This window comes from Gossypium arboreum, chromosome 10, assembly GCF_025698485.1.
Source record: "Gossypium arboreum isolate Shixiya-1 chromosome 10, ASM2569848v2, whole genome shotgun sequence".
NCBI lineage: Eukaryota > Viridiplantae > Streptophyta > Magnoliopsida > Malvales > Malvaceae > Gossypium > Gossypium arboreum.
In genome coordinates this window covers 18713530-18785618 of record NC_069079.1, presented here as the reverse complement: position 1 = coordinate 18785618, position 72089 = coordinate 18713530, and the positions used below count along the sequence as shown (strand labels likewise).

General features: G+C 32.7%; 2 protein-coding genes across 3 annotated transcripts; one reads left to right on the top strand and one right to left on the bottom strand.

Moving 5' to 3' along the window:
• Nucleotides 1–25521: 25521 nt before the first annotated feature.
• On the bottom strand, nucleotides 25522–28469 carry LOC108487196 (floral homeotic protein APETALA 2-like). 2 transcript variants are annotated; one of them, XM_017791470.2, is made up of 9 exons: nucleotides 27500–28469; nucleotides 27384–27409; nucleotides 27266–27296; nucleotides 26939–27172; nucleotides 26797–26841; nucleotides 26614–26708; nucleotides 26398–26525; nucleotides 26115–26306; nucleotides 25522–25949 (listed from the first exon to the last, which is right to left on the bottom strand). In XM_017791470.2, exons 1-9 carry the CDS (start codon nucleotides 28024–28026, stop codon nucleotides 25761–25763), a joined length of 1467 nt encoding a protein of 488 aa, XP_017646959.1. In that variant the 5' UTR covers nucleotides 28027–28469; the 3' UTR covers nucleotides 25522–25760. The 2 variants fall into 2 exon arrangements, with proteins under 2 accessions (XP_017646959.1, XP_017646960.1); XM_017791471.2 differs by having other exon boundaries at nucleotides 26398–26516.
• Nucleotides 28470–44760: 16291 nt separating this feature from the next.
• Nucleotides 44761–45978, top strand: LOC108488265 (zinc finger BED domain-containing protein RICESLEEPER 2-like). Its single transcript, XM_017792553.1, has one exon. The coding sequence runs from the start codon at nucleotides 44761–44763 to the stop codon at nucleotides 45976–45978; it is 1218 nt and encodes a 405-aa protein (XP_017648042.1).
• Nucleotides 45979–72089: the final 26111 nt, after the last annotated feature.

Below are 72089 nucleotides of genomic sequence, written 5' to 3'. Positions count from 1 at the left end.
TACTTTTAAACCTCAAGAAAAGCAAATGTCCATAAGAAATTTGATTCTACACTCATTCCTCTCATCAAATGTCTTTGGTCTAGTGTATTGGAAAAATCTGGTTTGAAAATGATTTTCTTGCACAGCAAAAAATAAAAATTTTGAAAACTGACCCAGTTTGTGATTTTATAGCAATAAAACCTAGACCGAAATCATACCTGTGTTTCGGATAGACGAATCCTTTTGATTCCCAGCTTTCAACCAAGCGATCTTCTTTACTATTCTTGTACCACAAACTACTTCAAGTGTGGGCTCAAACCAATTGAATCAAAACACAGAAGTAGAAATTCTTTTCTTTTATGTGGAAAGAAAAAATTCTCTTCTCAAATAAAAATCGGTAGAATCGTTATTATGAAAAATATATTTAATTCTAAGAGAATAAAAGTCTCTCTATTTTTGAGCATAATAACGATATCTTAAACTTGTGTAAATAGCTCTACCAGTGCCATCTATTTATAGGGAGAGAAGGTAGAACTCTTGTTGAATTAGAGAAGTTTATTGCAACTAGAAAAATGAACTTTTTGTCTAATTAGGAGTATAGGTGGTGACAACCCTAATTAATATTAACTAGGGTTAGTCATCCACCCTATTAACATAAGAGGCTTTTGGGCCTCTTCCATATCGGGTTTGTAACACTCCAAAATAGGGCTTCTGAGTTTTAGGGGTATTTTAGGAATTTTAGCCTTAAAGTGTTCAGAAATTTGCGACATGATAGACTGGTAATGTTTTCAATTATGATTTTTAGAAAATTAAATCAATTTTTAAAAATGAGTTCTAAATACCTTTAATTTTGCAAAAAAGATTGATTTATAAAAGAGTCAAAACTTAGAGTTTTTATGAAGCAATTTAATACGATTTTAAAATTCAAGCTAAAACCCCCAATCTCCAAATTATTTCACGTAAAAACAACCCCAAAAACTAGTGTTTGCCATTCATTGTTCTCTCTTACTATTCTAATGAATTTGAACTCTAAACCCTAGTTCCATTTGATTTCTATCATCTCTTAAGTTACCAACCTCTATAAAAAGACCAAGAGAAACACCCAAAAACACCATAGTTTCATCCATTGTCAAGTTTTTGAGTTTTTCGGGTTTTGATCTGTAACACCCCAAATTTTGAGGTTAGAAGTTTTGAGTTTTGTGGTTAGGGTCAGTGAAAAGGTTGTGCTATTGTGTTTAGTTGCGTGTTTAGTAAAAGAATGGGTTTGCTGGTCTGGTGGTTGAGTGAGTGTTAGTGTACCTCTAGGTTCTGGGTTCGAGTTCTTGTGTGTGCATTTTGGAGATATATTTTCATTTTGTTTTGTTTTGTTAAATAGTAGTTTTGTTTTAAGTTAAAACATATAACCATTTATATTTATATTTATATTTATTTTTATTTTCCTTTCTTGCTGGAAGTTCTTTTCTTCCTCTTTCTAGGTTTTCTTTTTTTTTGTTCTTACTTCTTTTTTTTTCTTTCAAAACGATTTTGCTAGCAGATTTCAGAGAATTTCGCTCCTTTGTCATCGAGTTAGTGTCTGGACGTCTTTGGTCACGAATCAGGTGTGGGTTTCAAGACTTTTAAGTTTTACTTGTGAATTGTAAGTTTGTTTTTGGTGGAATGCGGAAATATATGTGCCTTTTGAAAATTGGTTGACGATGTTCGATAATACTGTTGAATGGCATTGGAAATCTATATATGTTGGTGTGTTTCTGAATTCCATCGATTGAAGATCGATTTAATGACCGAAAAACTCTATTTTTAAGCTATTTTTGGATGGTTTCATGACCACACGAGTGGTTACACGGGCGTGTGCCCCACACGGGCAGTCCTCACGGCTGTGTGCATTTAGGAAGTAGGGTTTTTTGGCAAGTTTTGGTGCCACATGGCTGTGTGGCCGATTTAGGGATTTTAGTCGATTTTCACACGGCTGTGTGCCTAATGGGTTTGAGAATTAAGGATTTAGTGATTTGGTGTCACACGACCATGTGGCTAATTTGGGGATTTGGGGATCCTACACGGGCTTGTGTTTTGGACACACGGTCGTGTCTGGTGGGCACATAGGCGTCTAAGACCCTCACACGGTCGTGTCTGCCTGTACTCTATTTTAGCACAAATGGACAGAGAGTTACATGGGCTATTCACATGGACATGTCTCTGGCTCACAAGGGCGTGTGTTTGAGCCACACGGTCATGTGCCTCCTCCTCCTCGGGTGTGTTGACCCCTACACGGCCTAGGCTTTTCCACATAGCCGTGTGGTCCTAAGTCACCTATTTTAGTTCTGTGTATGTTTTTTGATCTGAAAATGAGTTTGTGTTCTGACCCTTGGCTAGGCTTTAGTGAGGGTAGTTAAGACTTGTATCTGGGCTTTAGCTTAATTGTTATTTGTGATTGTTGTATGAGATGTCTGATCTTGAACCCTATAAGACAGGTGTGTGTGCATATCTTTTTCTGCCTAACTTTCTGTCGATGTGTTGATTGTTTCTGTGAGGTTGTAAGCATACATGCACTTGCATAAAGAAATCTTGGGGTTGGTTGTGTAGAGAAGGAAAATTGATTCTGATCTGATCTGATCTGACAGTTTTACTGTAACTTATTTGTACAGTGGTTTATCACACTATACTGCATGTACGTCAGCTTTGTTGCGTACCATTATCTGATTTGGCAGTTTAAATTGCAACATGTCTGTACAACGTATTACTGTATTGCACTGTATTGCATATACACTAGCACTGCTGCATATTAATATCTGAGTGGCTTAGACCACATACTTGGCGTGTAAGGTTGGACGGGCCTTTCGAGGTCCTAGTGGTGTATTTGGTTGGATGAGCTTAAACAGCTCTTTTGGGTGTTTTGACTAGATAGGTGGGTTTTTAATACTTGACTGCATTCATATGCATCCGTTTGGGTGTTCTGGGCGTAAGATTACTTGACCGTATTCTGTCTGACAGCATAACACTTGTGTTGAGTATTCTGTATGTGAGTTGGTGTGCTTTGACTGTTACGTGTATTGGGACATTGGTTCCGAGTTTGCTTTCTGTTTCTGCATATCTCTGTAAGTATGTTTTGCTATTGAACTGCCATTTGGAGTTCTCTTCGGTAAATCTGTTGTTAATCGTTTTGAACTCACACTGAGCTCGTGTAGCTCACCCCCTTAGTGTTTCCTCTTTCAAGTACATTTTCGAATTCAGATACTGGACTTAGTATAGGAGGCCTCAGATAGCCACATTTTAGAATCGACTTTAAAAGTATTTTAATAAATTTCGTAGTTATAAATAAACGGTTTGAATTGTAAGTTCTATTTTGAATATTGTGGTACGAAACGTTGTGTTATATGCATGTCAGCGTCTTTTGGACTAAAATATTTGTGACTTTGGGGTTTTTACAATAGAGAGTTTTACGTAACTTAAATACCTTTTGTTTTCTCACTGGTTAAACTAATTTTTTTCCTACAATCATTTTGGTAATCAATGTAACCTTCGAGATTCGGTCTAAACTTCTAGGCCGAGTTTTAGGGTGTTACACGATCTAACGCTTGGATTTTTGTCATCTAAAGTAACGATTCAACTTCTAAATAGTTTTAAACGTTATTTAGTCTTTAAAACCATGTTTTTAGCAATTAAATCGCATGTTTTAAATAAAAAGTCGAAAATTGAGTTGTTAATGGTGAAATTTAGGATTTTGAGTAAAAACGTGGTTTCAAAGTATTTTTCAATTATCATGACATGATTAAGAGGTTTCTAAACTTACTTTAAATTTTTGTTAAAGATTTCTTGAGTTTTAATGAATTTTTGAAAAATAACCATAAAACATGTCGGAAAAGTCGATACTATGAATTGAGTATTTTATTGTAGTTTAAAGGTTGGGAATTAGTCGTAGGTGAATCATAAGTTGAACAGAATTAGTTTTAGGTGAAAAGATTAAGTATAGATTGAGATATTCAAATTTAAAGTTTTCTATGTTATAAGTTTTGGTTTCATGAGACTTAGTTTAGGCTTATGTTTTGTATGCTGGTAATGAGTCTTTGGATTTTTGGATGTATTGTTGTGTGAATTTGTTGTGTTAAAGTTCTAGATTCAATAGAACCTTCTACGAGTAGAGATAAAGCAAGGAAAAGCTAGTTTGAGCTTTCGACGAAAGCGTAATCGATGAGTGTTTCGAATAATTACTTGTGGACATGATTCAATGCATTATTTAGGAATTTAGTCGTAGCCTAAACCCTACTTTAAATTCTGAGTGTAAGCTTTCTCATACCTATGTTTATCTTGTGATTTGTGCATTTATGTGAATGTGAATATGTGAACTGGGATGAGATGCTATAGCATATGTATACATGATTTATATATGTTATATGATAGTGATTGTGTTTTGCTAAAGATACAAATATGCAGTAATAGTGCACGGATAATCGATAAGTGATATGTGTTTGTTTCTGATATTTTGACCTTGTGATCTTAAAACCATTGGATATAATTGGCATGCCATAGGATTGTGAGCACCCACCTATATGTTTAGTGATTTTGGGCATTGAGGCCCTGAGACATGTTAGAGGGATAAGAGAATGTGAGCCAAGCTCCATTCAACGGGACATGTAAGGGGAAATAAGGTTAGTGTTAGCTTTATGCTTCACTTTTGGGACATGTTTGACTCTATGAGTCTATGTTTGATCTATTGGAGATTCGCATATCCGATGAATGAAGATGGAGCTCTCGTTTTGGGGAAAAAGGCAATGTGGTAGGCTTGTTTTATTAACTTCTAGACATTTTTCTGGTTTTTGGTTCGGTTTATAAGGATTACATGTTATTCTTATGCTTGAGTTCATGAACATGAGGATGGGTTGACTTTACTTGCTCGAACATGATTTTGCAATATTGAAATGTTAATTAGGCCGTTGAATGATTAGTTGTGGTACTAAATAATGCATGATGTTTAGGAACTAAATTGGAATGAATTAACTACTTATATATGTTGTATTTTTTAGGTCTGGAGCAGAGGTATCGATAATCAGTTTTTAAAATCGATAACTATGTGTTTTGAAACGCGCAGGAAGTCAAAATAGAGATTTGGTATCGATAACTTTGCTCAAGTATCGATACTCAAGGTTACAATATCGATATTACATGGCAAATACCGATAATTTTCGAGACCTTGGGTTTTTAATCGAGAAACAAAATCCAAGTTTGATATCATTTTTCCAAGTGGTATTGATAGCACTTGAAGAAAATATCGATACCCTAGTGTCAGTATCGATACCTACGTGATAGTTTTGAGATTTTGTTAAATGGACCTTGTGCATGTTTAATTATTATTTTAAAGACCTATTGATGAATGTTCAACATGTATAATCAGTAACTAAGAATATGTTCGATCAAGAACTTATACGAATAATAATATGAAAGGCATTTCGTTTAGAATGAGCTTTTACTTGTTGTGTATGACATGAGACGATGGAGAGGCATCTGGATATCTGGGCTTGGAAACCAGGCCGAGTATAGGGCATTATAGGGTCCAATTACAAGTACTTTTTGGGCTTTTAACCCAATACTTTATAATTTGATCCAACCTAATATTTGTTTTTTCTATTTCCCAAAAATAAACTTCAATATTTAAATTAAATATTTTTCTCATCTCAGTTTTACCCCCCGGAAAAATTATGACGATTTTACCATTGGTAAAATTTTGAAAAAATGTATTTAATATTTACCCATTGAACTTGTTCACTATAATCGAATGGTTTATTTTCATTTTTAGGCTTTAAAATAGCTCAAAAACATAAACTTATTCTTCTTATCATTTTTGAGAAATCCATGTTCATTTGCAAATGACTCATTTCTCATTTTCATTTCCATTTCCATTTCCATTTTGAGAAAACCACATTCATTTCCAAATGATTCCATTTCTTCATTTCGAAGAAAAAAATAATCATTTATGAATGTTTTCCATTTCTCTATTTCTATTCATTCTGTTCATTTCAATTCAAACACGCATTTCATTTTTGGTTTCAACGAGCTAGCGGAGGGACCGATTAGACATATGCAATTGAGGCTCAAATGATTTATAAATAAGTTCTAGCTTTTCTCCTATTAATTATAAACTCATTTAGTCACAAAGTCATTCCAGTATAGTATCGTGACTAAGCTTTTCTTAACGACATACCATTATGAAAACAACTCGATTAGTACTCGTCCAAATACCTTATCATAAGTGTGTTATCCTTATAGGAGATCTTTAATCTCTTTGGGATAATATCCATTCTCCTGATATGATCCTATTTTATCTCATGGTAACCATTACATCTTCCTTCATGAAAAGTTAATCACTATCAAATAGTGATCAAGTCATCCATCACAAAGACGAACGACCCGAAACCACGTTTACTTTTCATCAACCATGTAATGCCAATGAGAGGATATCATTTACCCATGTTTCGAGCTATGAATTCTAATGTCTTGAATGGCACTACATATTACAGAAGTCATACACCCAACGCACTAGCTTTTGATTCCTAATCTATTCGAACTCAAACTTTTACTTACATCAAAGTGTATGAGTCACGCATGCATAGTCCACATCCAACCAGGATTTATGTATGTCACATTATGAATGTCACAAGTGAATAAATCCATAAACAAATTTAAGATCTATTCTTCTTTGGTCCAATTCGATGTACTGTCAGGCCAGTTAGTCACATCTATGTTTCTAACTTTTAGGAGTCATCCGTTCCGATACCCAAGACAAAATATTTCCTCAATTGGACTTGATAGGCAACATATTAGTCTTTCAATCAGTTTCTTCATTTCTAAATAGACTAATGACATGTTTAGGTTCATCTACTAATACAAGTTGTTTTTCTATATTACGATCTGACCACGTAATATCGCTTAATATTTGTTAAACATTAGACAACCAGTGAGAAACATTTTCTTCCATTTTGCATTGCATGCCAAAACCATCTGAGGATAATATACAAAGTATTAATGTAATTCATGGATAGTGTTATTAACCAATCTTGAAAAATTACAAGTGTACTTAGACAAAAATACTAAACTTAAGGCATCAAATCGAACATAGTGGTGCTTCTTCTAGTTCCAATAAACCATCAAACTTATTTGATAATTGCTTTAAAAATGAAGAAGCCCTTACTCGATATTATACATACTTTGTCTGTCATTCTCTTGCTCATGATAGTCTCATTAACATTCCATTTCTTTGATCGTTCAAATTTTCTCATCTTCCTACTTTTGAGATATGAGGATGGCTTCCTTTTGCAATCTCAAGAGCAAAGTACATCCAAACCTTGTTCAATTATCCTATAGTAATTCTACTTTAGAGACCGTTGTGGATGGTTACACTGCCATTTCCATCACCTCATACCTTACGGATACTAAAATCACCCTTAAACTTACTTTGTTTGTTAAGTACTTTGATCTTCCTTATACGGTTGATTCTAACATTCATGGTACCTATGTTGATTCCTATGTCTCTCAATGTCACCTTGTTACCCTTTTCATGACCATTTGCTCTATCTTTTTCTTGCTTGGATTTGGAAACCACTACCAAACACAATGAGCTTTGATCCATTGATCGGTGGTGGCTTTATTGCATTAAAGGAAATAGTTAGCCAAACCTTGTGAATATTCTTTTTCAATGTATTGCCAATGTTATCAACTACCCTTCTCACTCTAAATATCCTCTTCTTTTTGGCATGTACCTTAGCCTCATATTCTCTAAACTTGAAATTAATATCTTCATTGATCCCAGAGTGGTCGTTAGTACTTTCCTTGACCTTAAAACAATTCATAATTGTCGTTATAAAAAAAACAATCAAGGGGAGTGGGTCAATGTTCAAGTTAAACGATTTGATGGAAAACACTAAGGACAAACCGAGCAATAAAGAGAAGAGCAACAAGTTCCAGAAGAGTGTGAGCACGTCATGGCCACCCACCTTTAGCTCTACCACTTTCTTCTCACACGTTAGCACTTTTAACTATTATAAATGGAGTATCCGATCACGTTTACACTCTTATTAGGGTCTTCAATTCTAGGCTTAATGACTTGTATCGATAAATAAACACACAATTTACTAGATTGGAGGAGCAAATGGAGCTTTTCATGTCCCGATTTCATCCGTCGTCGTTGGCCTCTTCAGATGAGTGATTTGATAGTTGTGTTTTGGAACATTGTTAATGATTGGTATGGTTGGGATTTCTTAAATGCTTTAGGCTTAGTTGGTTGGTTTTTGTAGGTAATTGGTTGCACGGCCTATATTTTGAGAAACTTTAAATCTGTTTTTGGATGTTACTTGGATGCTTTTTAGGCACATGTTAGACTTATTTTGGTTGCCTTTGTGTTGATATTTTTATTGAATTACTATGATGCTTTCTTTTTCCATTATATTTGTTTTATGTCTAATCTAGCATCTATTTACCTATATTTCTTTTGATTAATTATGTTTTCATATATATTGTTCTTATGGAATTTGGTTGGTTTTTGTTGGTAATTGGTTGATTGGCCTGTATTTTGAGAAACTTTAGATTTGTTTTTGGATGTTACTTGGATGTTTTTTAGGCACATGTTAGACTTATTTTGATTGCCTTTGTGTTGATATTTTTATTGAACTAGTTTGATTTTCAAATGATTTTCTATAGATATTTTGTGCCTTATTGTTTATCCATAATCCAATACTTTTTATATATGAAAAAAGGAAAAGTATGATAAAAATTACAATTTGGTTAACTTAATGAGTGGCAATTAAACTTTTTTCAATATTAGAACATTGTTAATAAGTTACACAAATTGAATTTCAATTAAATATCTCAATTTTAACTTTTATTTTGAAATTCAAGCAAATTGATTTCCAAAAAGAGTCTTTATAAATTTTTTAAAAGGGAGTATAAGTTGAAAAAATATTTGATTTAGGGAGTTTTACAAAGCAAAATTTTAAGGTTTTTATATAAAAAATGCGAGATTGTTAGATTTGATTTTCAAATGTTTTGATATAATAAAATAAATTCGATAATTCATTAGTCCAATATGTAAAATTTATTTTCAAGCGTTACAAACTCAAAAGCAATGTTATTAAATGATTTGGACAATTCACAAAAGTTTTTGAGTATCTCTAAGACCTTTTAAAAGTGTTTCTAAACCTTCCAAAGCATTTTTCAGGCTAAATAGTGAGACTTTGTCCCCCAAGTCTTGATACATCTCAAACAAAATCTAATAGAGCTTTTGAGAGAGGAATAACATCAAGACTTTTGTGCCAAGTTTCGAAACTTAGTAGTCAAGTCTCGAGACTTACTACCGTAAGTATCGTGACTTGCATGTAAGGTCTTAATACCTCATGTTTTCTAAAATCAAGGTGTCCATCGACAATAACATTGGCTAATTCCCCGTGGTGCTTTCCGAAAGGGTAAATGGTGGCCATAAATGTGCCCTATTCTTATGAGCGGGGAGATTACATGGTTAAGGGATGAGGTGAGCACTCACCATACCACACCTCATGGTTCTTCGTTTGTGTAATTAAATAATTAAAAAATTGCACAATTTTTTATATCTAAAAGATAAACAAAGTGATTTTTTGCAACATAAGCCCTCCACTTTTTTATTTTTTATAAGGCCTTTAGCCTTTTCTATTTACTAAGTTAGTCTCTACAGTTTCATATTTATTCTTAATTTAGAAATAACTTAGTAATATTGTCCACATTAGTCCTTACATATTTTCAATTACTTATGAAAAAATTGACCTAATTTTCCCCTTTTTAGTTATAAAATCTTACTTTTATGAAATTAACACAAACAATTCAATCTATATTATCTTAGTACTTAACTTCAAGGGCGTAGCTAGGGGGCTAGCAGGAGCCCCGACCCCCCCTAAAATGTAAATTTTTCTATTTAAGCTTTTTAAAATTTTTAAAAATTTAAATTAGTAAAGGTAAAATTGCACTTTGCCTCCCTTAAAAATGATAAAAAAATTGATTTAATGGTTTAAAAATTATAAAGATATAGTCTATTTAAATGGTGAATTTATATTTTTATTATTGCAAAAATTACAATTTAATTTCGCCTTAAAAAAATTTTCGCCTTACCGCTTAACTTTTAACTTCAATTAATTAATTGGAAAATATTACTATTATATTTAAATGTTTAACTAATTAATATTGAAAAAACTTTATTTTGTAATTTTAACTAAACATTAAAAGTTTAACTAATATGATACGAGTCTCAAGGCCAAATTTTAGGCCCATGGATGTGATGGGCTTACACTACCTTAAGGCCCAACAATAAGGTCAAAGGTCAAACAAATCAAACCAAGATTCGATCAAAGTCAGTATGTGAGGATGAATCTTTTCGAGGAAATAAGGAATGATACATGCATGGAATGGGAAAAATCTATTAAAGTAAATTCAACCAAACTGTCAATTTTCAAGCTCAAAAGATTAGTCAACTTGTGAAAATTATTTGTATGGGATCCAAACATTTATGGATTAAGATGTCTTCATAGTGTTCAAAGTTATATCTTTTATCTTTGAAACTCTATTTGAATAACTCAATTTCGAGTTCGGGAACTCAAGTTATGATCGTTTTATTGAAGACTGTGCGAGTACAATTTTTGCACAGGATTATAACGGGAATTACGTGTTTTGGGCTTTTAATTCGAGTTTAAATCATATTGGGTTTGAGTTTTAGGCTTAATTTTTATTTCACATTAGCCCAATATTGTATTTATCAGCTCTTATTATTTTATTATTATTTTATTCTAATTTTTTTTATAATTATTAAGTATTTTAAGTTATTTAGGAGTTTTATGTCAACAAGTGGAGCCCCAAACCCAGTTGAGATGGTCCGACCCGAATTTCGAACGTCACATCAGCCACCTAAGTGACTCTTTGTTTAAATCACCACAAAACACACTAACCGACCAATCACATCACACAATTAATTATTAAATATTTAATAAAAACCTAATATCATGCTTCCGTTGTGTTACTCTGATCAACAATCAACAACAAGACTAATTCACAATTTAATATTTAACAGATAATTACCTCGAAAATTTTAGTTCAACATACATGCATGCAGTAGGGTATTTTTAAAAGGGCAATATTTGTAAAGACTTGAGAAACCATTTTGTTTAAAAACATAAAATTAGATTTAAATCGTAATATATATTGATATGTTGGGAAAAATTCCATTTTCACAAAGTTTAACAATAGTATTGTAGGATTATACGTATAAGTTTTATTTTGGAAATTTTATTAAAGCATCTCACACAACCTCATAACATCATTAATTAATTAGTTAACAGACATTTAACAGTTTATATGACTTGACCAAATTCTATGTTACATCTCATGCATACCAAGTACATGTTTGTATCCAAATAACACATAAAACATGTAAGGCTTACCTCGATGTCCAACGACTCTTCCACTTGCACTTACGAGTTAGTCAATCAATTAATCAAAGCATTCACCAAGCAATCATAATCCATCATTCAATCATCTATCTAAAGGAGTAATATAAGTTTCAAACCAAACAATTAAATAGTTCATAGTATCCAATTACAACCTTACAATTATAAGCAAGTTTAATTCTAAATCCCATAATTTGGTCCCACATTGTCTTCCTCATTAGGTTTGAAAACACATCAACATACCTAGGTATAGCCTCGATTTGGATCACTTGGATGGCTCACTTCTCCACCTCTTCACAAGTTAAGTCACTACAATATTATAAAAGAGAGGGTGAGCTTATTGAAGCTTAGTGAGTGTTCAAACAGACTACAGATAAACACATCAGTTGGTTTAAAATGTGACATACTATAATGGTTCATATAAAATATGCAGTTAGCATAAAATAACAGTTCATATGAAATAACAGTTTATGCATAATAATAGTTCATTCAATATAACACTTCCTACAATATAGCAGCTCATTCAATGTAATAATTCATTCATACCACATTGTAACTTATATATCTCAAATAATGATAAATTAACATTGTTGTGATTATGAAACATATAGAAGACTCTATCACCACACATTGGATACACGGATCTCCTAATAATACCTCATTTTTGGACTCAAAGAGCCCTACGTTGTCTCCGATATAAGTGTAGCATGAATGCTCTCACTTTCCAACACTCTCGACTCATAGAGCCTTACATTGTCTCCGTTGAATAGAGCTATGCTCAACATTCCCTTTTCTCTCCAACGCTACCTTTGGGCACAATGCTCATCACAGTAATGTGGGTGAGTACTCACAATCCTATGGCATGCCAACTATATCCAATGGTTCCATAAAGTCACAATGCCAACATATATCTTTAACACATTCACAATATTTAGTATAATAGGGATCACAATTAAATAGAGCTCACACATTATAACACAGTTCACAATTTACAATTCACAATGGAGCATGGTTCGCAAATAATATAACTTTCATGCAACATATATTGCACACATAACACAGTTCACATATCATTCATGACATAGCTCACATAAATCATTGTTCGCATATTTTATTTAGCATAGGGTTCACAATACAGAGTTTGGCAAATTAATACAATTCACCGTATTAATATAGATCACCAAATTAACACAGTTTTCCATAATAATATAATTCACCAAGTTAAAATGGTTCACAATATAACACAATACACAAATATAATTGGCTCACACTATAGTTGAGTTCACACTTAGCATTTCACAATAATATAATTTTGCACTAATTAGAGCTTGCATTACCATAGAGCTCATAATCCACATACTGGTTCGTGCATGCATAGATGTACATTATCAGTAAAATTCGCATGTTATAAGAGTTCACATTATATTTTTTTTATTAGTTCGCAAGCATTATAAAACCCATATACATATATATTATATCAAACAAGACCCATATGTGCATATATATTATATATAAAACAAAACCCACGCATATATATATTGTATATATACACATACCTTTTTAGTACATTAGCTCGCCTTTAATATTATGCTCTCTCTCACACACAAAATAATTAAATGCACAATTCACACACACTTATCACATCAAGTACATGGTTTACATCTACGGCTTCCCTATTTTATTCCTATAACTACATGCACATTTTAAATTCATACATTTGATTCATTAAAATTGCACAGAGTGCATACCCTACACTCAAACAAAATTGCAATGGTTTGCACCAGGAGAAATCAAGGTTTGCATATTAATTAAGCAAGGGTTCGCATATGTTGCCTCAGCCTTTGTACTGGAGTTTAAATGTGTATATCAAACCACTCACCTTAGTCAATACCTCTTGCACAACAATGACAAACAAGCTTTTCTTTTCCTTTCGCATTGCTCTTGAAACCTCCCGATGAATCTGAAACTTTGCATACACATTAAATACAATATAAAATCATTATTAATAGCCTTAAATTGAAAACAAAAATAGCAAAATCACCACTCTAAACTCACTTTTCTCATACAGAAAATTTAACTAGTTTTGTCGAAGTATGTGTTTAACCACTCAAATCTCATTTCTAAGCTTGAATTTTGATTCTAGTATTCCTAAATATCATCTAAATTCACTTTTAAACATTTAATTCCACCTAATCTCATGAATTTAAAGTTTCTAGAAAAATCAAGCTTGTATGAACACACAAAAGGGTGGAATTCGAAATTCATTAAAATTCATTACCGATCTATCAAATTGAGTTCAAATAAATTCTATTTAGTTAAAAATGGATTAGAAATGAATCAAAAACAATAGGTTTACTCATTATTTCAGATTTCAACATTTTTGAACCAAAATTTAATTAAAAAGCTTTAAATCTTAAAATCTCTCAACACATTCAGTTCAATTCCGAATTAGATAAAAAAATAACCTTAATCTAATCATAATAAGTCAAGAAATTACCTCAATTTGAAGAAAACAACTTGTTGATCTAATTCGAAGTTGAATACGAGAAGAATAATGACAAATTTGATGAGGATTTAATAATTTTTCTTTAAAATTGGAACGTGTTGAGGTGTTTGGATAGCTAGGAAATCACCAAGGATGATTTAATTTTGAAGAAAAGATCATATTTAAATTTGAAAAAAAAAATTTGAATGTGAAACTAAATGGGAGGGAATAAGTCGTGGGGGATTTTTAAAGAGGAAGAAGATGAACAATTTTTTTTTTGAATTAAGGGGAATTTTCCTTTTAAAAACTCTCAGTTTTCTCCTGTTTTTCAAATCAGTCCTTAATTTAATTAAAACACATTTTTTCTCAATTATTTTCAAACCCGATTTTATTTTTAAAATTCGTTTCAAGTTATTTAATAATCGACCACCTAATCCAAATTTTCACCACCCAATTTTAGATTCAATAATTATTTTAATATTTTTTATTACCATTATTATTTAATTAATCATTTTATCCTATTTTAATTTCTATGATATTAAACCCATTTTTTCTCTCGAGCCCACAATCTAATACCCAATTCTACTAACTCGGTTTTTGGGTGACATAACAAGAAAGTTTTGTTTAAAACTACTTCTTGTTTAGGTTTATTAGAATTCTAGTATACTTAAGAGTTTTATTTAGATTTATTTAGCTAGCCTATATAGAGGCCTTCGCATTGTACATAATGAAATCAATTCATTATTATTAAACAAACTTCTCTTTTGAATTAATAAATTCTCTTTGAGTTTTTTTTCAAAAAATTCTCTTGAGCTTTCTTTTAGAAGATTTTTAACAATCTTTTCAGATTGTGGGGATCATCTTCAAAGTTTTTCTTTCCAATTTTTCTCTTTTGGAGGAAAAATTAGAGCTGCTTGAAAGGGGTTATGGATTCTTCTTGTTTTCAAGGCTCATTAGAACTTCTATACGCCATGTTCCATCGTTTCCATCTATCTTCCTTATTATTCTAATATTTGATTTCATTATTCTATTCTATTCATCTCAGTTATTTATTTCTAATTGTTTTCTTTTTTTTTTATCTGACTTGGATTCGTTTGCGTTTCAGGTTGTATCAAAATGTAAGTTTCTTTCTAACGTCTAGAGCCCCAAGTCAAATCCGCGAATTGGAAAAACTTTACTATCCTCCTCCACTTTCCACCACTCGTCCTTATCATTTGGTATCAGATTCTTGTGCGCGTTAGGTGTTTTTTGTGTTCTTATAAACTGATTTTCAGTAAACAACCTCAAAACAGTTTTTACGCAGAAAGGTTTCAAGAAAAAAATATTTTTCAATTGGTAAACATTTTTGAACAATTAAAATTTTACATATTGTTTCTTAGCACTCTATTAGAATATTAAAAAAATATTTCCCACAAAAAAGTGATCGAAAAAGTGAAAAAAAAAGAAAAAAAAATTGTGGGTTGAATTTTGTGCCAAAACTTTCTAGATCATATCTACATTATTTGAGGAGGCTCCAATTTAAATTTCATGATTTTTGGAAATTAGGAACACCTCGAACGAAGTTTGTCAAGTTGCTTTGCAATTTTTCGGGTTTCAGGGATTTTCATTGACTCTTATCCTTAGGTTTTCATTTTTTTTTCTTTTTATTGTTCAGTTATGCATTCTAGCACTTTATTGTTTCTTATGTTAGTAGATTAAAGCACGTTGCACGTTCCTTCCTCCGTGCAACACAATTCTTTGGTGTCTAGCCGATTTTGGACTCCTAGTGTTACTAGGTTTGTTTTGCTAGTTTGATTCTTATGCATTTTGATTAGTTGATATAAACACTTTTAAAAGACTCACAAAATTAATTCTTACCTCGTTGAGAATTTGATTTTTATTTTTGAGTGCATAAAAGTAAGGTTTGCTTAATTTTTATTTTCTTGAGTGTTGTGTTCTTTTCAGGCTTTCATAATTGTAACACCCCTTACCCATGTCTAACGCCGGGACAGGATACGAGACATTACCAAACTAAACATACACATACATGTAAAACCGGGCCATAAAATTTCAACCAATTCAAAAACATTCAAATACATGCATATCATCCCTTATACAGGCCTACGAGGCCCAAAACACACATCGGGGGTGGTTCGAGATTAAACCAAGAACTTCTAAAAAATTTACAACACTTAGAGAAATTTTCCATGTTTAGAGAGTCACACGCCCGTGTGGATTAGGCTGTGTGGCTTGGGACACGCCCGTGTCTTCAGCCCGTGTAACTCTCTGTTTACGACATCAGCAATGAAATGGGGTCACACGGCCAAGTCACACGCCCGTGTGCTAAGGTCGTGTTCCCCGTACAGCTGAGACACACGGCCGTGTCTCTGCCTATGTGGCCAACACTTAGGTTATTTTCCAAGCCTTGGTCAACCATAATCCCTCACACATTTATACAACATCAAGGATATATAACATGGCATCCATTTAACGATTAAACACCCTCAATTAAGTCACAAACATAGCATTTGCATGTCATCATACTTGTGTTTCTCATACTCATTTTATATCAAGTCTAGACATACCAAATCATAAACACCCTCAATTAAGTCACAAACATAGCATTTGCATGTCATCATACTTGTGTTTCTCATACTCATTTTATATCAAGTCTAGACATACCAAATCATATTCATTTGGCCTTGTCATCTTTACTACCACTTATACCCTTATACCATGGTTGTCTTCATGCTGACATTCTCAACTTAGTCATCTAGCATTCATAGTCATGTCTAATTCATATCCTTAATGTCACATATCATACACTCATATTAACATGTTTCCATAAGGCATTCCACACTAATTCCATTCTTCATTAACATCATTAACTTACTCTAAATTTACACTTTTATACTAAGAATATGGTTACATCTATTGATCAAAGTTCATCCATCAAATATGCATACCATATCATACATTCATCGATACCAAGCCATCACAACATGCACATCATCAAGACATTAGATCATTCATGCAAAATCAATTAGGTTTATAACCTAATGATCAAATATGAGTCATATCTCATGGCTCTATACAAATGAATCATTATAAGCCAACTCAATTGCACAAATCATGAAACACATATCATAAAGTACTAAGTCTCTATACATGCCACTCACTTCAAAACACTTAAAGTTTATTAATACCCCAACTTGAAAATTTGATAGTGTGATGCTGCCTCCAACGATCTCCAACCTTGAGCTAACCTGACAACATTAAAGAAATGGAAAGAAGGGGGTAAGCTTTATAGCTTAGTAAGTCCGTACGAAAATAATAATAAGGAATTTATTAACGTGCTTTTGCCAAATTCTTACAACATATTCTCATGGTAACACAATCGAAGTTGCACATAATTTCACTATTTGCTCATATTCCAGTCAAGCTATTTACTCGAGTCATAGTCTCTAAATTATTAATATCTTAAGCTACGGAACTCCAAATTAAGATTCACTAATTTTACCTGAAACTAGACTCAATATATTTTTACCGTAAAATTTTCAGAATTTTTGGTCTAGCCAATAAGTACAGTTTATTTTTTAAAGTCTCCCCTATTTCGCTGTCCGATAGTTCTGACCCCTCTTCACTAAAAATTAATTATCTCCTCATACTGGATTCGGATGATGTTCCTGTTTATTTCTTCTGAAAATAGACTCATTAAGGATTTTAAGCATATAAATTATAACCCATAATCGAGTAGCATAACATGGCTAGGTCAATTCATTCTTGTACAATTTTTAGTGATTTTCCAAAGTTAATACATGGGAGCACAAAATCACTCTAACCCTGTTTCACAAAAATTCAAATATCTCATAATATGAAATTTTTTTGCTTACACCGTTTCCTTTATGTGAAACTAAAACTCAATAAGATTTAATTTCATATTTTATTCAGTCTCTAATTCGATTTCCACAAATTTTGGTGGATTTTAAAGTCAGACTTCTGCTGCTGTCCAAAACTGTTCTAGTGCAATATGATGATAACTATCATAAGTTCATTTTCAACTAATCATGAACTCACCATTTCATGGGTTCCATGTTCAATTACACAATGTAAGTTAGCATGATATTGAAACAAAATTCATAATCACAATTCATACATCTTAGCTCACCAAGGTCTCGACATTTCATAATCTCAATAAGCATAAGCTTAGTGTTCATACCTGTACCCTTTCAACACTTTTCACATATTACTCCACTTCTTAACCATAATTTTGAATGGCCCGTTGAACCATCCAGAATACTGAAAGACGTTCAGAATCATCATACACCAAATAAAGTACCAAATTCATGTCCCAGACATGATTTTACATGGATCCACATGTCGACGCCATATCCCAGATATGGTCTTACACTAGCACACATATCATCTCCGATGCCATATCCCAGATATGGTCTTAAACTGGAACACATGTCAACACCGATGCCATGTCCCAGACATGGTCTTACATTGGCAGACATATCAACGTCAATGCCATGTCCTAGACATGGTCTTACACTGGCTCTCATCTCGGATGCCAATGCCATGTCCCAAACATGGTCTTACACGAGATCTCATTAACCATGGTGTCATGATATCCGAATCCTAAGCATTCCTCAGGGTTATCTGGGGCTTCTTTGAGTACACATCTTGTCAAAACTTGTCCTTAGGACCGAATCATATATCTCATGATGGTAATTAAGCTCATGATTTCACATAATGTTAATAATCATGATAATCGCTTTTTAACACAAAATCACAATTCATCACATTGTCATCATACATCATAAACATATTGTAGATCACTTCTTATGCATAGCATACAATAACCTTTAACTTGACAAATTCAATTCAACTTACCAATTTAGATTCAGTCACAATCAACAATAACATTATAGTAGGTACTTGTCAAATTCTCATCATATACATCCGTATGACAACTCATTCAGTTTATGAGACAATAATATAATTTACAATTCAAGTATGACATTGCATTATTATTATCACACGAACTTACCTCGAATCCGAGCACGGCTAATTATTCCATTTTAGTCTATAATCTCGTATCTTCCCAATTTAAGTTCGAATCTCGTTTTCCTTGGTCTATAATATCACATTTAGCTCGCTAATTAGTCACATTATTCATCGTGACCCAAAAATCATATTATCGCAAAATTATATTTTTGCGCCTAAACTTTGTCATATTTACACTTTTGCCCTTAAGATCGTAAAATGATTTTTATTCAATTTCTTTGCATTTTAAGCCTAGCCAAACCATTTTCATAACTATAATAGCGCACAATTTCTACTAGAACACACTTTTACTACATATTTTATAACTTTTACGATTTAGTCCTTTTAAGCATTTTCACCGAAAATCACTAAGCAAAAGTTGTTTCTCGAGCCATAAACATGCATAATCTACCATTAAACATCAAAATGAAAAAATTTCTAACATGGTTCAAACCCTAGGTCTGCATGATAACTCAAATAAATGGTAGAAATAGGTAGATCTTGTTACGAGGATTTCAAAAACGTAAAAATCATTAAAAACGGGGCAAGAACGGACTTACAATCGAGCTTGGAAGCTTGGAAAACCCTAGCCATGGTTTCTTCATGCAATATTCGGCCAAGGAAGAAGATGGACAAGAAATTTTGGCTTTTATTTTGTTTTTAATTCATTTTAATTACTAGATTACCAAAATGCCCCTAACTTAAAAATATTCTATTTCACCCATTTCATGTCCATTTTTGTCCAAAAAATTATCCAATAGTATAATTACTATTTAAGGGCCTCTAATTTAAAATTTCATAACAATTAGACACCTCTAACATGTAGAACTTTACTTTTGCACTTTTTATAATTTAGTCCTTTTGACCAAATTGATTACTCAAACGTCAAAATTTTTGAACAAAATTTTCATGAAATCATCTCGTGAATTTTTAGACCATAAAAATATAATAAAAATGAATTTTATTACGTCAAATTTGTGGTCCCGAAACCACTGTTCCGACTAGGCCCAAAATCTGGCTGTTACAATAATGATTCACGATACTATGATCGGAAAGTTGCAAAAGGATCAAGAAGTTCGATGTGCTTAAGATCAGAAACAATACACTATTCTACACACGATCAACAAAAATTTAGAATGTCTAAATATGCAAATTAAACATCGGAATCGTAATTGGGGAGATAAGGTTGACTAGCCCCATCTTCGTGCAAATAATCTCGATGTGTTCCTCATGCCAATGATAAGAATTTGGTTAATAATGATTGTAGGAAACATTCTTTAGCTAAATCAAAGTTCACAATTCCATAATTTCATGGAAAGAATGATCAAGAGACTTATTGTGATGGGAAAGGTCACCATAACTTAGTTTGTCAATTCAAAGGGAGATGGCCAAACGAAAGAAGGAATACGATTGAGCTATCACCTTTTGTGCAATGTTGTTGGTGTAGTTCAAATGATCATAAGGGTTTTTAATGTCCAAATAAATATCCAAATAGAGATAATATGATTGAGCTATCACCTTTTGTGCAATGTTATTGGTGTAGTTCAAAAGATCATAAGGATTTCCAGTGTCCAATTAAATATCCAACTAGAGAAGAAAGTAAGTATGGATTTGTACCTTTTTTTTATTCTTACTTAGTGAAAAAGAGATTTGTGATGGCGAACTTTGTGAACCAGAAAAAGATGATAGTGAGAATTTTTTTCCTTGAATTTATGGAATTAGATGAGATAGAAACATCATGTTCTCCTATTGAGATGTATTGTACTAAATTAAATATTCATAATACTTGTGAGTGGGATATGGAAAGTGAGGAAGAATCATGTAAAAAGACCAAGAGAAAAGAGACTTTGAGTGATAAAAGTCTACTTGATGGTCTAAATTTGGTAAGTGAAAATCCCATATGAGGTAAAATTGGAGAGTTCTAAAGTGAAACAAGAATATCAAAAGCAAGAAAATATCCATACAAAAATGAGGAATGATTATGTTTTAACTAATCTTAACTCAAATTTGTTTAGTGGTGTTTCTTTATTACAGGACTTCAAAGATCCATTGAATGACTTCCAATTATATTTCTCTACCATCAACAGACGATTTTACTTATGAGAGAGAGTTAAGTTGAACCTTGATAATTCTCCACAAGTGCTAGAAGGTAAGAAAAGCAATAATACATTGAAAATTGAAATATGTAGGCATACTTTGAATGTTTTTCATAAGTATGCTATTGATTTTATTTTTCCTTATGGCATGTTTTCTCATTAGTCAAGTTTCAATAAACAATGGTCTAAGAGTTCAATTGACTTTATGGGTTTATCCAGGTATGTAAAGCTTACTTTTGTTACATTCAACAGGTTTATTAAAGTCTTATGCATTTGATCTTGCAACAAAATTTTCTACCTTGGACTTTAAATATGAATTTTTGCATAATAATATTAAACTTTTTGATTTTTATAATTATGTAAAATTCTTAACTCATCGTTGAAAGTTCTTATGGATGACCATGCATATTCAAAGAATGTTACGAGTAATCTTTTACTTGAACACTCATGTGCCTAATATTTCTTTGTTTAGTATTGATGGTTCTTTTTTGAAGGAAAGGTACTTGATCCATGTTGATTTGAGGGATCAAACTCATATATTTGGTCCTAGAGATAGTTTGGCCGCACAGGAAAGCTTAGGTAAATATTTACTTGCTTTTATTATTAATTCCAACCCTTTTTTCTTTTTCTATAGCTAAAAATTAGATGACGAATCTTCTTGAGGAATAGGGGAATAACACGAGTCTCAAGGTCCAATTTCAGGTACATGGATGCAATGGGCTTACACTACCTCAAGGCCCAACAATAAGGTCAAAGTTCAAGCAAATCAAACCAAGATTCGATTAAAGCCAGTATGTGAGGATGAATCGTTTCGAGGAAACTAGGAATGATACATGTATGGAATGGGTAAAATGTATTAAAGTCAATTCAACCAAGCTGTTAATTTTCAAGCTCAAAAGATTAGTCAACTTTCAACAAATATTTCTATGGGATCCAGACATTTATGGATTAAGATGTCTTCATAGTGTTCGAAGATCTATCTCTTAGTTTTGAAACGCACTTTGAATCACTCGATTTTGAGTTTAGGAACTCAAGTTATGACCGTTTTAGTGAAGATTGCGTGAGTAGAATTTCTAGACGGGATTATGACAGGAATTACGAGTTTCGGGATTTTAATTCGAGTTTATATCATATTAGGTTCGGGTTTTAGGCTTAATTTTTATTTTGCATGAGCCTAATATTTTATTTATCATCTTTTATTATTTCAGTATTATTTTATTCTAATTTTTTATAATTATTAAGTATTTTAAGTTATTTAGAGTTTTATGTCAACGAAAAAGTTTAGTTTAAAACTGTTTCTTGTTTAGGTTAATTCGAGTTCTAGTATACTTAAGAGTTTTATTTAGATTTATTTAGCTAGCCTATATAAAGGCCTTTGCATTGTACACAATTGAATTAATTCATTATTATTTAACAAACTTCTTTTTTTAGTTAATAAATTCTCTTTGAGTTTTTCTTTTTAAAAATTTTTCTTAAGTTTTCTTTTAGAAGAGTTTCAACAATCTTATCATATTGTGGGGATCATCTTCGAACTTTTTTTTGTTAAGTTTTCTTTTTTGGAGAGGATATTAAAGCCTCTTGAAGGAGGTTGTGAATTCTTCTTGTTTTTAAGGCTCCTTAGGACTTTTACACACCACGTTCTATCTTTTCCTTCTATCTTCTTTATTTTTTTCGTTATTGTTCTAATATTTGATTTATTGTTCTATTTTATTTATCGTAGTTATTTATTTCAATTATTTTTCTTCCACTTTTTATCTGGCTTGGATTCGATTGCGTTTCAGGTTGTGACAAAATCCAAATTTCTTTTTAAACATCTAGAGCCTTAAGTCAAATCCGTAACTTGGACAAACTCTACAATTCTCTTCCGCAATCATCCGCCTCAGTTCTTTATCATAATATATATTAAAAAGTACGTTTATTTTCAAATATCACATTTAAATTAAATTAAAATTTAACTAATATTAAAAAACTATAGTTTGTAACTTTAAATAAATTCAATAAGTAGTTTTCTAATACATAATATTCAATAAACCTAATTAAAATAAATAATAAATGTTAATATTGTTTTAACATTGTTCAATCAAAATTTAATATTTACATAACCTTATCTAAAATTATATATTTATAAAACACAAAAACAAATTAAGTATTATTATAAAACATTTTATAGTACATAAAAGAACAACATAGGTATATGTTAATGTTTATTTAAAATTTAATTATCAAAGTTTATTAATTTTAAATTAACATTATACTTTTATAAAATATTTTCAAAAATTAAAATAATATATTTTTAATTTATACATACAATTATTTTTTGCATCACATCGGATAAGAAACTAAATTATGATTATTTAAGTGTTTCAAATCTAATCATAACTAAAGACCTCAATAGCATATATGAATGGATTTCAAATTAATGCCACAAATAATCGTGCGCGTAACAAAAAGTGGTGGCGATAAAGGTCCGCTATTTCTTTTAAGTCTCTACTTTTTGAAACAATTTACTTGTAAAGAGAACGGGTATCAAATATAATGAAGTGATGCATAAGTAAAGAGAGACGAAATTTAAAATCTTAGATTTTCAAGGTAAGTTTTAGGGTTTCAATTTTTTACCTTATTTGATTCCATGGTCTGTTCGGAACTTTAAGGCAAGAGAGAGCTTGTATCATGCGTTGGAAGAGGATAAGAGGGATCAAATATAAGGCAAAGAAAGACGAGGCATGTTTGGGGAAAGAGATGAGCGTGGGTTGTGGAGTTTTTTCTAAAAGGAAATTTTAAAAGTGTTTTTTTTTTTAATGATTTTAGTATAAAGGTTGGGTAATTATTACTTGGTATATGTATTTTTATTTGACTAAGTATTTTATATAAAATAAAAGTAAATTTTTTATTTTATATATTTTAATTTTGTTATGTTAAAATATTTATGTATTTATATATAGATTTGATTTTTTAAAATTATGATTAAATTGATATAATATATACAAATTAAGATTAAATTTATTATTATACCAATTTTTAAACTGTCACTTTACCATTCATTTTAGGAGATTTTACTTTGATTTTAATGAAAATAAAAATAATTAATATCTCATTTTAATAAAAATTTGCATCAATAATAATTCATTTTATCAATTTAAATAAAAATAAAAAATTATTGATTGAGTCTTAGCTCAATTGGCATTAACATTGTTGTCAATACGAGAAAGGCGTGGGTTTGAGTGTATATGATTAGAACTTATAATTTGATATTTTGTTAAAAATAGAAAAATTAGTCAACTATTTAATTTAAGAAAAATAATTAATTAAGTAATTTTATTTTAATGACTTTAATGTTAATATATTGGTAATTTATTTTATTAATATTTTAATCAATTAAGAATTTTACTTTAAGGTTAATAGTAATATCTTTTATTATTTTAATTTAAAAATATTTAAGTAATTTATTTTAATAAATTTCAAAAGCAAAAAGTCATTGAATATTTGTAGTTTTAGAGTTATAAATAGAGATATAGATAAATGTCCTTTAAAAGCATAGGGTGAAAGATGAGAAGTCCCTCTCACCATTATAGCCCATGTCTGCCTGCTTTTGGCTCAACAGTACTGATTCCCAAACAACACCTAAATGATAGTGTGACCATCCATTCCTATTCACTCATATTTCCAACACTTTCAAATCAATTTCCCCAACTTTATTTCCATGATTTTCTACCTTGGTTTTCCCTTTGATTCCTGTTTTCATTTTGATAAATTACATTCGTAGTCACTCAATTATTAATAATTTTTTTGATTATTTAACTATAAAAAATTACAAAATAATCATTTAACTGTTCAATTTTATCTTTTTTAGTCTCTAGTAAATTAATGGTGGCAGCTTTTAAAATTGACATAATAATAATTTTAACCCTCAACATTTATAAATTGTGTTAATTTAGTCTTGATTGTAAAAAAATTAACCCTAGACATTTACACACTTTATTGGATTTTTTAGTGTTTTCATTTTTGTATATTTTCAATCAAATTTAGTTGATAAATTTATTTTTTACTTTTTAAGCGAAATGGTAAAAAAAAAAAGCAAAACTGTAAAAAAAAAAAAACCAAAATACACAATATGTAAATATTGAGGGTTAGATATTTTAGAATTAAAACTAAATTGACACAATGTGTAATTGTTGAGAGTTCAAATTATTACTATACCAATTTTAAAAGCTAGCTGATGGTGGCCACTGGTGACAAAAACAAAAACAAAATTGAATAGTTGAGTGATCATTTTGTAACTTTTCGTAGTTGAGTGACAAAAAAAAATACTAATTGAGTGATTATTTTGTAACTTTCATATTTGGGTGTTAAAAAAAATTACTAATAGTTAGATAACTGCTAATGTAATTTACCCTTGTTTCTTTTTGCTCATTGCATGGGTTTCTTTCATCAATTTGTAAGGATTTTAAGTTATGCAGTGTTACTCCATTAGGGAAACTGAAAGTATCAGAACCCTGTTACCATAATCTATTATTATTTTCCTTAGAATCCGTGTAATACAACATTTTCTTTTTTTGAGTAAATGTAATACAACATTTTCGTCTACTTGTTACTTTGTCTCAATGCTTTCTTTTTGTGTATGTATATGAAAAAAAATAGGAAAGAGTAACTATCATAAAGCATTGATCTTTACATGCTTAGAAAACAAACAGATTTTAATAAATGAACATCTATTAGGTTTTTTTAGAAATGTCGGGAGGGTGTGATGAATGAGTGGAACCCATTTCTCTGCTGCCATGTTTGCGTCGGGAATCCTGATGATGCTGCTCCTGCATTTGCAATCAATTGGTGAGGACCCTGTTGAGCACTCCTTGACAGTGATACATCACTCCCAATTTGGACTCCATTGCCGCTGTTGCTTGCTATATGAATCTAAGGTTTTACACAATTTCAGGGGGAAAAAAAGTGGGTTAGTTAGCTGAAGTTTCCTGGCTCAGCCTAGCTATAACCTGTCAATACTTGCACTCAAGTCCGGCTAGTTAGCTGGACTTTCTTGTTATATAAAGCAATTACTGATATATGGTTATAAACACAAACCTGATAAATTGATGGATTGATAATGCGGGGAGGAAGAATGTGAGACATATAATTCTCCCCAGGACCAGGTCTTCTCAATTGCCCATATATTTGCATTTCATTGGACTTAATTGAGAGTGGAGAGTGTATATGTTTATCCGATCTTCGATGAGGATCATCACCTCTACAAGCTTGTTCTTGCTGCTGAATTTCCTGGTACACAAACAACAAAATAATATAAAACACCACTACCTATGGAACACTTGTATGTAGATGATTCAGAAATGAAAGTCAAAAAGAGTACCTCAGGCTTAAATCCCTGATATCGCCAATCAGTTTGAGGTGGACCAGATTCTGGATTGTTTTGCTTTGAAACTGAATTCCCCAAGCTCAAATCAAGATTGTGACCTCCACCAGCATTGCCTGAAGTTTCTAAACAACAAGAAATTATGAAAACTCATTTTCATGGATCGAATAAAGATTGGAAAAGAGATCTCAACAAAGGGTAAGCCGTACTGACCTCCACCATTGTTAAGCTCATTGCCGTAAATGCTGGGATCAAAGTTGGTGACAGCGTCTTTGCCATTGCACTTAATTGCAGCCTTGTCGTAAGCCCTGCAAAGAGGGGGTCCCTAACCATTACAAATCCAGCCGACTAGCATGAAATTTAAAAATGGAAACTAAAACAAGGACAGGCACTGACCTTGCTGCTTCAATCTCGGTGTCAAACAAGCCTAAATAAACGTATCTGTAAAAGAAAATTCAACTACTTTTGAGTATACGGTAGTGATAATGGAGTAGATGATGAGAATAATAAGATATAAAGGGAAATAAGAAAGGGTTACTTTTTGCCTAGAAATTGGCCGAGTCGAGCTTCCCATCTTCCACACTTGTGCAAGGTAACTCCTCTGTATTTGGAGCTTCCTCTAGGAAAGCCAGTGCTTTGTCGGCGAAGTACATGCACAAATTCTTCCTTCGTTAGATTTCTCATCTGTTTCAAGTCTTCCTCGTAATCTTCTACACTGAAATTTATGTCTGCTTCTACTCCCCGGAACTTTATAGCTGCTCTATCATATGCTCTGAAATATTTTACAAATGATTTTTTATCATTTTGCAGTGGACTTCTTTTTTTAAAAATAAATAAATAAATAAAGGGTTCAGTCTAAGCTCACCGTGCAGCTGCATGTGGTGCATCAAATCCACCTATAAAATCACATCCGGCAGAAAAATAAAAACACAAGATTTGTATGAAAAACAATACTAGTTAAAGAAAAAGACAGTCATACATACCTAAGTAAACTTGTTTTCCACAATCCCTGTGACAAAACAAAATAAACAACCTTAAAGTTGTGATTGGTTCGAAATGAAGGATTTTTGTTGCAGTAATAAAAATATCAGGAACTAACCAAATATGAGACTCCCATCGGCCGGTTCTTCTATAATAAGTAACACCTCTATATTGAGAGCTTCTAGACCTCGGTCCTCGCCGGCTTTTCTTCATCGGACCTGACGATTCAACGGATTTTCCGCCACAAACGTAGGGCTCTGATTGACGGAATTTTATACCGACCCAGTGAGCCCGAGGGAACCCAGGTCCAGTTCCGGTCCGCATTTCCTGGTCTTCATCGAGAGGGAACAACTGCCGGGTTACCGGAGTCGGGTCACTACTCTCCATTGATTCTTCTTCATCATAAGGCACTGAGAACCCAAAAATCTTGCTACCTTTCTTCTTTAAAGCTGTTTTAACTCCCTCCCTATCTTCTTCTTCTTCTTCTGATCCATCCTCGATCACCACAGCTGACGAACATGAATTCGACATGGATCCGAACCGTTTACAGTTACCTGCATCTCCATATTTGGAAGTTCTCTGCGTTGAGCACCCCTCGTATTCATCGTCTCTTGCCTTATATGGACAGTCATTAAGATCCCACATCTTTTTTCTCTTTACAAAATTCTCAGTTTATTATCTCAATCAAAACTACATAAAAGCCAAGAGCCAAAACTTAAACAATCATGATCACCATATTCTCTGAAGAATCAAAAAGCTAAAAAGAGAGAGCTAAAACTCTTCCTTTCTCTCAGTATATGAAGCAGAATAAATAAATCAAGGATTGGGTTCAGAGTTAAAAGAGTTGGCTTAAAGCTAGTAAAGTTAGGAACGGGAGGAGTTTGAGGAAAAATGTGAAGACCCCAATGCATCAAACCGAAGTCTGAGGTTGGTTTGAGTTAAGCTTCAACCAAAGCGATCTTCTTTCTTATTGGCAGATTTTTATGTCAATAATGGTGAATGAAATGGAGTCTCATCTGTTTCTAATTAAAGTTTTAGCTTCTCTTTCCTTCTCTCCTTGCTCCTTGGTTGTTTTGCTTTTAAGGTCATTCATTTCCAATTTCTTACAAGAAAAAAAATGTTTTAGAAAATAAAATAAAATAGATTATTTTTTTGGTTAAAATTCTTCCTCTTAAGTTTTAAAATTATATTAAATTTTTATTAAATTCGTTGATATGATATTTTAACTTTTTGAAATACTAATATGATAGCTATCTAATAAAATAAAATATTATAATCAACCTAAATTTAATAGAAAATTTTAAGATATTAACATTTGAACTTATATTTTTAAATTCAGTAAAGTACATAAATTCCATGAAATAAAGTAAGAGACTAAATTTCATGGTGGTAGATTTAATACTAAGTTTTGGGGCTTAATAAAATTTTCAAAGTCTTTAAATGTTTAATGAGAATTTTAAAAAATTAAAAGACATTAATTAAAATTTTCAAAAAAATTTAAAAATATAATAAGAATGAGAATTTTAAAAATTGAAGGACCTAATTAAAATTTTCAAAAACTTAAAAAAAAAAAATCAAAATTTTCTAAGATTTTGGGAGCCTAGGCTCCCCAAACCCCCAAAGGATCCGTCTCTCAATTTCCAAATATACAAAAAGGGTAGGAACTTGATATATATTTTAACCTTTTCTTTTTAATATTTGGACATAATGAAAAATGTATTTTCCTATTTTTTCCGAAATACAATATCAGCATAAATATTTAAAGTATTTCAATAATATTTTATGAAAATAATATTATGCTATTATTAAAATATAAAATAATATTGTACAGTATAAAATTTGATTGTAACCTCCTCAACTCGGTTTAAACATTAAAGCCAAATTGAAAGATTATATTAGCCACCAAAATGTCTAATAGAACTATCGGAGTTTAAAAAAATAGTTGTTTAAAACATTTATTTTAATTTCTGAAGAAAACTATTTATTTCTTCACGTTGTATAGATTTTTTTGGGTTGTATTTTAATTATTTTTCTTGTATTTATATCACTTGAGAGTTTTTTATTATTTAAATTATTTATTTTAGGAATCTGTTAGAAATATTTAAAGGGTTTGATAAATTATATAATTATTGTAGGTTTTGATTTCTTATTTTACTTTATTACATTTGAATATATTTCTAAAATTTTTGCGTAAATATTAAATACAATCATTTTTTAAATAATTATAAAATAAATTTATTTATAATTAATGGTTGATATCCCAAGCAAAGTGAGGTGTAAAATCTAGTTATATTAATTTTAATATTGTTTTCTATTAATTTAAAATAGATTATAATTTTAAAATATTATTTTTATTAATTTAAAAATGGATATATAGATAGATTATATTGCCATATTCGATACGAAAATATGTTACATGTCAAAAAATTAAGCCGCTATGTCAAATGGGACTTTAGGATCTTGTAATATAATATAATATACATGATTTTTTTTAATTTTTACATAAAATATTTTTAGTTAAAATAGTAATAATTATTAAATATTATTTGAGTAAAAATACTTAAAATAGTAATTATTTAAAAGATGTTTATGATTATGTTATTAATTTTGATTATTAATATTTCAATAGTAGTTTAACAATAATATTTAAGTTATAACATTATAAAATACCAAATATATTATAGGTATAATGTCAAATTTAGCTCTCAACATTTACATTTTTTATCAAGTTGGTCATTATTCTTTTTTTTTAGTTAAATTTGACCTTCAGCCTTTTAGAAAAAAGTCGAATTTGACCATCAACCTTTAAAAAAGAGTTAAATTGTTATTTTTTAATGGAAATATTAACTAAAACGTTAATTTTTTAAACATGGTAGCTCAAATAAGAATCCACTTGTACTGTAACGCCCCAAATTTTATAAATATGTTTCTACAATTACTTAACACGATTGTGTATTTGCTTCAGTGGTTAAGTGTGTATGTGAGAGGTCCCAAGTTCAAGCCTTAGCTTAGGTAAAATTTTGGTTTTTATTGAATAAAGCCTTACCTTTGGTTAATAGACTTATAGGTATTTGTCTTTTTATATTTGCAAGAATGGGCCTGCTGGTCTGGTGGATAAATGGAGTGTTGGTGTGAGGGTGGTCTTGGGTTCGAGTCTAATCGAAGGCATTATTTTGGTTGCTAATGCCGTAGGAGTATTTGAGTTGGTTTGGGATATTGAGTAGTTGCAACAGATGTGGTTTAGTGGGAGCAAAACAAGGGATTTGGGAGTTACCCAAATATTCTGCTCTCACTCTCTGCCAAAATTCCTTTGCAAAATTTCCCCTTCTCCACATTCTTTTTTTGTCCTTCCAGCCGAAATTCCCCTTTTTGCTGCCATTTTCCTTTACTCTAGTATTGATTTTTGGTCCTCTTCCATCGTCATTGCTTATCTCTATGCTTGGCGCTAATTTAGTAAGTGGAGGGGTGCGTTTTGTTTCGTTTTTATAAATGTTGGGTTGTTAAGAGATTGTTTTCTATTTAGGAGACAATCAAGACTGCTTAAACGACACTCTAAGTTAGCAAGGAACTGTCGTTGTTGTAATGGCCTAAATTCAAAATTATCGGAACAGTGGTTTCGTAACCACAAATCCGATTTAAAGAGAAATTTATTTCAATATTTTTGCATGAAAATTGATATGATAGGAAAATCGTATGAAAATATAGATAGAAAAATTTTACCGATTTAGTGATTAGATAGAAAAAGAAATTATTGAAGAAATTGGGTAAAAATAAGGTATCGAGACCTCTATCTCGTAAAACCGAGTCAAAAATAATTTTATAAATATTTATGAAATGTTATTAATGTGGTATTAAAATTTCGTTAGAAAATTTTAATGTTTGGGTAGTCAATTAAATGAAAAGGACTAAATTGTAATAGGTGTAAAAGTTGCTAGAATGATTAAATAGCTTAAAAGTCTAATGAGAAAGGATTTAAAAGGCAATTAGACCCAAAAGTTATTTGGGCTGGACGGCAAGGGTATGAAATCAGCAGAAAAATTGATAAATTAAGGGTAAAATTAGAATATTGCAAAATTAACTAAATAAAACTAGGACTAAATAGGAAATATCTAGATTTCTCTTCATTTCTCTTCAATTCCAGCAGCTAAAAACACCATAGGAGGGTTATCTAAGCTGGTATTTCATAATTATTTTACCAAGTGAGTTAATCCTTGCCTTTTTCTTGTAATTTTTGTGTTTCTAAGACTTTTACAACTAGGTCCTACTATTAAATTCATTAGTTTTTGATTTCATGGATGAAATTGAAAGTCACCATGGTTGAGTTGTGTAAGTTTATGATGAAATAGAATGAAATTAAATCTTTAATTAGTTTATGAGATGATTTTATTAGGTAATTTCAATAGAAATTGATTTTTAGGACCTAGTTGTGAAAATGCTTGGAATTAAAGTCTATTGCTGAAATTCTGATTCCTAAAGGTTGTAAACTAGTTTAAGGTGATAAAATAAAAATGTTAATTGAGAAAAATCAGCTCAATTGAGAGGCTAATTGAGTAGGGACGAAATTATCATTTATTAAAAGCTTAGGGGAAAAATGGTAATAAATAGCTTGCACAAAAACAGTTTGGACAGCAGCAGTAGACTAACTTTGAAAAATCACCATAAATTGTATAAATCAAATTAGAAGATGAAAAAAATATGGAATTAAAGCTTATTGAGTCTAGTTTCTCATAGAAGAAATAGTGTAAGCAATGGATTTATAAATTTTGAGATATAATGAATTTTGTGAGACAAGATCAGAATGAATTCCCCTGTTATGACTTTGAAAAATCATAAAAAATTGAAGAAAAACAATTATGGGCTTAAATTTATATGTCTAGAATCCTTAATGAGTCTATTTTTAAGAGAAACAAACAAGAACATTATTTGAATTCTTTATGAAGAGATAATTAATTTTTAGTGAAGAATGGCGAAGCGTCGATGAGAGTAGCAGGGGTGACTTTAAAGAATAAACTATACTTATTGGATAAACCAAAAATTCTGAAAATTTTATGGTACAAATATATATGAGTCTAGTTTCAGAGAAAATTAACGGATCTTAATTTGGAGTTCCGTAGCTCAAGTTATAAATAATTTACTGACTATGACTCAAGTAGACGGCTTTGAATGAACTATAAATAATAGTTGAATTATAGAGAATGTTGCATATGAACATGAAATGTATTTAATTGATAATTAAATTTATTTATTTAGATCTAGAAGATTCGAATACGAAGCTAGATCGAGGAAAGGAAAAAGTTCGGGATTAGTAGATTTTTATTGTTTACAAACAAGTATCAAGGTAAGTTCGTGTAACTTGAATTATATTCTTAAATGCTTGAGATTGTATGTTATTGATGTGAATATGATTTGAATGTTCATTGTATGAAAATTAATGAAACATTGATATATTTGATAAAATGGGAAGAAATCCCTGTTGAATGAAAGGAAAATTCAATGGATCTCTGAAAAGGAATTGACGGTAAAAAGGATTTAGCCCGGACGGGTGATCCTATCCTGATATAGCCCTCCCGAAGAATATGTGTAAAATGGATTTAGCCAGGACAGGTAATCCAAATTAGGGTCTGAATTTAGCCTGGAATGGTAATTCAGATCCAAGCTCATTAGAGTAATTGTCGTTGCAGGGGATTTAGCCTGGACTGGTAATCCCGACAATACTCTATGAGTTTATATTGCGAGGATTTAGCTCGACGGTAATCCATTGCAAGGTTGAGGTTCGCGAGTGTGCTCTCTAAAATGGATATGTAAAGACATGAATATGAATTGACGGACTCAGAATTGTACACTAGAAGTGTACCTCTGAAAATCCATCGAAATTCCGATAAATTCAACGGGATAAGTATAAAAAAATAACAAGGAAATGGAAATTATGATATTGATGAGCTCATCAATCATGGTATATATTATTGGTACATGAAAATTATTGTACTAACTTGAATGTTGAGTTTGTGCATATTAGGGTAATAATGCATTGAATGGATATATGGATGTTTATTGTATTGTATTGAAAATATTAGGTAAGTATAATTCTTGTTACATGAGCTTACTAAGCACGAAGTGCTTACCCCGTTTCTTTTTTCCCTATTTTGTAGTGTTAAGAGCTCGGAGGTCGGATTTGGTCGATGACACATCACACTGTCAACCTCAGGATTTTGGTATATAAAGAAACTTTATTTTGGAAATCAATGGCATGTATAAGCTAACAAAGTAAATGTTAACGTGAAATGAATGTAAAGTTAGCCATTAGTATGGTTAACAAACCTGGTTTTAGATATGTGATGACGTTATCTTATAAATATGCATGAATTTACCTTGAAAATATGTTGAATTGATTTGGTTGATGTGGATTGGTCTCGATTTAATATTGCAGGGAAGGTTAGATATTTATAAAGGGGTTATATTGAATAAAAAAAATTTAATTCGTAAACTCTGGTAATACCCCGTACCCTATTTCGGCAATGAATACGGGTAAGGGTATTACAGTTGTTCGTTAGAGGTAAGGTTGTCGTTAACTTTCAGGATTTTCCTGTCCTTAGTAATTCGGTTTAAGTGACTAATTAAGTGACATATTGTTCAATAATAGGTTCTAGAGTGCTCGTGGTTGCGTTAGCTTTGAAACGATACTAGGTGTGTACTCTAATTGTACAGAAAACGAGATCCGGCGAAAGCTTAAAAGTAAACTGTTGATGCCACACGAGCATTTGGATTTCCTGTGTGGAGGCCGTGTGGCGATACACGGCAGTGTGATTGATGAACCAAGCTGTGCGCGAGCGACGCGGACGCTACGAACATGACCATGTGATGGTTGGCGAGGCCGTATTGCAGATACGGGCTCGTCCTATTGGGCCGTGTGAGCCCACACGAGTGAACCGTACGGGCGTGTGGAATTCTGGGTTAGGTCGTGAGACCCACACGGCCAAGGCTAATTTGGGCCATGTGGGCACGCGGGCAGACCACATGGTCGTGTAAGCCTATTTTTTTGTAACAAACTGTAAGGTTGCACGGGTCGCCCAAGTCAACTGTGACCTGTCGTAGGGTCGGTAAACATTACTTAGACCTTTGTTCTGTGATATGATACTGTGATGTATGTGCTAACATGTTACACCTAGTATGTATAACTATACTGTTATGAATATAGATGTATAATCTGTTTATCTGCATTATAGCATGCCATATTGTATGATACATTGCATCGGGGTGGGTTTGATGAAGTGAATGGAGTATCTGAAAGGCTTCATAAGCCTATTATCTTGCAGTTAAGCTACATATCTATGACATGTGCCGCATTACGATACTTTATGGTGTGTAGGGTTGGATGGTTCGTTTTTATCTCTATATTTGGTGTGTAGGGATAGGTGGGTCGATTGTATCCCCACATGGTGTGTTGGGTTAGACGGAGTTGGTGTACAGGGTTAGTGGGTATGTTTTCTATTATTCTGATCTATTATGCATGCTATATCTGAGATGGGCTAAGGCCTTAAGTTTGTATTTGATTCTATGTCTGAGTGGGCCAGGGCCCACTTCGATTCTGTAAAGGGTTCAGGCCCGAATTATGACTTATTCTGTTATCTGACTGTAAGCATGCTGAACTGTGGGGATGCACGCACTGAGTTTGCTAAAACTCACCCTTTATTTGTTTAATCTGTTCAAGTAATCCCCAGCAGTAGACTGTTCAGTGCAGTAGAGGGCTCGACGGTGACCATGGCCACCTACTCATGGGTTTTATGTTTTAAATGCTTTACCATGTTATTTTATTATTTTAGGGATATTTGTTGTAATTATGGACTTGGATTTTCGATTTTAATTTAGGTTTTGAACTGTGATTATGGAGTATAAACTGCAACGCCAAAGCATGGTTTTCTTTAAAATCAACCAAGGTTTTCGTAAGTAAAAGATAATAATAATTTGACAGATTTTTATGTATCAAAACGATTTTCCAAAAACACTCTCATGTGATAACACCAGATTCGGCCATAATGTCTAGGCCGAGTTTGGGGTGTTACATTTAGTGGTATCAGAGCCTGGTTACAAAACTCGACTATGGATATGAGTTTTAAAATATGGGTTTTAAAGAAATAATTTGTACTTGAAATATTTTCGGAATAATAAGTGGTACACCGGGTCTTCGACGCTGATCCTGTAAGTTTCTGAAACTTTGATAAGTACTGTTTGAAAGCATGTTTAGAGTATACTGAAATTCTATTTAGATTTTTCTGAAAATACTGTTAATATGCTATGAAACTACTGTAGGTAGTATACTCTACTGAAACACTTTAGATAGTGTAAACTGCAAACTGTAGAGAGACTATACTCGTGAAAACAAACTCTAAACATTCTGATGTTATACTGCATAAAATATTTGTTAATGAATCATCGGAACTGTAAACTGATTTGCATAAAACTGTTAATACAGATAGATACTGAAAGTTACGATGAGCTCACGTGGCACTCATTGACGGGGTACTAGAGACCGAGGTAGAGGCTATCGAGGGGCTCGAGCTGAGTCCTTAGCATCTGATACAATTCTAAATCTGGATACTAACGAGATGCCGGTATCACTTACGACAGAGATTAGGTCTGGGTACCATGATCGTGCTGCTGGGGACGACATACTTCCCAAGCCATGCTACGGATTTTAGAAAGGGTCATTGGGCCCAACACTGGTTCTGGAGGCTGTGGATCGGTTACGGAATGACTCCGGTCCAATGGGGCTAAGGTATTTAGGGGTATCGTTGGAGTTGCTCCTAATGAGTCGAGTACTAGATGGAGGCCACGGAACGTATTATGGATGACCTAGATTTCACTGCTGAGCAAAAGCTTAAGGGGGTTATGTCTTTACTTCGTGATGAGTCATACCAATAGTGGTTGACAGTTAAGGAGGGCACCAAGCCTGATAGACTGACATGGGATCTATTTAAAACGGCTTTCCAGAGTAAGTATATGGGAACGAGCTATACTGATGCGAGGCGATGTGAGTTTTTGAATCTCACCCAAGGTGATCATTCGGTGGTCGAGTATGAGGCCGAGTTTTTGAGGTTGAGCCGTTATACGCGAGGTATGGTGGCGACAGAGTATGAGCATTGTGTCTGTTTTGAGGATAGTTTTCGGGATAGTTTACGGGTTTTGATAGCTCCTCAGAGGGAGCGGGATTTCTCTGTACTAGTTGAGAAGGCGAAGATCGTCGAAGAAGTAAAGCACATTGAACACCAAAATCGAGACAGAGAGAAGGCTAAGAGGGATGCAGAGCCTTTAAATTTTGGGATAAGGCCTAGGAAAAAGGTCAGGTCTGATTGGCCCGTGCGAGTTGGACCTACTGTTGCACCTACTGGGGTGACGTTTTGTTAGTACTGTAATAGATGCCATCTGGGCGAGTGTTAGAGGGATACTGGAGCTTGTCTTAGATGTGGTTCTACTGAGCATCGCGTTAAGGATTGCCCATTGAAAGTTAATCAGATGCAAACTCCGGTTAATGAGACTGCGCAGCCATCGAGGGTAGTTCAGAAGGCCACCTAGGGGCTGGGGACAGCCTAGAGGTGGTAACGGCATGGGCTGAAGACAGAGAGCATCGGGCAGAGGTGCTAGACCGACTGAGGCAAGGCAGCCTGCACTGGTTTATGCTGTACGTTGCCGTGAGGATCGAGGTGCTCCAGATGTCATCACGGGTACGTTCTTAATACTTAATGTACCTTTGCACTGATAGACATAGGCTCTACACACTCTTATGTAGCTAGTACTGTGTCTGGGACTTTGGAAATTCCGGTCGAGAATACTGATAGTAAGTTGACTATGATAAGTTCTTTAGGGCAGTTTGTTCGAGTAGATAAGTTGTATAAAGATGTTCTACTAGAGGTCCAAGGGACAGTGTTTCTGGCAGATTTAGTGGAGCTTTTATTTAGGAAGTTCGATTTAATTCTAGGTATGGACTGGTTAGTCAAACATCGAGTGAGTCTAGACTGTGCTACGAAAATGGTTGTTCTGAGGACTGAGGGGGATAAGTAGGTGGTCGTGATTGGGGAACGATGAGACTATTTGACTAATGTGATATCTGTATTGAGGTTGGAGAAGTTAGTAAGGAAGAGTGTGAGGCATTCTTAGCTTATATCAATGTTGTTGATTCTGTGGACTCTTCTGTTAAGGATATCCGAACTGTAAGGGACTTTTCAGATGTTTTTCTAGAGGAACTACTGGGATTGCCTCCGAGTCGTGAGGTAGAGTTTGGTATTGAGTTGATTTCTAGTATAGCTCTGGTGTCTATCGCCCCTTACTAAATGGCACCGAAAGAGCTAGCGGAACTTAAGGCTCAAATCTAAGAACTGCTAGATCGTGGCTTTATTTGCCCTAGTGTGTCTCCATGGGGAACACCTATTTTGTTTGTAAAAAAAAAAGACGGTACAATGAGGATATGTATCGATTACCGTCAGTTGAACCAGTTGACGATCAAGAATAAATACCCACTTTTGAGGATAGACGACTTATTCGATCAATTCAGAAGGGCGTCAGTGTTCTCTAAGATTGATCTGCGATCGGGTTACTATTAGTTGAGAGTAAAGGAGGCCGATGCACATAAAACGGCATTTAGGACTCAGTATAGACATTACTAGTTCTTACTTATACCTTTTGGTTTGATAAATGCATCGGTGGCATTTATGGATTTAATAAACTGAATATTTCAGCCCTATCTAGATCAGTTTGTAGTGGTGTTCATCGATGACATATTGGTGTATTCTAAGTCAAAGGATGAGCACGATGAACATCTCAGGGTTGTTCTACAGATTCTTTGCGAGAAATAATTGTACACAAAGTTCAAAAAGTGTGGGTTCTGGCTTTGAGAAATGACATTTTTGGGACATATAGTTTCTGTTGAGGGATACGAGTTGATCCTCGTAAGATTGAGGCTGTGTTGGGTTGGAAATAGCTGAAGAATGTGACTAAGATCCGCAGTTTTCTAGGGCTGGCAGGGTATTATCGACGTTTCGTAGAAAGGTTCTCTTTGATCACAACTTCGATGACTAAGCTACTATGTAAGGGAGTTTCTTTTGTATAGACTGATGTACAGGAGGAGAGTTTTGATAATCTTAAGACTGTTCTGACTCAAGCTCTTGTTCTGATACAGCCTGAGCCTAGTAGGGACTTCGTGGTATACAGTGATGCGTCGCATGTGGGCCTGGGTTGTGTTCTGATGCATGACGAAAAGGTAGTTACTTATGCATCTCGCCAGCTCAAGACTCACGAGGATAATTATTCGACGCATGATTTAGAGTTGGCAACAGTAGACTTTACTCTTAAGATCTGGAGGTACTATCTGTACAGTGAGAAGTGTACTATCTACACTGATCATAAAAGCCTCAAGTATCTCCTCACTCAGAAGGAATTTAACTTTAGGCAGCGTTGATGGGTTGAACTATTTAAGGATTATGACTGCAGTATTGAGTATCATCCTGGTAAGGCCAATGTGGTGGCTGATGCGTTAAGCCGTAGGACTATGACTGATTTGAGAGTGATGTTTGCTCGACTCAATTTATTCGACGATGGGAGTCTACTGGCTAAGCTGCAAGTAAAACCAACATGGATTGATCAGATCAGGGATTAACAAATGGGAGATAAGTCTCTTGAGTTGAGGTTCTGTCAGATTAAGAGTGGGGTTACTACGAATTTTGAGATTAATGATGATGGGGTATTGTGTTTCCGAGGACGGATCTGTGTACCTAATGATGATGACTTAAAATAGACGATTCTGAGATAGGCGAATAGTAGACCTTATGCTATGTATCCCGGTGAGAATAAGATGTACCAAGATCTCTAAGAGTTGTACTGGTGGCCAAGGTTGAAACGTGAGGTTATCGACTTTATTACTCGCTATTTGACTTGTTAGCAGGTTAAAGCTGAGCATCAGTTACCTTTGGGTTTGCTGCAGCTGGTTAAGATACCGATGTGGAAATGAGAGAGAGTAACGATGGACTTCGTTAGCGGGTTGCCCTTAACACCCACTAAGAAGGATTCTGTTTGGGTCATCATGGATCGATTGACCAAGATTGCACATTTCATTCCTATTAGGACAAACTTCTCCCTACAGAAGTTGGCCAAACTTTACATTTCTGAAATAGTGAGGCTACATGGGTTACCTGTCTTGATCATTTTTGATAGAGATCCTCGTTTTACGTCTCATTTCTGGCAAAAGCTTCATGAGGCTTTGGGTTCAAGGTTAGACTTCAGTACTACTTTCCATCCTCAGATAGATGATTAGTCGGAGAGGGTGATTCAGATATTGGATGACATGTTGAGGGGCTGTATTATAGATTTCTAGGGCAATTGGAAGGAGTATTTGCCTTTAGCAGGATTCCCTTATGCTGGACTGAGTTGGGTGAGCGACATGTTCTAGGTCTAGAGATGGTATCAAAGACTGAGGATAAAGTCTGCTTGATTCGAGATCGATTGAAAGCGGCTTCTGATAGACAGAAGTCCTATGCTGATTTGAAGATGAAGGACATCAAGTATTCTGTGAGGGGACATGGTTTTCCTTAAGGTCTCGTCATGAAAAAAGGTTCTGAGGTTCGACCGCAAGGGCAAGCTGAGCCCTCGATTTATTGGGCCATATCGGATTCTAAAGCAAGTAGGGCCAGTTGCATATCAGTTGGAGTTACCTTCAGAGTTAGGTCGCATACATGATGTGTTTCATATCTCGATGTTGAGACACTACCGCTCTGATCCCACACACATTTTTTCGGTAGATGACATTGAGGTTAGACTGGATCTGACGTTCGAGGAGGAGCCAGTTCAGATTTTAGACCGCGACATTAAGGTTCTACATAGAAAATCTATCCCTTTAGTGAAGGTGTTATGGCGGAATCATAGCACTGAGGAGGCCACTTGGGAGCTTGAAGATTCAATGTGACAACATAGGAATCCATGTTATCAAAAGATTTCCTGCGATTATTTCTAGTATGGAATGCGTCAATCATCCACTTTGGTATCTTATTGACCAAAAATGGTGATATTGTTTTTCCATTGATAAAAAATTTCAGTTTTTGAGAAGTATTATGATCATCCAATAAGAAAGGTTTCAATTTTTTCAAATGAGCGATTTGAAGTCATTTCTATTTCGAATTTGAAGATAATTCAAATTTTTGAGTCTAAAAAGAGTTTCATTCTAATTATCTAGACTTATAACGTATCATTTCATTTATATAATCATAAAATATATAAATGCATAAAAAGATTTTGACTCTAATTATCTCTATTTATAACTCTAAACTAAATAGAAATAAATTGAATCTATATTAAATCTATTAAATCGATCGATTAAATGAAATCTATATAAAAATTTTGAAAGAATTAATAAAACAACTAAAAATACAACTCATTTTATTTCAACTATAAAAATCTCACTTTCTTCACTTTCTAATATTAGTATTAGAAATAAAATGAAAAAGCTTTTGTGACTTATCCTCCTCTCACAAGCATATGTATTTTACAAATTATCACAAACCCAAGTTATTAGTTTTTATAAATTCAAACCTATCCTTCAATATCATGGAACATCTCTTTTTCTTAAAAATATCCTCACCTTTTTTGATCAGGTAAAATTTCGAGGATGAAATTTTCTTTAAGGGGGTAGAGTTGTAACGCCTGAAATTTTATAAATATGTTTTTGCAATTATTTAACATGACTGTGTATTTGTTTTAGTGGTTAAGTGTTCTGGGTGTGTGTGTGAGGTCCCAAGTTCAGGCCTTAGCTTGGGTAAAATTTTGGTTTTTTATTGAAGAAAGCCTTACCTTTGGTTAATAGACTTATAGGTATTAGTTTTTTTATATATGCAAGAATGGGCCTACTGGCCTGGTGGATAAGTGGAGTGTTGGTGTGAGGGAGGTCTTGGGTTCGAGTTTGATCGGAGACATTATTTTGGCTGTTAATGCCATGGGAGTATTTGAGTTGGTTTGGGATACTGAGTCACTGTAACAGATGTGGTTTAGTGGGAGCAAAACAATGGATTTGGGAGTTACCCAAATATTCTGCTTTCCTTTTCTACTGAAATTCCTCTGCAAAATTTCCCCTTCTCTACATTCTTTTTCTATTCTTCCAGCTGAAATCCTCCTTTTTACTATCGTTTTCCTTCACCCTATTATTGATTTTTGGTCATCTTCCATCATCATTGCTTATCTCTATGCTTGGCGCAAATTCTATAAGTGTAAGGGTACGTTTTATTTCGTTTTTATGAATGTTGGGTTGTTAAGAGATTATTTTATGTTTAGGAAACAATCAAGATTCTGTGGATTGCTTAAATGACGCTCTAAGTCAGCAAGGAATTGTCATTGTTCGTTAGAGGTAAGGTTGTCGTTAACTTTCAGGATTTGCATGTCCTTAGTAACTCGGTTTAAGTGACTAATTAAATGACATATTGTTCAATAATAGGTTCTAGAGTGCTCGTGGTTGCGTTAGCTTCGAAACAATACCAAGTGTGTACTCCAATTGCACAGAAAACGAGATTCGACGAAAGCTGAAAAGTAAATTGTCGATGCCACACAGGCGTGTGTATTGTCCGTGTTGTGTGTGATCGACGAACCAGGCCATGTGCACATGACACGGGCGCTACGGACACGACTGTGGGATGGTTGGCGAAGCCATATACAAGACACGGGCTCGGCCAATTGGGCTGTGTGGGCCACACGGGCATATGGAATTTTGGGCTAGGTTGTGTGATCCATACGGCCAAGGCTAATTTAGGTCGTGCGGGCCACACGGGTATACTACATGGGCGTGTAAGCCCATTTTTCAGTAACGAACTGTAAGGTTGCATGGGTCACCCAAGTCGACTGTGACCTGTCGTAGGATCGGTAAGTATTACTTAGACCATTGTTCTGTGATATGATACTGTGATGTATTGCTAACATGTTCACCTAATATGTATAAATGTACTGTTATGAATATAGATGTATGATCCGTTTATTTGCATTATAGCATGCCATATTGTATGATATATTACATCGAGGGAGGGGTGTGCACAATTCGGGTAAAACCGAAAAAATTCGGTTAACCGACCGAATTCGGTTAATCGGTCTGTTAATCGAATTTTTTCGGTCAGGGTTCGGTTAATAATTTTTAAAATTTTTGGTTAACAGTTAATTCGATTCGAAATAGGTCGGTTAACCGAATTTTTTCGGTTAATCAAAATAAGATATAAATAGTCTACTATTTAGTATTTACCCAAACCCAATCCAACAACATAAAACCCAATCTAATATATTTAAACCCAAGTGGCCAACCCAACCTAACCCAATTACCTAACTTAATTACCCAACCCAATAAAAATAATTTAATAAATAAAAATAAAAATCTAAAGTAAAAATCAAGTAAAACTAAAACACCCACAGCTCACTACTCATACAGATAGAAAAAAAAAGCCTCAACTTTTCAAGTTTGAAATCTCTAATTAAAATTTTAAAATCTCTCAAAACCTTCAAAATCTCCCAAAAGGCCAAAACCTTCAAAAGTATATAGCTGGGGCAAGCAACCCACTGGTGTTGTCGTCGAAGCAGCAAGCAGACAAGCAGCTAAGGACAAGGTGCTGGTCGGCTGGTCCAAAGAAAATGATAGGTAAGAGATTTACAAACTAATATCTTAATATTTTAGCCTCACTTTCCTTTGTTTCTTAATATTTTAACCAACCTGACATTTACAAACTAATATCTTAATTGTTTTCCCTGCAACTATTTTCTTGTAATTACTTTGCCTTTATGTATGGGACCCTTTCCAAACTAAAACATTCCCAAGGGAGGGAATAGCATCACGGGTCATTGAGGAGAGACTGAATGCATAAAATTAATAGCTTGGTCCCTCAACACACACTCTCATGGTTTTATCCCTAACTCTGAGGAGAGATTGAATGCGCTTCTTGACTCGCTAAAGAGTAATGCACCGTATAGATCCTTTATATGTTAGAGGTTTTAGATTCCATGTGCATTGCTCTGGGGTAATATCTTCAGCCACTCCCCCCAATTTTTTTCTTTTTTTGATTTGTGTGATATCTGATGTTTTTAATTACACATAAAGTATTGTATTTATTTATTTTCCCTGTAATCTACTGTAATTAAAATATTTTCTTATTTGTATATTGCTATCAAAGGAAGTTAGAACGTAAATTAGCATTAATCACTAGGGCAGCAAGCGGTATTGGAAAGGCAACTGTTTTGGTGTTTCCTTATTTACAAACTTCTAATTAAATTTATTTAGTATAAGATTCATTGATTTATTACTATAATTTTTGCTTATTTTTATTTGTTGTCAAAGTTAAATTATCCTATTAAGCGTAATTTATTCTTGTAAGTTATTTTTATTCTTGTAATTTATTTAGTTTAAGATTAATTGATTCATTGAGATTTGTATGTATGTGTTGTAAAAAAAAAATTATGCGAGCTTTATCTCAAAAGAATATAAACAATTCTTATAATATTAATTTTAGTTGTAAAATCCAAGAAATTTATTAGACATGGATAAAAGTAGAATCTATTTCTCTAAAACTCAAAATCAAAATATGTTTAATATTATAAATGTATTTTAATTTATTATATAATTTTTTCTTGCAGAATGTCCACCGAACCAATATCTATTGAGGGTAGTGTTATACCTCCCACTTCGATAGATTCTGAAAATTCGGGAGTTGGAGCTTCAAGCCAAGCAAATGTGACTACTGGGAAAAGAAAAGCCACTCCTCAAAGGTCAGAAGTTTGGTCTCACTTCATTAAGATTATTAATAGTGAAGGTGCAAGTAGGGCTAAATGTAATTATTGTCAAAAGGAATTTTGTTGTGATGTGAAAAAAAATGGTACAGGGTCATTGAAATATCATATTGGTTTCATGTAAGAAAAATCCTAGCAATGTTGTTGACCCTAGTCAAGGACAACTAGTTTTACCTAGAAAGGGAGTTGAAGGAGGGGGAAGGGCATCTTTCAACTTGGAGATATGATCAAGAAGCATGTAGGAAAGGATTAACACAAATGATTGTGATTGATGAATTACTTTTCAAGTTTGTTGAAAGTGAAGGCTTTAAGAAATTTATGTTTGTGGCATGTCCTAGATTTCATATTCCTTCACGAACTACTATGACTAGAGATGTTTATCAATTGTATTTAGATGAAAGGGTCAAGATAAAACAACTTTTGAGAAGTTCTTGTTCTAAAGTTTGCTTAACTACTGACACATGGACTTCTTTGCAAAGAGGTAATTATTTGTGTATCACTGCTCACTTTATTGATAACGATTGGAAATTGAATAAAAAGATTTTAAACTTTTGTTCAATTTCTAGTCATAAGGGTAAGTCTATTGGGATGGCGATTGAGAAATGCTTGTTGAATTGGGGGATTGATAAGTTGTTTACTGTTACTGTTGATAATGCAAGTTCAAATGATGTTGCTATTGGTTATTTGAGAAAGAAATTTAACCCTCGAAGGGGTTTAGTTCAACATGGTAAATATCTTCATATGAGATGCATGGCACACATTGTGAATTTTATTGTTGTTGAAGGCTTAAAGGAAATGAATAAATCTGTTGAACGTGTTAGGGGGGCTGTTAGATATGTGAGACAATCTCCAGCTAGATTACAAAAGTTTAAGGAGTGTGTTGTGGTGGAAAATATAGAGTGCAAGAAGATGTTGTGTCTTGATGTTTGTACTAGGTGGAACTCGACCTACTTAATGTTAGACACTGCTCAAAACTTTGAGAGAGCTTTTGAGAGATTTGAGGAGCAAGATACAAACTTTAGGGTTGAACTTGAAAGGGGAGAGGGTTGGCATAGTGTGGATGATTGGGCTAACGTTAGAAACTTGAGGGATTTCTTGGAACACTTTTATGAAGTCACTTTGCGTATATCTGGCACATCATATGTCACGTCTAACAATTTTTTTGACGAGCTTTTTGAAATTGATATTCTTTTACGAGATGCTCAATTAAATAGTAATGTTGATTTCAATGTTATGGCCATCAAGATGAAAGAGAAGTATGATAAGTATTGGGGTGATATTGATAAGATGAATTTGCTTATATTTGTTGCTTGTGTTTTAGATCCTAGACAAAAACTAAAGTATCTTGAATTTGCACATAGTGAAATGTCTAGTTTTGAAAAAGCTTGTGAAATGATGCAAAAATTGAAGGAATCTTTGTATGAATTGTTTGATGAGTATAAGCCTCCACTTCATAATACTTGTAGCCAAACGAGTGTGCCAACACATGTTTCTCTCGATAAACCACAACAAAAAATGAAAAGGCGAATGCAAGCTTTGTATAAAAAGCATGAGTTGGAAATTGGTGGTGAGGATAAAACATCTGAGTTGGATAAATATCTAGCTGAGGCTAATGAGGATTTTGTTGAAGATTTTGATATTTTATTGTGGTGGAAAGTGAACAGCCCTAGATTTCCGATTCTTTCAAAAATGGCAAGAGATGTGTTAGTTATACCGATTTCTACGGTTGCTTCAGAGTCTGCATTTAACACCAGGGGACGTGTGCTTGATCAATATAGGAGTTCTTTAACTCCTAAAATTGTATAAGCTCTTGTGTGTACTCAAGATTGGATTCGAAAATCATCATCACAAGAAGACATCAAAAAGATTGAAGAACAAATCCAAGAGCTTGACATGATTGAAAATGGTATATTTGTTGTTTTATTTTAATAGTTTCAATTTTTTTACCATATCACTCTTACTTATTTAATTGATTTAATGTTTAGACTTTTCTTGGAATGCATCAGAACCTACCCTAAATTCATGAGCTTTCGTGAGTTGAAGGGTATACTTACTATCTTATTCTTGTTAACTTACATCTATTCATTTGTTTATATTATTTGATTTTTTTAAATGCATATACTTTTATTATATGTTAATTTTTGCACATTTATTTTTGTAGGTATAATGCAAATGGAGATTTTTTGGAAAGAAGAAATGGATACAAATGGAGAATATGAAAGACTTACATTTCAGTTATGTGTTAATTTCAAGACTTATGTAATGTTTTTAATTATGTAGTGATTTAATACTAATATATATTGGGTGAAAATGTGTTGAGACAATAGACAAATGAGTTTCTCAATATATTTATCTTATGAATATATTAGTGTCAGGCACAAAAATAAGGGCTAGGAAAAATATGGTAATGCTGTCAAAAAATTTCTAAGGGAGTGGGAAAAAGGGATTTGGGTTAGTTGAGCCATTTTTCATTTTTTGCTTTTGTTTTTGTTAATTCGGTTAATTCGGTTAATTTTTATACTTACTTTAACCAAAAATAAAAAATATATAAATTTTGGTTAATTCGGTTAACCAAACGAATTAACCAAAAAAATTTCGTGTCGGTTAATTTTTTTGAAAAAATTTCGGTTCGGTTAACGATTAAAAATTTTGAAAGGTCGGTTAATTCGGTTAATGCTATTTCGGGTCGGTTAATCGAATGAACACCCCTACATCGAGGTGGGTTTGATGAAGTGAAGGGAGTATTTGAAAGACTTCATAAGCCTGTTATCTGGCAGCTAAGCTGCATATCTATGACATGTGTCGTATTACGGTACTTTATGGAATGTAGGGTTGGATGGCTCAATTTTATCCCCATATTTGGTGTGGAGGGATTGGTGGGTTGATTTTATCCCCACATGATGTGTTGGGTTGGATGGAGTTGGTGTGCAGGGTTGGTAGGCATGTTTTCTGTTATTCTGATATGTTATGCATGCTATATCTGAGATGGGCTAAGGCCCTAAATTTATATCTGATTTTGTGTCTGAGTGGGCCAGGGCTCACTCCGATTCTGTAAAGGGTTTACGCCTGAATTATGACTGTATTATGTTATCTGACTGTATGCATGCTGAACTGTGGGGATGCACGCACCGAGTTTGCGAAAACTCACCCTTTATTTGTTTAATCTGTTCAGGTAATCCCCAGCAGTAGACGAATCGGTACAGCGGAGGACTCGACGGTGACGACGGCCACCTACTCATGGGTTTTATGTTTTAAATGCTTTACTACGTTATTTTATTATTTTTGGGATATTTGTTGTAATTATGGACTTGGATTTTCAGTTTTAATTTGGGTTTTGAAATGTGATTATGGAGTATAAACTTCAACGCCAAAGTATGGTTTTCTTTAAAATTAACTAAGGTTTTTGTAAGTAAAAGATAATAATAATTTGAAAGATTTTTATGTATCAAAACGGTTTTCCAAAAACACTCTCATGTGACACCGCCAGATTTGGCCATAACGTCTAGGCCGGGCTTGGGGTGTTAGATGTACTTCATGCTAACTTTCTTGAATTTTTATGAAACTTTTAATTTTCTTTAATTTTATATTTTTTAAATTATTTGTTAGCATGACATATAAGATAAATAGTGCAATGTCAGCATGAAAGTACATGTGAACTGTCATACAAGTTGCCACACTAACATTGTAAGAAATTAATGTTTTAGTCAAAATTTTTGTTAAAAAAAGGGCAAATTGACTCTTTTTTGAAAAGTTGATGACCGAATTTAACTAAAAAAAGAATAAGGGCTAAATTGAAAAAAAATATAAATGTTGAGGGCTAAATTTAACATTATGCCTATTATTATATATTACAAGTTTCTTAAGTTTTTAAGGTGTACATTATAAAAGTTTGACACGTAGCAAAGAAAGAAAGTAAGCATTCGTGGAGAGGAAAATTGTAACATAAACCCCTCTAGCTTTTTTTATATATTTTCAACGGTGTTCTACAAATTATTTTAGCATAAAAAGTCCTTCCAAATTGCTTTTATTAAATAATTTGACTTACAAATTTACATAATAAACCACTATAAACTAAATAAACTATTAAAACTAAAAACATATATTTGAAAATACAACCAATATTATAATAATCATTTTGTCACGTCCCCAAAATATAGGGAATTAGTTGTAATAAATAGACAAGAAATGATATATAGATTGAATGGTTAAGTGTTACTTCCCTATCCTAGAAGTTTAAGGTTTGAGCTTCTCTCCTTCTATTTATTTTCCTTTAATTTTTAACAACCTAGGATAAAAGCCACACCAGAATATATACGGTTGGAAATAAAGATTAAGTAAGAAATAGGCTTTAGGCTTAATGGTTAAAAGTTAGCTTCCTTCCACCGATGACCTAAGTTTGAGCTTGTCCATTCCTTTCCATTTCCTTTCTTTTGGGGCTAGCTTTGGGAAAATTTACCTTGTCACTCCTAAGGTTTCAAACCCTAACTATTTAACCATCCTTTTTCCATTGGAATTAGATTTGCCACTTTCCAAATCCAAGTAAAAATTCTCTTCATCTTTCTTTTCTTTTCCTTTCTTTACATCATATTTTCATTCCATTGTTGTTAATTATTTTTTTAACAAGTCAAATCAATCTCCATTCAATCGTTTGTTCTATCGGTTTTGTAATTGTCGTCCATAACATCATTATTTTGCTGAGAATCTATAAGTACATCTCGTTTTCGATGTTTAGATCCCAAATTTTCGTAATATTTCTATCTGACGCTAATCTTACGTTTGCAAAATTAAATCTTTTGTTAAATCTTGTTAAACCTTGAAATCAACCATTAATTCGTGAAAACTTTTTCGTTTGAATGACTAGAATTAGGTGAATCAAATCAGAATCAAGTATGAGGAACATCAGTTGAACTCTTGGTGAAAGGTGTGCATTTTTTTCCAAGTGAGTTAGTGGTGATCGTGTGTAGGATTAAGGCTACACAATTTCCACACGGACGGGTGGACCATACAAGTGGACCATACAACTATGTGCCTCTAAAAACCTTAGGCTAGTCATGACCATAGCTCACCCACACGGTCGTCTCTCCTGTATGGTAATTTTTACATTTTCCACACGACCACAATCTGTTACACGGTCTGGCCACACAGTCGTGTGACCCATGTTTATAGTTTTGCCTAAGATTTTTTGAATTGTTCAGTTTAGTCCTTGTATAGTCCCCTAATTGTTTTTATAAATTTTATTCACTCAATTGAGTCTATGATATTATGAACATGCTAGAATCTATGAATTGATGACTGAATTGCTACTGTTATACTGTATGAAATGTTACATGTCTATTGTCACTATATTTCTGATAAACAGTTACTTTTATTTCTACCACTATATTACTGAATTCATATTCAGCATGCCTACTATTATTGTTGATCCAAAAACATATTAAACATGTCTACTGCCATTGTTAAACTAAATACATGTTAAGCATGTCTACTTTTTTTTGTATTGTACTGTTACTAGCAAACCATATTGCATTACAAGGGATGAGACGATTGTAAGGAGGAAGTACTGACAGTTTAATAATCCGCAAACACCAGTGGTTCATCTACAACCTACTGCTTTATTTACAAACAGTGGTGGTTCATCCATATCTTACTAGTAGTCTATCTGTAATTTTTTTAAAAAAAAATTTGAATGTGTTAAGGTTGGAAGAGTTCTGGTCATCCACAAATTGGAGTGTTATGGTTGGAAGAGTTTTAGAGAACTCTTTGTAACAACCCGTTTTCACTGAAATTAGAACAATGGTTTCGAGACCACAAATCCGAGTCCGTAAGAAAAATTATTTTAAAACTATTTTATGGTCTACTGTATGATAGTAATATCGTATAAAAATTTGGTTAAGAAAATTTTAACGATTATATGTTTAATTGATAAAAGGACCAAATTGCATAAAATGCAAAAGTTGAGTTCTAGTAGCTATAAGTATCAAATAGCTATGAAATTAAAAATTGGAGGTTTTTATATGGTAAATAGACCATTAAGAGGAGTTAGTAGATAAGTATGATGACTCATCCGTGGAAATTTAAGAAAAGAAAAAGGACTAAATTGTAAAGTAAATAAATAAATAAAATAAATATCTAATATCATCATTTTATATCATCTTTCCCAATTAAAAGACTTGGAAACCCTAGTTTTTGGGTTTTCAGTTCAAGCAAGTTGTTTTGGCTCAATTAGATCAGGATAGACAAAATACGAAATTAGATCGAGGAAAAGAGAAAATGTCAGATTAGTAGACAACAAATCAATGAACACTTGTCAAGGTAAGTTCGTAACTAAATTGTGTGCATTTATATGTTTGAATTGAATGTTGTATATATATGAATTGTGTAATTTACATGTACATGAAATCGATTATATATATGACAAAGCCCAATAAATATTAAGTCCCGTTTGAATAAATGAAATCGATTGGATACAAGGTTCCTATATTGGTTGTGGTGCTGCATATGTTACGGACACAGTATAGCTCGAAAGAGCGTCCCGATATTAACCCTTTTGAACTTCCTGTTATATGGTTCTTATGAGCTTCCCGTTAATAGCTCTTCGGAGCATCTTGATCGATTGTGATCTTGCATGTGTTGTGAATACACTGCAGCTCTTATGAGCGTCCAGTTATAAGGCTCTTCGTGAGCTTCCTGGTTAAAGGTTTTTTGTAAGCTTCTTGATTAATGGCTCTCTAGAGCTTCCCGATATGGCTCACTTGAACTTTCTGATATATGGCTATCCGGAGCTTCCTGATTAATAGCTCTTCGGAGCTACCCGTTATTGGCTCGCATGAGCTTCTTGAATATGACTCTTATGAGCTTCCCGTTATACAACCCGGATAAGTTTCCCGTTATATGGCTCACATGAGCTTCCCGTTATAAGGCTCGAGAGAGGGATTCATGATTATATCCTCTAATGAGCAATCCCGAATATGAATTGAAGGATTATAGAATAATAAACTTCATGTGTATTACCCATGTGTCTATCAATATTTCAAATAAATTTAACAGGTAAAGTTCCAACATGGGATAATCTAAATTTGAGATGAATTATTATGGAAATGTACATATCATATGAATATATGATGTGAAAAAAATACATATGTATATGAAAATTTTTACATGATGAGCTCATTCTTGTTTCTTGATATTCACATGAAGTACATGACTAACATGTTTCTTGAGGTTATTTATGTTTAGACAAATTGCCTAATTTCTTTGGATGAATTTTGTATGCTTACCTTAAATGTAAATGAATGGTAAGTTTATTTCCTGTTATACGAACTTACTAAGCCTTAAATGCTTACTCTATTTTATTTCTCTTGTTTTATAGTACTTCGGAAGCTCAATGGGTTGGAAGCTTGGTGGAGATATCTCACACTATCAATCTATCCAACAGCTCATTTTGGTATAAATAGTAAATTGAATTTTAGGTTATAATGGCATGTATAAGCTAAATTTGGCCAATGATGGCATGTAAATGTATGGTTGAAACAAGCCATTGGCTTGTAATTTATATGTGTTTTGGTATGTTTAAATGATAGTTAACTAATAGGTATGGTTTGATTTGGTATTGTTAATGCAAATGAGTTATATATTATTGATCAATTTAGTAAGATTGAATATTTGGATGTATGAGGTAATATGATATGTTTAAGACATAAATTTGGCTTGTTTTGGTTGCTTGGTTATGGCTTATATATATGCTATTTGATATGTTTAGGTTGAAGCTAAAAAGGGGTGAGAAATATGGCTAGGAAATGACTTTATTTTGTCCACATGAGTAGAGACACGGATGTGTGTCTCAACCATGTGTGACACACGACCTAGCACATGGGCGCGTGTCTTGGCCGTGTGTCCCTTGTATCTTAACAATTTCAAAACAGAATACTCAAAATTAATCACACAGTCTGGCACAAAGGCGTGTGACTTGGCTGTGTGACCTAAGCCAGAGAGTTACACGAGTATGGACACAGGCTGGGACACGGCCGTGGGCCCTATTTCGAATGCCCTCACGGCCTGACCACACGGGCGTGTGTCCCTTACATCTTGGAAAAATTTTGAGATTTTGCAAAATATTCTCTGAGTAACCGATTTAGACTTGATTTGATTCTAATGCATGTTTTGGGCTTCGAGGGCTCATATAAGGGACTTTATGAATAATATCTGACATGAATGTTAAATAAAATGAAATGTCTATATTTGATCTATTTATTTCGCTAATGCTTTGTAACCCTGTTTCAACGATGGATATAGGTTAGGGGTATTATATTTATTGGTATCAGAGCTACGATTTAGCCGATTCTCGAACTAACGTAGAAAATACGAGCCTAGCTATACATGCCATTGTATAACCTATGATAGTGTGATATCTCCTGACCATTTTAAACATGTTTTTCATATAGTAATATCGTCCAACCGAGCTGAATCTGAACAAGCTGAGAGCAATGCTCAAGCTTCAGTTCAAATAGCAGCATTTAGTGGTAGAAGGTTTGTATTTGAGGGCTGAGGAGGAGAGGCAAAAGAAGCCTTCTTCCAAATGATGAATAAATAGTTTACCGAATATATAAGAACAAACCCAGCTGTACAACAACCTCCACCTCCTCATGTTTTGCAACTGGTTCTCGATATGCCACAAGGTATAGAACTTGTTAGAACTAGTAAGCCTCCTGTGGATAAAATCTGTAAATATAGGGCAAAAGAATTTAAAGCTACCGCTGAAGATGATCCTAAAAGGGTTGAATTCTAGTTGGAAAATATTATCAGAGTTCTTGACGAACTATCCTGTACACCAGCTGAATGGTTGAAATGTGTTGTATCTCTGCTAAAAGACTCGACTTACCAATGGTGGAATACACTGATTTCTATTATACCAAAAGAAAGGGTTACATGGGAATTTTTCCAAACTGAATTTCAAAAAAAATATATCAACCAAAGTTTCTTGATCAGAAACGAAAAGAATTTCTGGAGCTCAAACAGGGGCATATAACAGTATCTGAGTATGAACGGGAATTTGTCCGACTAAGTAAGTATACCCGAGAGTGTATCCTGACTGCAATCGCAATGTGTAAGCGGTTTAAAGAGGGTTTGAATAAAGATATAAAATTGCTAGTTAGGATTCTTGAAATAAAAGAATTTATTGTACTTATTAACCGGGCATACAAAGCCGAAGAGCTTAGTAAAGAGACAGGCTGAGATGGAAGCTAGAACTTCAAGTAAAAGATTTACGGGAAAGTCATATCAGTCAGCTTCAAAGAAATCAAAGAAAAATTTTGATCGTTCTACTACCTCCGTGGTGTACTCTAGGAGAGATAGAAGTATTCAACGCTCTAATCTGAGATCTCAGGCTTCATCTGTAGCAAGTGTAAGCAGTGTTGGAAATCCCAAACCCAGATGCAAACATTGTAATAAACTCTATTTTGGTGAGTGCCACATGAGAAGCAGAGTATGTTTTAGATATTGTTCCTTTGACCACTATCTCAAAGACTGCCCCAAAAAGCCTGAGAAAGATACTGTACAGGCTTCAAAGCCAAGTAACCCCACCTCTAGAAGTAGTCCACCCCGTAATCCTAGCAATGTGAGCGGAAGCTGAGGTACGGCAAAAAATTCAACTGTCAATCTGAGGCACAAGCACCAACAAAAACATATGCTATTCGTGCACATGAGGATGCCTCTGCACTGACATGATTATTGGTATTTTTTCTCTTATTGATACTGATATAATTACTTTAATTGATCCTGGTTCGACACATTCATATATTTGCACAAATTTAGTGAATAATAAAAATTTACCTGTTGAGTCTATTGAATTCATGGTTAAAGTATCGAACCCTCTAGGCCAGTATGTGATAAAGGATAAAATTTGTAAGAAATGTCCGTTAATGATACGGGCTTTCTATTTTTCAGTTGATTTAATGTTATTGCCATTTGATAAATTTGATGTGATTTTGGGTATGGATTAGTTAACTCAGCATGATGCCGTGGTAAATTGTAAACAGAAGCATATTGTGTTGAAATGTCAGAACGGAAAATTACTCTGTATTGAATCTGATAAATTGGATGGTTTGTCTAATGTGGTATCAGCTATGTCAGCATACTAATATGTCAGAAAAGGGTATGATGCTCACCTTACTTATGTGTTGGACACTAAAGTGTCTGAATCCAAGATAAAATTAGTATTAGTGGTATATGGATATCTTGACATGTTTCCAGAAGAGTTACCCGGATTACCGTCGGTTAGAGAAGTGGAATTTTCTATAGACCTTGTACCGAGAACAATACCGATATCTATAGCACCCTACAGCATGGCTCCTACTGAATTAAAGGAGTTGAAAACACAGTTGCAAGAACTAATAGACAGAGGTTTTGCTCGACCTAGATTTTCACCATGGGGTGTACCGGTTCTATTTGTTAAGAAAATAATGGATCCTTGAGACTATGTATTGATTACCGGTAACTCAATAAAGTCAGAATTAAGAATAAGTATCCACTACCCCGCATTGATGAATTGTTTGATCAGTTGAAAGGTGCCACCGTGTTTTCAAATATTGATCTGCATTCTAGTTATTATCAGTTACGAGTGAAGACTTGGAAGTGCCAAAAATAGCCTTCAAAATCAATTACGGACATTATGAATTTCTTTTAATGTCGTTTGGCTTGACAAATGCACCTACGGTACTTATGGATCTGATGAACAGAATTTTCAGATCGTATTTGGACAGATTTGTGGTGGTATTTATTAATGATATCCTGGTATACTTCCGAGATGAAAATGAACATGCTGACCATTTGAGAATTGTTCTACAAACTCTGCGTGAAATACAATTGTATGCTAAATTTAGTAAGTGTGGATTTTGGCTTCAAGAAGTTGGTTTTCTGGGACATATAGTGTTGGTTGAAGGTATTAGAGTTGATCTGAGTAAAATTTCAGCAATTATTAACTGGAAACCATCAAAAAATGTATCTAAAGTCAGAAGTTTTCTAGGATTAGCCCGTTCTTATTGAAGGTTTGTACAAGGTTTTTCGATGATAGCTTTATCAATGACACGGCTATTACAGAAAGATGTGAAATTTGAATGGACCGACAAATGTCAACAAAGTTTTGATCGATTAAAAGCCTTATTGATCGAAGCACCAGTTCTAGTTCAGCCTAAATCGAGTAAGGAATTTGTAATTTACAGTGATGCATCATTGAATGGTTTAAGCTATGTTTTGATGTAAGAAGGTAAAGTAATAGCCTATGCTTCTAGACAGCTTAAACTACATGAAAAGAATTACCTGATACATAATCTAGAACTAGCAGTTATTGTCTTTGCATTGAAAATCTGGCGACACTATCTGTTTGGTGAAAAATGTCATATATTCATTGATCACAAAAGTTTAAAGTATCTGATGTCGTAGAAAGATTTGAATTTGAGATAGCATTGGTGGCTTGAGCTATTGAAATATTATGATTTGATAATTGATTATCATCTGGGAAAACCAAATGTGGTTGTTGATGCTCTGAGTAGAAAATCTTTGTTTACCTTGCGAGCGATGAATACTCGATTATCATTGTCTGATGATGGTTCAATTTTAGCTGAGCTAAAAGCTAAACCAATGTTTCTACAACAGATCTGTAAAGCTCAAAAAAGTGATAGTGAGTTACAAGCTAAACGTGTACAGTGTGAATCGACTTCTGGTTTAGAATTTCAGATTGGGCTTGATGACTGTTTGTCATTTAGAGGCAGAGTTTGTGTTCCAAAGAATTCAGATTTCGTACAGAAGATTTTACACGATGCTAATAATGGTACTATGTTTGTTCATCCGAGGAGTAATAAAATGTATAATGATTTGAAGAAGATGTACTGGTGGCTGGGAATGAAACGTGACATTTTTTAATCGTATCTAGATGTTTGATATGTCAGCAAGTTAAAGCAAAACATCAGGTACCTTCAAGACTGTTACAACCAGTCACGATTCTAGAATGGAAATGGGAAAGAATTACCATGGATTTTGTGTCAGGATTACCCCTATCTCCGAAAAAGAAAAATGTCATTTGGGTAATCATCGATCGTTTGACGAAGTCTGCACACTTTATTCCTGTGCATATGGATTACTCTCTGGACAGATTGACAGAATTATATATTTCTGAGATTGTCGGATTACATGGAGTGTCGATCTCCATTATTTCTGATCGAGATCCACGGTTCACATTTTGATTCTAAAATAAATTACAAGAAGCTCTAGGTACTCAATTAAATTTCAGTACTGCATTTCACCCTCAGACTGATGACCAGTACGAGCGTGTGATTCATATTCTTGAAGATATGTTTTGGTGCTGTATTTTGGAATTTGAAGGAGATTGGGAAAAGTATTTGCCTTTAGTCGAATTTGCATATAATAACAGTTATCAGTCAAGCATTAAGATGGCACCGTAAAAAGCTTTATAAGGACGCAAATGTAGAACTCCATTGTATTGAATTGAACTCAGTGAGAAAAAGATACATGGAGTTGATCTGATTCGTGAAACCGAAGAAAAAGTGAAAGTGATCCGAGATAGTTTCAAAGCAACTTCTGATCATAAGAAATCCTATGCGGATCTTAAACGAAAAAAAGTAGAATTCCAAATTGGCGACAAGGTATTCTTGAAAGTTTCACCTTGGAAGAAAGTTATTTGGTTTGGCCGTAAAGGAAAATTGAGTCCACGGTTTATTGCGTCATATAAGGTTATTGAAAGAATCAAACCTGTTGCATACCGATTGGCCCTACCGCCAGAGCTTAACAGAATTCACAATGTTTTTCACGTGTCTATGTTGTGACGGCATCAGTTAGATCCTTCACATGTTATCTCCCCAATAGAGGTTGAGATTTAGCCTGACATGACTTACAGTAAGGAACCGATCAGAATTTTGGCACATGAGATGAAAGAATTGAGAAATAAAAAGGTAGCTCTAGTAAAAATTCTTTTGACAATGACACAGAATAGAAGAAGCTACCTGGGAACTGAAGGAAACTATGAGAAAGTAATATCTGAACCTCTTTACTGCTAAGATTTTCAAGGACGAAAATTCTTTAAGGGGGAAGAGTTGTAATAGCTCGTTTTCAATGAAATCAAAATAGTGGTTTCGGGACCACAAATTCGAGTCCATAAGAAAAATTATTTTAAAATTATTTTATGGTCTACTATATGATAAGAATATCGTATAAAAATTTCATTAAGAAAATTTTACCGATTACATGTTTAATTGATAAAAAGACCAAATTGCATGAAATGCAAAAGTTGAGTTTTAGTAGTTATAAGTATCAAATAGCTATGAAATTCAAAATTGGAGGTCCTTATATGGTAAATAGACCATTAAGAGGAGTTAGTAGATAAATATGATAATTCATCCATAGAAATTTAAGAAAAGAAAAATGTCTAAATTGAAAAGTAAATAAATAAATAAAATAAATATCTAACATTATCATTTTATATCATCTTTCCCAATTAAAAGACATGGAAATCCTAGTTTTTAGGTGTTCAGTTCAAGCAAGTTTTTTGGCTCAATTAGATCCGGGTAGACAAAATACTGAATTAGATCAAGGAAAATAGAAAGTGTTGGATTAGTAGACAACAAATCAGCGAACACTTGTCAAGGTAAGTTCGTGTAACTAAATTGTATACATTTATATGTTTGAATTGAATGTTGTATATATATGAATTCTGTAATTGCCATGTACATGAAATCGATTACATATATGACAAAGCCCGATAAATATTAAGTCCCGTTTGAATAAATGAAATTCGACTAGATACAGGGTTCCCGTATTGGTTGTGGTCCTGCATATGTTGTGGACACACCATAGCTCAAAAGAGCGTCCCGATATTAGCCCTCTTGAGCTTCCCGTTATATGGTTCTTGCGAGCTTCCTGTTAATAGCTCTTTGAAGCATCCCGATCGGTTGTGATCCTGCATGTGTTGTAGACACACCGTAGCTTTTATAAGCGTCCCATTATAAGGCTCTTCATGAGCTTCCCCATTAAAGGATCTTTGTGAGCTTTTTGATTAATGGCTCTCTAGAGCTTCCCGATATAGCTCGCTTGAACTTCTCAATATATGGCTATTCGAAGCTTCCTAATTAATGGTCTTTCTGAGCTACCCTTTATTGGCTCACATGAGCTTCCTGAATATGGCCTTATAAGCTTCCCGTTATACAGCTCGAATAAGCTTCTCGTTATATGGTTCACATGAGCTTCCTGTTATAAGGCTCGAGATAGGGCCACCCGATTATGTACTCTAATGAGCACTTCCGAATATGAATTGACGGATTATAAAATAATACACTTCATGTGTACAACCCGTGTGTCCATCGATATTTCAAATAAATTCAACGAGCAAAGTTCCAGCATGGGATAATCTAAATTTGGGACAAATTATTATGGAAATGTATATGTCATATGAATATATGATGTGAAAAAAAAAACATATGTATATGAAAATTGTTACATGATAAGCTCATTTATGTTTCTTGATATTCACATGAAGTACATGACTAACATGTTTCTTGAGATTATTTGTGTTTAGACAAATTGCCTAATTTCTTTGGATAAATTATGTATGCTTACCTTAAATGTAAATGAATGGTAAGTTTATTTCTTGTTATGGGAACTTACTAAGCATTAAATGTTGTCTCTATTTTATTTCTCTTGTTTTATAGTACTTCGGAAGCTCAATGGATTGGAAGCTTGGCGGAGATATCTCACACTATCAATCCATCCAATAGCTCGTTTCGGTATAAATAGTAAATTAAATTTTAGGTTATAATGGCATGTATAAGCTAAATTTGGCCAAATGATGACATGTAAAGGAATGGTTGAAACAAGCCATTGGTATGGCTTGTAATTGATATATGTTTTGGTATGTTTAAATGATAGTGAACTAATGGTATGGTTTGATTTGGTATAGTTAATGCAAATGAGTTATATATTATTGAACAATTTAGTAAGATTAAATATCTGGATGTATGAGGTAATATGATATGTTTAAGACACGAATTTGGCTTGTTTTGGTTGCTTGGTTATGGCTTATATATGTGCTATTTGATATGTTTAGGTTGAAGCTAAAAAGGAGGTGAGAAATATGGCTAGGAAATGACCTTATTTGTCCACATGGGCAGAGACACGGGCATGTGTCTCAGTCGTGTCACATAGGCATGTGTCTTGGCCGTGTGTCCCCTACATCTTAAAATTTTGAAAATAGAATGCTGAAAATTGATCACAAGGCCTAGCACACGAGTGTGTGGCTTGGCCGTGTAACCCCTGCACCTATTTAGTACAATATATTATGTTCAAACGACCTAGCACACGGGCGTGTGACTTGGCCTTGTGACCTAAGTCAGAGAGTTAGAAGGGTATGGACATGGCCCGGGACAAGGTCGTGTGCCATATTTCAAATGCCTACACGGTTTGACCACACGAGCGTGTGTCCTCTGCATCTTGGAAAAATTTTGAGATTTGGCAAAAAATTCTCTGAGTAATCAGTTTAGTCCTGATTTGATTCTAATGCATGTTTTGGGCCTCGATGACTCATATAAGGGACTTTATGAATAATATCTGACATGAATGTTAAATAATATGAAATATCTGTATTTGATCTATTTATTCTAGTAATGCTCCTTAACTCTGTTCCGACGATGGATATAGGTTAGGGATGTTACACTCTTACTGAGGAGTGTAGCGGAGTATAAGTAGGAACTTTCTTGTTATTTATGCATTCCATTGACATTCATAAGCATGCCCAAATGAACTGTCGAATTCTTACTATGCCATACGATTGCAAATGTTCTGAGAACTATTATTTTGTATGCTTTGACTATTGTTCTACACTAGTTCGCTTGTAATCGGACTCACACTGAGGTTCTTGATCTCACTCCCCTTTAATTTCCATCTTTACAGATAACCCACCAGGTCAGGACGCAGACTCGACACCTGGAAGGTCTCAGCTCAAATCATTTTTTTAAAGAATATTTTAGATTTATTCGAAAATTTCTATTATTCAGAAACTGTATTGTTTTATTTTTGAACTGTGGCATGAGACTTAGGTTTTAGGATTTATATAGCATGCATGACATTTATTTTGATTCTAAGATGTAGGAATATGGGTTTTAATTAACTATGCATGAAATATGGTTTTTATTAAACCTATGTTCGATATTACTTTTTCATTGCATGACTTAATAATTGAGGTTTGAAAAAATATATATAAATATTTATAATTCTAGAATTCAACTTTTGCAAAACAATCAATAAGATCAACCAAATTTTGAAACTAAATTGTAACCTTTTGAAACACACTAAGTTTTCTATTAAAATAAACAAATGTTTTAAAGAGACTGTTTTGTAACCTTCGATAGTTTTAGTACGTCATTTCAGTGGCCAATTACTCTTCCAAATTCGGTCTTAAAGTCTAGGCTGGATTTGGGAGGGTTATATTTAGTGATCATAATAATTAAATTTAATTAACAATTTCCATTCACTAATTAATTTCTATTATGATATTTATATTTTAAAAATAATTTCAAAATATTGTTTATTTAAATTTAGTGTAATATCAATTATCATGATTTTAAATTAAACTTATATATATTATTATATTTAAATTTCATAACTATAATATTAAATTATGAAAAGTTTTAAGAAATAATTACATGTACTTTTGGTAATACATACAATCAACTCATACATTGCATAGATAAAAAACTAGTTATATTATATTTTAAAGCTCTTAAAATTATTCTAATAATTATTAAATATTAATTTTATTAATATTTTTATATTAAAATATTATAAAAACATTTAAAACTAAATATTTTTAAATTATAATTTTTTATTATCAAAATAGTAAAATAATACTTAGAATACTATTTAAAATTTAAAATATCGGTAATGTCAAATTTTATTATTAAAACAATAATACTTTATGGCTTTTTAATCGTATATATTAGTTTGAAAAATATTTAGGTTTAAGGGTATAATTTTTCAGAAAAAGTAATTAAGTTTGTGCTCTTTTTTTAACACTCAATTGGATACTTTAACTTTCAAAATGCATCAAAAGGGTCCTAAAATATTTTGAAAAAGTAATTAAGCCCTACTTTTTTATAATCAATTGGACACTTGAACTATCAAAATACATAAAAAAAAACCCCTTCGATCATTAATTTTAACAGTTGACTATTAAAGTTAATTGTCCCTAATTTTTCAATTAAAGCCATCCCGTGCCACAACCATGGCGTGACATGTAGTAAAAATAATTATTAAATTTTAATAAAAATACATAATTTATTAAAAATTAGAAAAAATTATAAGAATCGAGAAAATTATAAAAATTGTAAAATTTTATAAAAATCATAAAAAATATAAAATGCATTAGCAAGACCCTTTATCTATTAACTTTAACCATTAAAGTTAACAAACCCCATTTTTTTCAGCTAAAGCCATCATGTGTCATAACACAATGTGACATGTGTGAAAAATAATAAAAAATAAAACCAATAAAAGTAATAGAAAAATTATAAAATACTTCTTTTAGTATGATAATTTTATAATTTTTAAGAATTTTATTTTTCTTTACATTTTTTAAAATATTCTTACTAATTTATAAAAAATATAATTCTTTATATTTTATAATTTTTAAATTTTAACAAAATTTAAATATATTTTTATATTTTTATTAAAATTTAATAATTTTATAACTTTTAGTGATTTTTATTTTTATCATTTTTCACATGTCACATCGTGGTTGATGCATTTTGATGACTCAAGTACCCAATTGAATGCAAAAAAAAAAAAGCAGGGGCTTAATCATTTTTTTAAAGTTTGAGGGCCTTTTTTATGTATTTTGAAAGTTCAAATACCTAATTAAATGCAAAAAAAGAGGCTTAATTGTTTTTTTTTAAAAAAGTTTAAGGACCTTTTTGATCCATTTTAAACTTTCAATTACCCAATTAAGTGCCAAAAAAAAAGTAGAGACGTAATTACTTATTTTGAAAAAATTTGAGAACTTTTTAAACCTTTAAACCAGTTATTTAATGAAAGCACCTCTCATGCCGACTTCCCATTCCCATAATTTTCAGTTTCATGCTTGCTCCATCTTATAAAAAGATGGCATATTGTCATAAATAATCCTTGAAAGTTCATCAAAATTTTAATATAGTCCATTATTTTGTGGGTTTAAAAGTAAATCATAACATTTATATAGAATTATAGAATTATGTTACTTATGATAAGTTATTTTTATGTTTTTTTTAAAAAACAACTTATTTTCAGTTTATCAGCAAGTCATGTTTCATTAGTAAATTATTTTTGGAAAATGAACAACAGAAAATGCAAAAGAAAATTTTCAAAATTCATTTTTAATTTAAAATATAGTAGGAGATATAAAATTTTTAAAATACTTATGTTTTAGCTCAAGAAGTGATTCTAAAAGGTATAGGATTGGGACAATGTTTATTAATCATAGTGCAGCTCCACGCATCTTAAGAATTAAATATTCAATAAGTTGTTATAAAAAAGAGTTAAAATAAATGAAATTAGACCTTGGTCGGGTTTTTTTTGTTCAATTTTAAACACCTATTCGAAATTTAGAAGGATTCGGTTAAAAAATTAGGTTTATTTAAAATATGAGTTGAACACAGTTTGAACATTTAAGACTTGAGCTCGACTCGTTTTCTATTTTTCTATTATATTATATTATATTATTTTTATATATTATGTATTTTATAACACAAAAAAGTAAATCTATTGTAACACCCATAACTTGACCCGGTCGTCAGACTTGAGTTACGGCATGCTACAATCATAACCGAAATAGAACACATTCAAATCGCATTGATTTTTTGAAATAAATATATAATACTTTATAAATGAATAATTATTGCTCAAATTTAACAAAAATCATACAAACATAGTCAATTCAATTTATGATTAACAAATACGTCATTTCTCAAATCATATACAGGCTTATGTATGTTCCAATACTATCCAGAATTTAATTAGGATTAATTTGCAACATTTTTAAAACTTGAGTTCAATTATAAATCAAAACAATTCAGAGCTCAATTTAATCATTATAAATAGTAATCAATCATTATTCATAGCATATATGTGAAAATGAAACTTAAATCGGGTCCACGGGACCTTAAAAGTAGTTTGGAAATAAACAGTGGCTAATCTAAAACAAAACAGAAAACCGTGGAAATAATTTGGAAATAGAGGTCACACGGTCGTGTGACAGAGCCCAAGACATATGACTCAGGAACATGGTCGTGGCTACAGTTTGAAGTTAGGGGCACACGATGATGTCTCCAGGCCGTGTAACAGCCTGATGCTAAGTGGAAAAAGCTACACCTAAAAATCAATAAGGCACATGGCCGTATGGCAAACTGTCCTAGGCTGTGTACAACCAAAATGACTTCAAAAACAAGTAATTTCAAACATCATTTCTTAGGTATCAAACCCAACCATTTCCATTTATTCAAAACACATCCAAACATGTCAAAAACATACTAAAAACATTCAACCTAATATTTGTTCACAATTCATGTAAATATATATAATATTATTTCAGTCATTTAAATCATGGATTCTACCATTATTCATATTATCAGGGGCTTAATTGAACAAATCAAACACTAAAAGTAATTTGAGAGCCAATTAGGGACTAGTCTAATCAAATTATAAAATTTTGGGAAAAAAATGTAAAAATTGAAAAATAAAGGCACATGGCTATGTGGCCAAGCCATATGTAAGGGTTATATGGCCTATAACAGACTGAGGCTGTGTGGTTTATGAACTACACAAGGGTTGCCCTGTCGTGTGGTCCACCTGTGTAGTCCACATGCCAGTGTTGCAGACTGTGCGGAAGGGTCGTACGCATGTGAGAAATGAAATATCCTAGGGTTTGCAAAGGGACATTGTCATGTGGTTCACCCGTGTGGCAGCCCGTGTGGCCCTATCCTAGGCACGATTTTACCCCAATTCACTTGTAAAAGAAAACATACCCAACTTACGGGTATCGAGTGACGACCCTTATGTCCAAAACTGATCCTATATAGCTACAACAAGTCTTTCAGACAACATTTAGCGGGAATTAGAGATTGTTTTCAAGATTCCCAACATTTTTGGGAAAACTTGTAAAAGATTCATATTTGAGTTGAAAGATTAAAAAGAACGATGTTATTCCCGAATTTATAGGTTCTGCTAATTGGAAATGAGAATGCTTACCGATCTTTAATGAGATTTCGAAGGTTATTGATGATAAATTCAACAACCGGGGAAAAAATGAGTTTAACGGAGATTGATTTTGTTTCGAGGTAAACAAAGATATAATTTTCAACAGTAAAATAATGTGAAAGAAAAGAAAAGATGGAGATATATAGAGACTAGAGGGATAAATTCTAATTGGAATGAAAGATGTAAATTAAAAACTTAAGGTAATTAGGAAAGGGGACTAAATAGGTAGGATTTCAAACTTTTAAGGGTTCTAGGGTAATTTACCTTTTTTGTAAAAAATAAAATGGGAATGGGGTTGGCGTGATTTAAACCTAAAAAGTGGAGGAGGAGAGTGCAAGGCTTTACCACTTGGGCTATTGCCCATTCTTAGTATTTTTCTACCACATTTAATATACTAACTCGATTATGTTTCCTTAATTGCTGAAAAAATAGAAAGAAAAAAGGAGAGATGGGGCTTGAACCTTGGTCCTCTAGGCAATTTACTAAGCTCTTAACCATCAAGGCTAAGGCTTATTTCTTAGTTATTCATTCCTTTTAAACCCCTATATTTTGGGGCGTTAAAACTCTAGTAGCAAGAATTGCTACAATTAGACTCTTAATATCACTTAGCTCAATGTATAATTTGGTTGTTCACCAAATGGATGTTAAAATTGTATTTTTAATTGGTGAATTGGAAGAGGAAATGTACATGGAACAAACAGAAGGATTTTTTATTCCAAGATATGTGCATAAAGTATGTAAGTTTGTTAAATTTATATATGGACTTAAACATGCACCAAAGAAATGGCTCCAAAAGTTTTACAAGGTTATTCTAGCTAATGGCTCTAAAATAAATGAATCAATAAGTGCATATATAGCAAATTAGAAAATGGAAAAGTTGTCATAATTTGCTTATATGTAGATGACATGCTTATATTTGGCACGAATTTGGAACAAATAGAAAACACAAAAAAATTCTTGTCAAACAACTTTACTATGAAGGATATGGGTGTAATAGATGTTATTCTTGGGATTAAAATAACCTAAGAGGAAAGAAACATAGCTTTATCATAATCACATTACATTGAAGAAGTTCTTAAAAAGTTTGATCTTTTCAATTGTTTATCAAAATCACATTACATTGAAAAAGTTCTTAAAAAGTTTGATCATTTCAATTGTCTATCAGAATCTACACCCATGGATCCTTAAATAAAATTAGTATCTAATGCTGGTAGTAAAATTGATCAATTAAAATATGCAAGTCTAATTGGTTGTCTTATGTACATAATGACCTGTACAAGACTAGATATTGCATATGCTGTTGGGAAATTGAGTAGGTACATAAGTAATTCAAGTAGTTTGAATTGGCAAGCTTTGAATACAATACTTAGGAACTTAAAGAAAACTATTAACTATGGGTTGTGTTATAATGGATATCCTTCAGTTTTAGAAGGGTTCAGATGCTAGTTGGATTACAAGTTTGGAAGATCATGCATTACTAGTGGATGGATCTTCATTCTTGATGGAGGAGTCATTTCTTGGGGTGCCAAGAAACAAACATGAATTACTGATTCCATCATGATAGTCAAATTTATTGCATTAGTCGTTTCATCTAAAGAAGTAGAATGGTTACGAAATTTCCTTTATGATGTACCTTTATGGCCTAACCAATTTCAGCTATTTCTATCTGTTGTGATAGTAAGGCTACTCTAACAAAGGCATATAACCAAGTATATAATAGAAAGTCTAAATACATTAGATTATGACTTAGCTATGTCCAACAATTAATTTCTGATGAAGTGATCACTATTGATTATGTGAGGTCAAGTGAAAATTTGGCAGATCTTTTGACAAAAAGTCTTGCTAGATATGTAGTCAACAACAATACCTTAAAAATAATGGGACTCAAGCCCATTAATTAGAGTTACCCATGATGGAAACTCGACTCAAGACTTGATATAATGTTAGACTTCATATTATGTGACTACTAGCACTATAAATAAATTTATCCTAAGATTAAAGTGTTAGGTACCCGTAATGATAAGGGAAGGATGAGTAATGTACTCTTAATGGACCCATAGCATAAATATGTTAGAGTTTTATAATTACAGGAACACTCTTGATGATATTTACCTATGTGAGTGTGAAGTGTGGCTGCTTCTAGGAGCTTAAGGGTTTAGCTCTAACAACACTCATAAAAAGAGGGCACAGACACAAGGCCATAATAGTGTCCATGTATACTATGTATGTAACACCCCTAACCTGTATCCGTCACCGGACTAGGGTTAAAGGCGTTACCAGAAAAATTGTAACATTTTACAAACAATTCATATACATCATCCACAATCATAGTCTAACATTACCATAGAGTCTCTTATATAGGTCATTGAGACCTTAAGAATGCATTAAAAAAGGGTCGGGACTAAACCGAGCTCATACAAAAATTTTCAAAACTTAAACATTTTTCAAATTTGTACAGGTCACACACCCATGTGAACAGGCCATGTGCCTCACACGGCTTTAGACATGCCCATGTGTCTAGGCCGTGTCAAAACAGGGCATACATACTGACTTGTCCACACGGCCACAAGACACGTTGGTGTGCCAGGCTGTGTAAAATTAGGGAGGCTATTGACTTAAGTCACACGGCCAGTCATACGCCCGTGTGTCTAGCCCGTGCTCGAAACTGACTTAGCCACACGGCCTAGCACACGCCTGTGTGTGCGACCGTGTAGTCTGCCCAGGCTCATTTTAAAATGGCCTTCGAGCAACACGGCTAAGACACACGCTCATGTCTCTGCCCATGTGGGCAAAAATAGGCCATTTGCAAGACCAAATTGCCACCCAATAAGGGTCCTCCCTACAAGCATCAAATACACTTCAATCGCATAATATTTTCACCAGTTCCAATCATCAAACATCCATCATTCATGTTATATTACCAACATTCGATTTCATACTTATATTCCATGCTAAAACATGCCAAGTCTTAAACTAAAAACATACCAAAACATATGGTTTATAACCTCAAAACCTTTCATTCAATCTTATACCATGAACTTACCAAATTCTTCAAATAAGCACAAACCAAACTTACCAAATTGACCAATTCACTTAGCCTTCAAGAACACATCACATAGGCATAATTTGCATCACATATCATATACCAAAATCAAACCATAATCATAACCGAAAACCAAGCCATATCACATGGCTAAATATATACATTAAAAACATATCCAAATACTTCTAACCTATACATGCCATACTCTTATATTCACAATGTCAAAAGGTACCAAAATAAGGTTCGATAGTGTGGTGACGATCCTTGACGATCCTCAAGCTCCCAATAGCTACGATATCTATAAAACAATGCAAACACACAAAATAAGCTTTCAAAAGCTTAGTAAGCCATATACAAATAAACTTAACAAATAACATCAATTCATTCATATAAATTGAGGCAAAATACATTCACTTAAACATATATCTCTTATATTTCAATTGAACATGATTCACATATACATATCATAACTCATTCTCATACTTATATCATATATTCATCAAGGTACATATACTTACCTTTCAATCTCAAACATGGTATACAATTCAAACGTACCTGAGTTGGGTACAATTTCACATAGTCATCTATTTTCTCAGAATGTCCTTTGAACCGTTTGGAATCATAAAGATATGCGGATAGCTCAGAAAACTCGTACAATGCCAACTTCCCAGACATGGTCTCACATGTAAACAAATATCGATGCCACTGTCCCAGACAGGGTCTTATACAAAATCAAATACGATGCCAACGTCCCAAACGTGGTCTTACACGATATCACATAACGGATCCTATGTCATGACATATGTATCCTAACTATTCCTAAGGTTCGTACGGGGACGTTGAAACTTTGTCGATACTTTCTCGGATATCTCAAATTCAAGGCATAAAGCCATTCACCATTGTCCAAAAGCATATAAACATAATTAAACCATTCCAAATACATTTATTTGTATATAGACTTACCTCGTACAGATTCGGATAGATGGAATCGGCTACTCGACGATTTTTTATTTTCCCCGATCTAATTTCGTTTTCTTTAGTTCTTGATCTATATAAATTCAAATTTAACTCTTTTATTTACAAATCATTCAAATCAATCTACAAACACACATTTAGGCCATTTTACAATTTAGCCCTCACATTTTCACATTTTGACAATTTAATCCCTAATCACAAAAATCACAAAATACACAAAATTTCCTTAGACATATGCTTGGCTGAATATTCCTAATGCTCATATAAGTCCACATATTTCATTTATTTCAAATTTTATCCCCTCAAATTCTCCTTTTTACAATTTAGCCCAAATTACTCAAATTCATCAAAAATTCAAAGACAAAACATGTTAACCTAAAACATATCTTTCATTTACCAACAACTAACTTCACAAAGCTTATAATTTCATCAATGAATTAACTCAAAATCATCAACAAAAATCAAAGATTGAGACATGGGCTTGATAGATTAGTAAACAACGATTACAAAAACGTAGAAATTATCAAAAATCAAACAAAATCCATACCTTAATCAAGAATATCAATAGCCGAACCCTAGAACCAACTTTTCTTCTTCTTTTTCTCTAATATTCGGTCATGGATGATAGAAAATAAGCTTATTTTAACTTTTCTTTTATTTAATACATCTTTTATGCTTAGTTTACTATTTTACCCTTAATGAAATAACATTAAAATTCCATTAACCTAGGCATTTTTGTCCATTCATTAATCTAGTGGTTTATTAACCACATAAGGACCTCTCATTAAAAGAGACATAATAATTAAATACTTTAACAAATAGCATGAAACTTTTACGTTTTATGCGATTAGGTCGTTTTTACAAATTAATCACACAATTGATCGAATTTTCATATGAAACTTTCACACATGCTAATTCACATATTATAGGCACGGAAAATAATATTAAAATATTTTTCTAATTTAGATTTGTGGTGCCGAAACCACTATTCCGACTAGAGTCTAAACTGAACTGTTACAATGTATTGACTGATATTGAAATCATTGTGTGAGATGTGTTCGGTTAATCAAATGGAATAGTTGTTTCAAAGCTTAGTCTACCATGCAATTTTGGTTAACTTTAACATGTTTTCACTAAGTGAAGGGCAAATCATAAGATACCTTCATTTATGCAAATTTATTTCCAAGAATATCAAAATCTAAAATATTTTTTAAAATGAGGGAAGATTGTCGGAACATTTCCAAATATTTATAGTGTTCCAATAACTATAAAAGAAATGGTGTAATTAATTAAAAGTTAAATCTTTTGGTTATTGGTCAAGAATTATATCACTTGAGTTTTTACAAAGAATTATAACTATTCAAATAATATTACTTGAATAGTTATAATATTAGTTGAATAATTATGTGTCTTTTTAAAGATTTATTATTCAAAACAAGACACCTATTGAAAGATGTCTCTATGAAAAGACATGAAAATTCTTGTAAATAGGAATGAAACTTTATTTTGAAATCATACCAACAATTTCTAAATTTCTATCTTTCCTCCATCTTTTAATATTATTAGATTGTTGTATAAAGAATTATTGAAGTATTTCTTTATAGAAACTGATTTTCTTATTATATATGGCTCAGTGATTAGTGGACTATTTTCGTCAGTGCAAAACGCAAATAGTCATCAAGTTTCATTGTATCCTCTAGGTTCATTTGCTTGAAATTCATTTGCACACCGAGTATAAGTTTGAGTGAATAGAACCTTAAAGATAGTGGCTTGATACGCGCCTTGGAGCATTATCCTATTTCTTCATTCTCTATTCAAGATCCATTAGTTTGTCCGAGATTTTCCTCACCAAAGATTTGGAATAAGAATTAGAAGTTGATAAACGAAAGTTCCAACCTTTTACAAGAATTGACGGGTGCAACACCCTTCAGCTGCTTAAGGAAACAATTTAATCTGCATAAACATTTATAACAGATATTAACAACAGAAAGTCATAAAAATATGAATTCATTACTTCAATGATATTTTTTTGTTGCAAAGGAGGCTTTTGTGCTACAAAATTGAATTTGTAATTAAGTTTGATTTTTTAAAGTAGTTTTAATTAAAGTTAAATTGAGTGAGGAAAGAGATCGTATATGGATATGTGCATATTTATATTTTTATCTCTTTAAAAATTGTATGGCATCACTTAATTTTATTAATGTCTAAAAATTAAATTTTTAAAATTATCTTTTAAGTTATTAATTTTGTTTACTCATATGATATACGAATTGGTTGTGTATCTTACTTAAATTACATTTATCTACTGTTTTTTTCTCATGCAATGCACTGCTTAATGTATGCATAAAATTATTTGAAATATAATAATATTTTGAATTTAAAAATAGGATATTCTATATTATTAAAAACTTATTAAAATTTATGAAAATATGCTTATTTAAAATTATTATACAACTTATGTTTAAAAACATTTATAAAATATTATAAATTTAATTAAAATAAAATATTTATTTCTAAAAGCTTTTTATTTTTTATTATGGTTTATTTCATGTATAAAGGATTAACTGAAATTAATTATAGTTTATTTTACTGTAAAATAATATAAAAATTTGATTAATTTAATAAACTCAAAATCATATTTATAGCCAACTATTATCCTCTAACTCATGCATTTTTCTTTTTTGGAAAATAAGCAACTAAATAAAATATACAACTGTTTTCTTGGCCTTTTCACCCCACACATACGATCATAAACAAACAAAATTAATCATCACAATTTGCAAACAGAAGCTGAAAAATAAATAAAAGAAAAGGCATACAATTTATAATGGGAATTTAAACTATTAAAATAGTCATTTTTATTTACCTCATATTACGTTTTAGTCATTTATATTTAAAATGTTATATTTTAGTCATTTAAATTATCGTGTTATAATATTTTAGTTACTGAGCCGTTAACGGTGTAACGGTATGCTGACATAACACATTAAATCATCATTTCAAACGAAAATTTTAGGTTAAATTTTAAAATTGGTCCTTATTTTTTTAGCAATTTAATTTTTTATATTATTTTAACTTCCTTTTTTTTTCTTTATTTTCCATTCTCTTCTGCTTCTTCTTTCTTTCTCCCTTCTTCATTTCTTTTAATATAGTTTTTTTTTCAATTCGTTAAAAGTAGTCCACAAGCTCACCTCACTCGAAAAAATTAAATTATTTTAAAAAAATAAAAGTATAAGGACTAGTTTTAACAAATGAAAAGCATAAAAATAAAATACGTTAAAAGAAATGGAGAAGGGAGGAAAACAGAGAGAGAAGCAAAAGAGAATGAAAAAAAAAAGAGTTAAAAGAACATAAAAGAAAATTTTAAAATTGCTCAAAATAGAAAAATATGGGGACCAATTGTATAAATTAACCTAAAATTTTTGTTTGAAATTACGATTTAACGTGTCACGTTAGCTTACTATTACACCGTTAACAGCAATTAACAGCTTAGTGACTAAAATGTTACAACGCGATAATATAAGTGACTAAAACATAACATTTCAAACATAAGTAATTATTTTAGTAATTTACCCTAACATTGTTTTTTGTTGTGTGCAAAAGCCTTTCCCAA

Coding starts and splice junctions, on each gene's coding strand:
- LOC108488265 (XM_017792553.1), top strand. CDS start 44,761: ATGGCGATTGAGAAATGCTTGTTGAATTGGGGGATTGATAAGTTGTTT.
- LOC108487196 (XM_017791470.2), bottom strand. CDS start 28,026: ATGTGGGATCTTAATGACTGTCCATATAAGGCAAGAGACGATGAATAC. Junction 27,173..27,265: donor GCACCACATGCAGCTGCACG/GTGAGCTTAGAC, acceptor AAAATATTTCAG/AGCATATGATAGAGCAGCTA. Junction 26,307..26,397: donor ATCAGGGATTTAAGCCTGAG/GTACTCTTTTTG, acceptor TTTGTGTACCAG/GAAATTCAGCAGCAAGAACA.